General features: G+C 38.1%; 3 protein-coding genes across 3 annotated transcripts; 1 reads left to right on the top strand and 2 right to left on the bottom strand.

Moving 5' to 3' along the window:
- Positions 1 to 21315: 21315 nt before the first annotated feature.
- On the bottom strand, positions 21316 to 29578 carry MAIP1 (matrix AAA peptidase interacting protein 1). The gene is made up of 5 exons (XM_065881022.1): positions 29118 to 29578; positions 26189 to 26260; positions 24795 to 24921; positions 23414 to 23561; positions 21316 to 21621 (listed from the first exon to the last, which is right to left on the bottom strand). Exons 1-5 carry the CDS (start codon positions 29565 to 29567, stop codon positions 21543 to 21545), a joined length of 876 nt encoding a protein of 291 aa, XP_065737094.1. The 5' UTR covers positions 29568 to 29578; the 3' UTR covers positions 21316 to 21542.
- Positions 29579 to 29880: 302 nt separating this feature from the next.
- TYW5 (tRNA-yW synthesizing protein 5) lies at positions 29881 to 47707 on the top strand. Its single transcript, XM_065881018.1, has 8 exons — positions 29881 to 29958; positions 34473 to 34627; positions 38845 to 38914; positions 41331 to 41375; positions 42007 to 42144; positions 43891 to 43978; positions 44367 to 44483; positions 47451 to 47707. Exons 1-8 carry the CDS (start codon positions 29881 to 29883, stop codon positions 47705 to 47707), a joined length of 948 nt encoding a protein of 315 aa, XP_065737090.1.
- Positions 47708 to 54311: 6604 nt separating this feature from the next.
- Positions 54312 to 65538, bottom strand: C7H2orf69 (chromosome 7 C2orf69 homolog). Its single transcript, XM_065881168.1, has 2 exons — positions 65185 to 65538; positions 54312 to 55139 (listed from the first exon to the last, which is right to left on the bottom strand). Exons 1-2 carry the CDS (start codon positions 65536 to 65538, stop codon positions 54312 to 54314), a joined length of 1182 nt encoding a protein of 393 aa, XP_065737240.1.
- Positions 65539 to 72089: the final 6551 nt, after the last annotated feature.

Here is a 72089-nt window from a genome sequence, read left to right as displayed (position 1 = left end):
TCCAGCAGTAGCACCACTACCCTGCCATTGTTGATTTTTCACTGGTGCCATTTCTCAGCCCCTCTTCTCCTTTGCCTTTCCTTTTCACCTCATTTCTTTTGGAAAGTGGCTTAATGCTCTCTTCCTGTTCTTTCAAACCAGAGGAGTGGTGGGAGGGGGCAGGATGGGAGGAGAAAAGGGACACTTGTCTTCCAGATAAACAGAGGGCAATCTACTCCAGAAAAATAGTCCAGTCTCTTAGGAACAGTAGCTTCAGGTTATTGGGGTTTTAAAAAGCACTTTTTAAAAATTCCACTTTAGGGCTTCCCTGGTGGCACAGTGGTTAAGAATCCGCCTGCCAATGCAGGGGACACGGGTTTGAGCCCTGGTCTGGGAAGATCCCACAGGCCGCAGAGCAAATAAGCCCATGTTCCACAACTACTGAGCCCACGTGCCACAACTTCTGAAGCCCACGTGCCTAGAGCCTGTGCTCCGCAACGAGAGAAGCCACTGCAATGAGAAGCCCGCGCACCACAATGAAGACCCAACACAGCCAAAAATAAATAATTTTTTAAAAAATCTAAATAAATAAATAAAAACACTTTACCTACACATTCTGTGTGCCAATTAAGAGAAGTATATTTATTGCCATATGTGCCTACATTAATAGTGATATAGGGACCTCCCTGGTGGCGCAGTGGTTAAGAATCTGCCTGTCAATGCAGAGGACATGGGTTCAAGCCCTGGTCCGGGAAGATCCCACATGCTGCAGAGCAACTAAGCCCGTGCGCCACAACTACTGAGCCTGCGCTCTAGAGCTCACAAGCCATACTACTGAGCCCGCGTGCCACAACTACCGAAGCCTGCGCGCCTAGAGCCCGTGCTCTGCAAGAAGAGAAGCCACCGTGATGAGAAGCCCGCACACCACAACGAAGAGTAGTCCCTGCTCACCACAACTAGAGAAAGCTCGTGTGTAGCAACTAAGACCCAACGCAGCCAAAAATAAGTAAATAAATAAGTAAATTTATTTAAAAAATAGTAATATATATATATATATATAGAGAGAGAGAGAGAGAGAGAGAGAGAGACAGACAGACAGACAGACAGAGAGACAGAGCGAGAGAGAGACAGAGAGAGAGATTCGGGGCAACTGTTTTGTTGTTTTCCAAAGAGCTCCTGTAGATAGGCAAGAATTCAGTGAACTTGATTCTCTGTGAGTCAAGACTTTGGAGTCTGAGCAATGATTCCCCTTGACTGGGTCTGCATTCACCTCACCCAACCCGTTCATGCTGATACCTGTTACACCTGGGCTCAGGTTGGCCAAGTAACCAAGCTGGCAGAGTGATCTGGGGAAAGGGTTAAGACATTTACACAGGTTCCAGTTAAGATCAGAGCCAAGCCCTGAAGGATCTTTTAAAATGCTAATCAGATGATATCACTGCCCTTCTAGAGTCTCCAATGTGAAGGCAGCTTCAGAATTTCTATACAGGTTGTATAGAAATTGTGGAACAGCAATTAAAGAGTGAGGGGAGGGGCCTTCCCTGGTGGCGCAGTGGTTGAGAGTCCGCCTGCCGATGCAGGGGACACGGGTTTGTGCCCCGGTCCGGGAAGATCCCACGTGCCGCGGAGCGGCTGGGCCCGTGAGCCATGGCCACCGAGCCTGCGCGTCCGGAGCCTGTGCTCCGCAACGGGAGAGGCCACAACAGTGAGAGGCCCGTGTACCGCAAAAAAAAAAAAAAGAATGAGGGGCGGAAGGACTGGTGGGGACTATGAGGCAGGGTGGGTGTGGAGGGGACGGGGCAGCAGGGAGGTCCCCAACCACTTTGAATAAAATCCACTGTATTCCATGGCTTTAAAGTGCCTGCATGGAGTAGCCCTTCTCTTTCTTTCTGCCCTGAGGTAGTCCCATTTTCCCTTTGTTTACCAGTCCTTCCCACAAACCAAGCTTGCTCTGACCCTGTTCTGTCCTTCCCACAGGTCCTCCCCTCCACCTCTGCTGCTGCAGGACTGGATGCTCCTTGGCCAGCATGTCACCTCTTCAGAGAGGTCTTCTCTGACCTCCCTGTCTAAACTGAGAACAAGGTCCCATTCTTCCTTCTTCCTCCCTCTCATTATTCTGTGTCACCACACTGTTTTTTTCATAATACATTTCCCAATTTTGTCAGTCTTCCTGACCAGACTGTAAGTTCCAGCATTGCAAAAAGCATATTAATTTTGTTCATTGCTATTCCCCAGCTCCTAGCACAGTGCCTGTCATCGTAGGCACTCAAAAAATATTTGTGAATGAATGAAATTTACACTGGCTGGCTGTATTATTTCTCTTCTGGTCAAAAGAGTCACGTGTAGCTAAATTAAGAAAGTAGCAAGGATTAATAGCAAATTTGGGCTCTGCACACAGAGCTTCAGAAATTCAGGTGCATAATCCTAAAAACTGGAGTTGAAAATATAGATGTGTTATCAAAGGACAAAATGATGGTGCCTGAACCCAGAGAACAGGTATCAGGGATTTGGGAAGGGACATTGAGAGATATATCACCACCACATTTTAAGTATTGAATACGTCTAGAATCATATGGTCTAGTGCAGGGTTTCTCAGCCTCCATACTATTGAAATTTGGGGCTGAATAAGTCTTTGTTGTGAGGAGCTGTCATGTGCATTGTTGGACATTTAGTAGCATCTGTGTCTTCTACACACTAGATGTCAGTATCACCCCATCATCTGTGGTAAACAACCAAATATGTCTCCAGAAATTGCTAAATGTCCCTGGGGAACAAAATCATTCCAGTTGAGAACCACTGGTCTAGAGGAACACTTAACCATCTTCAGGTGAACTGCAGTGAAACCTTGGGTACCACAAAAGAAGGAGACTAGAAAACTAGATTGGTAGTACCTTGCTTTTTATTCCCGGCATGAGGACTAGCACAAAGTATTCAAAGGCCGAAATGTGTAATCAGTCAAGCTTTAGCTTCAGAAATAGACAAAAGATCTAGAGGATGAAGCTTGAAGCTCACTAGAGATTTCCAAAAGAAGAAGGAGGTGAATTAAATATGACTAGATAAAATAATTCATGCAACAGAGGAGGATTTAATTACGGGTGACTGCAGTCTGTGAATGTGAATCCAAAATGTGCCAAAGGCACATCATGCAATGATGACTGAAATAATGCTCATCATAAATGACTGGCTAGAAACCAGGGCTTCCTGGATGGCACATGTGGGATGAGCTGCACATGGCAGTGGCCTTAGTCAATAGGCAAATCCAGGTAAGCAGTCCAGAAGCTGACAAACTGACGGTATCATTGGCCCATTGTACTGGGATGAGAGTGCTTTATAAATTTTCTTGACATCAGTCCAAGCACTTAGAAAACCAGAACTAAGGCTTCAGGTCTTAAGTCTGGAAGGATGTGGCATGTGCGGAGATAAATGGAGTAGACAGAAATGATAGGAATGAGACAGAAGTGAAACACGCTCTACCCACTTGAAATAAACAACCAAACTGTACTGCAGAAATGCAAATTTCGACACAGAGAAGGCTGCAAAACAGTTAAGTAAATCAGTGTCGAAGGAACTTGGAATGGAATAGTGATTACAGTACAGAGCCCTCCCAAGGAAAACAGGAAACACGCTGCACTGGGAGGAAAGCACAAAACCTTTCTCAAACAGACAATTCTACATGCAAATGGAAACTTGAAAGGAGATGCGGAGCCACCAACTCGCACACAAACACTCAGTAACCACATAACAGCTGCCTGATGCAGAGCCGAGTCTGTGAATGTCTTTGAAATTATCAGTGGCAACAGCTGAATAGGACAGAAGCTGTGAAGGCTTCTCTGTTAAGACAGGCTTTTAGAAAAGATGTGGGAGACCACAGACTTCATGATTTCAGCAGCAAGAGAAAAGTGTTTTGAAGCTCTAAGCCATAGCTTGAATGTAAGAACCGCTAAGAAAGTTATGTTTAATTACAAAGAAATCAGCAGAAATTTTCAGTGGGGAAACCGTCCTGCAAATCTGTGAGGTTAAACTGCAAAGGAAAATGTTAATGGCTGAAGCAGGCTATCCAAATAATTTAAACATCTTTCTGGAAAGCATCTGACACCGTTCTTTGTAAAAAAAAGAAAGAAAGAAAGAAAAGAAAACCCTAATCTGCAAAAATATATTCTGGCATTTACGAGGCAAGCTATTTTGACCACAAGGAGAAAAAGAAGCCCCCAAACCAATTTTGAGATAGGCTATTGGATTACAGTCAATATTCTGGCATGGCAGGAAGAACACTGAGGCACATCTGAAATACCGTGTGCGGCTGTGATAAGGACATAAATATGGAGAAGGTGGAGCAGGGAGCAACCAAATGATAAAGAGACTCAAAGGTGACATACTTTACATTAGCACGTATCTTGCAAAATCAGCAACTGCACAGCACTTGGTCAGCAAAGAAGGGAATTTATGAGAGAATTTCATTGAGATGTTAGGGAAAAATCTAAAGGGATTACCGATAATGCAGCAGGGCTGCTTAACTTTGAATGTAAGACCAGGGTCTGCAAATTCAGGTGAATAAGAGAGAGAAATTAAAAATATTTTTCCTGTTTGTTTGTTGTGGGAGGGTTTGGGGGTTTTGAGGTGGGGAGAGGAGTCTTGAGGGGTGTTGAATGGGAAAGAGGAATTGTCAGAGCTGTGGGAAGGATAAAGAAGAGCATGGGACTGCCCTGGCGCTCCAGTGGTTAAGACCCTGCACTTCCAGTGCAGGGGGCATGGGTTTGACCCCTGGTCGGAGAAGATCCTGCATGCCACGTGATGGGCCAAAAAAATAAGAAAGAGAAAGAAAAAAAGAAAGAAAGAAAGGAAGAAAGAAAGAAAGGAAGAAGAGCATGAATTTTACAGCATCTTGGACATGACAGTATAAACTAGAGAAACACATTTTTCTCCTTGGGTCCACTCTTGGTTTTATACATAAATACTTCCCTTCGTGGGTCTACCTCATAAGTGGATTTTGTAAAATCCTGCTCTACAATGTAGAAAGCAACTTGTTTCACTGTAATGGAGAATCTGGGTCACATAGATCAGAGCTCTTAATGTCCTCTCTGGCTTCTTTCTTCTGTCATTTCAAGGCCAAGTGCTTAGCCAAGATTCAGCCCAAATTCCATCTCCTCTGGAAAGTCTTTGCTGGCTTCTCCATTGAAAGCGATCTCTTCCTGTTCTGAACTCTTCCACCATGTACTACCTTTCACGTTCATTTGAAACTGTTTAACTGCCAGCAAGGGGAAGCCAACTCGATTATAAGAAATTTATAGGCAGGAACAATATCATATATGTTTTGTGTTTTCCTTAATACCTTTCATTGCACATTTTGGTAGAGGTGTTACTCCTTTGGTAAAAGAGTTAACTTAAAAATGAGTTATGTTTGGTTGATGAAGTACACACAGAATCTCATAATGAGCTCATTGAATCTCATTATCTTAGGAGAGCCATGCAGTGGGGTTCTGTTGTGGTAATAATAACAGCTACCGTTTATTGTCCCATTACTATATACTTAGCATAAGTTATGACAAGAGCAAAGAAAAAAAAAGAATCGAAAGAAGAGTATGTCATTTTGAGTGGTGAAAAGAAGCAGGAACAGATTAAAACTGGGAGAGAACTGGGATCTAATTCTAATTAAGATTTTTAAATGGAAGAGATCAATTTTCTTAGAAAAGAGAAAAAGGACTTTTAAATGCTAATGTATGGCTATATTTACACTACATTATTTCATTATGTCTTCATTTGGTGATCATACTCTACAATATATGAGTGTGTACCTATACATATGTAAATGTATTTTTTAAAGTTCTAGAGGGACAGACACCTGCTAATAACTGTGATTTCCTCTAGGGAATGAAGTAACTAAGTGATTGAGTAAACCCAAATGAGACCTAATTTATGTGACGTGACCACATCCAGTACGGGGTGTGAAAAGAGAAAGAGAGAGAGGAGATGATTGAGGACTTTTGATTTACCTCTATTTGTGGATTATTTTTATTTTTATAAATGCGTATTCACGTGTGTATCATCCAGAGTCTATCAGAAGAAATAAACCACCCCAATTATTTTAACAGTGAGAATTTAATATAAAGAATTTTAAACTAGATATTACAGAACTGAAGAGGCAAAAAGGGGACCCTGAAATATCACAGGGGTAGTAGCTGCACAAAGCAGCCATCACCTAGGGCTGGGGAACAAAGAGAGGAGATTGGGATTTTACAGTTTAGGAGTTTGGAGTTTGGCTAGTGCTACTGCCTCAGGCCCTGCCAGGACAGATTCAGACCTCTGACAAAGCGGTGTCTGCAGGTTGGGAAAACTGCAAACTGGAATCACCTGCCTCTGGGGAGGGCTTAGGGTGAAGGGCCATAGCTGGGCAACACCACAGGAACAGGAAGCAAGCAGGAAGCAGCTAGTTCTTCCTCTTCCTGCCACCTTTCTGTCTCCCTTTGGCGCCCCCACATGGAGACAAGTGGCTGAGCGTTTTTCTCAGTCGCAGGGCATGTGCATAGCTTATTAATTAACCTATTTACAGCTTATCGATTAAGCTGTGCTGCAAACTATGATCCTGGGGGATGAAGTAAACAATTCAGCTCTATCATAATCACAGGAGTCAGAAATGGCCTCAGAGAAGTTATAAATGGACCCTATGCTTATGTGGAACCAGTTTCCTTGGAGAGGAACATTACTTTGGTAGAGAGTACACACAGCTAGGAGCCAACATTTTTTATTCTCTTTCTGGCTCTGCTACTAAGTGGGCAGTCTTATATAAGCCACATAATCTCTTGTAAAATAACAGTAATAAAAATTAATTCTTGTATGGTGCTTATCATGCATCAGGCACTAAGTGTTTTACGTATATTAACTAATTTAATCCTTGCAACAGTTCTATGAGGAAAGGGACTTCAGTTACTTCAGCTAAGGTCACAAAATAGTGAGGAAAAGACCAGAATATGAACTCAGCAGTCTGATACACAAATTTTCTCTTCATTACCAAGCGCTGCTGCCTCGCGAACATCTATATGAGGCTTATTACATGCCAGGTACCTTTCTATACCCTTAAAACAGAGAAAACCCCTCTGAGGTAAGGACTGTCTCCCCCATTTTACAGATGAGGAAAATGAATCCAGGAGGCTCTCTGGCCTCCATTTCTCTGTCTGTCAAATGAGGAGACTGGATCAGCTGACACTGAAGGATGTTTCTGCAAGATGCTAAGATTCTATTATAAAAGAACTCAAGGGTCCTGGCTAAAACTGGACTAGAAAGACTCGTCTTACACATTTGCAGACCCTCTGATCTCACAAACTTGATAATAGCCCAGTCATGTACAAAAGTATAAAAATTGCCAACTTGACACTTGTTATTATTCCTCATCATCTATTCTCTTGCTAGGAATTAGATGGGAAATAAAAGGAAGGGTGTCAACAGCTTTAAAAAAAAATTCATTTAGGATAGTATGTTTCTTGCTTTTGGCAAGTAGCTCCGAGACCATATCCACATCTGACTATAACCCTTCGTGTTAAATTGGGAAGGGGATAACACAAACTTTTTATCACCTTGCTCTTCCCCATTTTTATACTGTTTGACTTTTAGATTTTCAGTCTATCACAAGCCTTTGACATAGGTTAGTATTTCCACAGCAGAAAGGTTCAGAGACTAGGGAAGCTCAAGATCTTGCCTGAGGACACCCACCTGGTAAGAAGTGAACTGGGATTTGAACTTGTGATGAGTTTTACCTAAAGTGACAGTATCAGGACTGCGAAGACTAAAATTGATCTTGTCTTAGAAATCCTTTTTTTTAAAAAATAAAAACTCTCCTGTCAGTGTATATAACCTTGTAACTCTTGACAAGTCAGGGATAGGGACATTGATAAACCTCCAGCCCTTCAGCCAAGTGACCTGACACCAATGAGTCGCTGGCAGCAACACTGTAGCAAGTCACAGGCCAGCCAGGTCCCACGCTGACAGGGTCTGGGGGTCCACAGGTCTCTAATGTCCCTAGGAACTTCACACCACACTACGGGGCCTGGTATGTGAAATATGGCAAAACCTTTAAGGACCTCAGGAATTCAGTGATTTTTTTGTAGGACAGACACCCATCTTCTTAGAAATGTTCCTTTGAAAAAAATTGTGCAGGTAGGCAAAATCAAGCCCTCTCTGTTCACCAACAGATGACTTTAGCCAGCATGTTCACAGTGCCACTTTTATTAAAAAGTTCCTGATAGTCCTGTGGACCCTCATCTGCTGGGAAATGAGGGTTTCCCGCAATAAGAGGCCTGTCTCAGAGAGAGATATTGATTCCTCATTTGAACATCTGTAGAACCCCTTAAATTATTTAGACAGGAATGAAAATGAAGCGAGGAGAGCAAACCTCCCCAGGGAATGGTCCTGGAATGCAGGTTCCATGTGATTTACTCTAAGAAGAGTTCAGTGGAAAGAGGGTGGAGAGCTGCTCCAGTTTCACCCCCTCCCTCCCCGGAAAGGCCAGAAGTCCTTTGGGAATCCTATACTCCCCTATACAATACACCTCCCACAGCTTGTGCCCCATGTCTGCCTCCAACTTGGAAATGAATTACTGTAATCAGCTATCAAGGTCAACAGCTAATTGAATCCAACACTACTGAAGGGAAGTTGGAAGGCTTTGGGGGTTTGTTACTTTGGGTTCAAATCCCAGGTCCTCCATCGACTGTGCAAATCTATGCAGGTACTTTGAGCCTGGGTTTCTTCATTTGACAAATGAGGTAATAATACCCTTCTCATTGGCTGGTGTATTTGTTTCCTATGGTTGTCGTAACAAAGTACCACAAACTAGGGGCTTAAAATAACAGAAACTTTTTCTCTCATAGTTCTGGAGGCTGGAAGACTGAAATCAAGGTATCAACGAGACTATGTTCTCTCTGAAGGCTCTAGAGAAGAATCCTTCCTTGCCTTATCCAGCTTCTGGTGGCCCTTGACGTTCCTTGGCTGATGACAGCATAATTCCAACTCCTGCCATCTTTGCATGGCCTTCCCCTCTGTGTCTCTGTTCTCCCTTCTTATAAGGATATCACTCATTAGATTTAGGGCCAACCCGAATCCAGGACGATCTCATCTCGATCCTTAACTAATTACATTTGCAAAGACCCTATTTCCAAATAAGATCAAATTCTGAGGTTTGAGGTGGACATGAATTCTTGGGGTGGGGGGGCACTACCAACACAGGATAACTGGTTAGGGGGTTGAATGAGAAGGTTGCAGTTAAAGCACCTCATGTAATACCTGCACATTATAGGTCTTTAATAAATACAGGGGTGGATATTATTTTCTGTTATTATTGCTGCAGCTGGGGTCACCTTTGCTTTTCTAGGGAATAAAGAAAAAGGTCTGATTTGGGAATGAAAGGACAGGGCTGAGGAGTAGCAGGGGAAGGGGCAGCGGAGAAAAAGTAGGAAGTTTGGAAAACGGGAGGAGAAAGTGCTGAAGGGACACACATTGCCTGGGCTTGCTTGGTTCCTGTGCCCTCAGAGGCCAAGGCCTGGGATGCACTCGGCATTAGGCAGGAAAACTGGACACCTCAGCCTGGCCCAGGCCAGCCACCTCCCATTGTGGCCTCCCTTCCCTGAGGGATAAGAAACTGAGGAATGTGGGGAAAGAAACTCTCTATGTGCCCACTTCTTCCTCTCCTTCTGGTACAGGTATTTCAGAATTTTTCTTATGGGAGTGGGAGAAGAATTGACTCTGGAAGCAAGAGTCGCAGAGTGTAGAGGCCTCCTCCCTTAAAAGTAAGTGAATCTCAGCGCTGAGTGTGGAGAGAAACTCCTGTTATTTCAGAAGATTCCTGAGTCCTGGAAATGAACCAAGCATAACAAAAATATGAAGTCAAAGGCAGCTGGAAAAGCTAGGCCCCTTCCTCCCCAAGGCCAGAACGATGGGCATCCTGGATGCTCTAAAATTAAGTCAATGCAATTCTGAAGACACCAAAATTTCATCCTGATGTAAATTTTACACTGCCAAGCACTGTAGCTAATGGTTTGATAGAACTGTGGTACATGTTTAGGTCACTGGAAGAGACTGAACGGCAAGAAGTGAGTCATGACTAAAAATTATTAAGTATGAAGATTCTCTTTTTTTTTTGAAGATTCTCTTGAAGTCTAACTTCATTCCTCTGGAGACCAGGCCTAGTAGCCTGTCGGCCAGGTGTTTGTTTTTTTGTAATTGTTCATGAACACTCAGTCTAAGTTCATGGGCTACTTCTCAGAATAATGTTTTAAACAAAACAAAATAAAATAAAATAAATAAAATAGTACAAAGCAAACTAATAATATCAAAAGACAGTTATTAAAATACCAACAACAGATTTGTGATATGGTCCATATGTGTTTCCTTTCTTAATGTACTAATCACAAGATCTAGCAGCAGGTCCTACAGCTACTGTAATTTTGGAGTAAGGTGGGATATAAACGATATTTCAAGATCTCTGCAGAAACCTTTGTGAGCTCGACAAATATCCGTGATTTGCTGTCTACATTCATAACTGAAGAAATGCTAAATTTCAGTTGGAGGGTAGTGGAAATAAACACAGTTCTTTTCTCATCCAAGTTCACAGAATTCTATTCTTAGGGATCGGTGGGCCCCATATTTAGAACCCCTATTCTGAGCACACTTTTCAAAAGTACCCAATTTTTGATGGGGCTCTGCCAGCAAGCCCAAGTACCAATTCCGTTATGTTAGCAAAGGAGGCCCCCTGCTGGCCAAAATGCGCATGCCATCCATCCCAAAACATTTAATTGGCCGTGTTAGAAAACAATGGGTCAGGCAATTAATTCACTGACTCACATCAAGAAATGAAGCGCGGAAGACCGCTTGTCAGCCAGGCCCCGGGGTATCTAATCAGTACAGATTTAAAAGCCCCATTTGGCTTAATGGACAAGTGCTGATGGCTTGTGCTGTTGTTCATTAGAAGAAGAGGTGGTGCCAGCCTGGACTGCTGTTTCTAAGGGGGCCGCTTTCTACTCTCCCGGTCAACAACAAATGCGGCAGATTGCTTAAAGGTTACATTTCCCCAGGGGCTTGTCTGACCAGGGTCTTTAAACTCTGCTTTCAGTGCTTTTGGAGCTTGAAGCCAAGGGTAAAAGAAGAGGAGATACGAATTCAGGACTTAGTATGTGCTAGAAACCAGGCTAAGTTATTTTCACTTAAGCTATTGCAGTTAACTCCTCAAGCAATCCTGCGTGAAGTTACTATTATTATTATTTACAGAGGTAACCGAGGCTTGGAGAGGAAGGTTGTCACTTGCTCATGGTCACTGTGAATGAAGGGCTGTGTGGGCTAGGGGTATGCGTAGCACATCTGATGCCCAGTTTCTGCCGCCAGAGGCAATGAGACTCCCACACCAGTGCCGACCACTGTTAGCACAGAGTTCTGGGGCCTGTTGTCTGGTTTGAGCCCGAGGCTTCACTCTTACTGATGACGTGAACTTAGACATGTTTATCAGTCATTCTGTGCCTCAGTTTCCCTATCTGGAAAAGTACCGGTTGTAAGCGTTGTTGTAAAGATTAAACGTAAAACCCACAGAACGGTGCCCAATATCTGTAGATATTCAAGGACTGATAGCTATTATTACTCTGAGAAGATACTGCCTCCTGAACAGAAAAGCAGCAACACAGCAGCCAACAGCCTAAACCAGCATTCCTCAACTACAGGCAGTTTTGTTCCCTGGGGGGCATTTGGCCATGTCTGGAGACAGTTTTGGTTGTCACAACTAGGGCCCATCTAATGGGTAGAAGCCAGCGATATTGCTAAACATCCTACAGCGCACAGGACAGCCTCACCACAAAGAATGATATGGCCTCACATGTTAATAGTGCTGAGGCCGAGAAACTCTGCCCTAACCCTGAACACCAGTGAGGTGGAGAATATTTTGTCAGTTATGATGAGGGGCTAGGTTGAAACTGGAAGCCCCCATCCTAATGGAGGGAGGCTAGGTAATAACCAGGTAAATAAACAGGAAACTATTAGATGACAAGAAATTCTGTGATAAAAATAAAGCAGAGTGGCAGACAGGGAGTGATGGAGTTGGGCTCTTTTGAGTGGATGAGCAGAACGTACTTTTAGAGGAGGTGGCGTTTAAGCGGGACTTGAATGACAGGAAGTGACCAGACACTGAAGATCTGAGCAAAGAGCCTGGCTGGCAAAGGAACAATTCCTGCGAAGGTGTCAAAGCAGAGACAACCTTGATGTGACTGAGGACAGAAAGAATAGGAAGTTAGCAAGTAGTGGTAGGGAGGGAAATAGGGAGTCAAATAAAATTCCAATAAGGTGTCACAGACGGCTTCCTTTAGATAGTCCTACTTCTTGATGTACTTACTCCCTAGGAAAAAATCTTGCCTCAAAGTATTTGACAATAACTAAAATATGTGATTTGTTATGTGATATAAATTTTAAGTTGGTTTAAAAATTGTTGTTGTTGTTTCCTTTAGGAAGCAATAACAGGGAGTCTCTTCCCTGGCAATGAATTAGTTAACAAGGTCAATTATTGGATTTGGTTACTTCCGGTTTGAGATAAACCATATTGTGTCTTCCTGTTCTCTGTAGCATGGGGCTTATTCAAATGCAGTACCATAAGAGGAAGTTTAAAAGGAGGGAGACCAGAACACAGTTCCATTTTGCTCTGTTCGAGCCTTTCCGCTGCCCTGAGTAGAATGCAATATTTTGAGAATCAATAAAGCCGGGATAGGAGGCGGGGAGGAGGGCAGGCAGAGTGCCAGCCTTGCCCATAGCTACTCTGCACTCACAACATCAGAGGCTAAGGAAAGGTCCATAAAAGGAATCGATTATCTAATTCTTCCTCTGTTTCTGGTGAATTTCTCACATACTGCTGAGCCAGAGTTGTAATTTATTAAGCAAGTAAATGAAGTAAATTTTGATAGAATGTCTAATGGACTGGTTTATAAAATGGAGTGGGAGGGGCAGGCGGAAGGAGGTTTCTATTTTTGAAGTGGGATAAACTATATTCAGCGTCCTCCAGGCAGAAATGTGTGTGTGGTGTAAATAACAGGGACTGAGCCCCCAGAGGTCTGGACAGATTGTTTGGAGCATCCTTAAACAGCTCTAGAATTGGAAGTCTTCTCCGGTGCTCTGTTACATTTAGTTTAAAAATTTTGCTGGGCATTGTTTAGGACTATTACCAGACCCCAGTTAGAAAGCACGTGGGCTCCTAAAGCTAGCTCTCAGTTAGTGAAGCTGGCAAAGCAAGTCAGCCAGCTACCAGAGTCAGCACTGGTTCATGACTCAAGTAACCCAATTAGGGCAAATTGCTGTCTCCTCCTCTTCCTTAATCTTAGGACCCCTAGTTTTATTCAGGACAATAAATTGTACTCAGCTAAAAGACTATGTTTATATTTCCCACCACAACCAAAGTTGTATGTGGCCATATGACTAACTCCTAGCCAATGAAATTAAGTGGAAGTGTTTTGTGTAAACTCTTGGAAAGCATCTTAAAAGACAGCTGATGTATACACTTAGCTCATTCTTTCCTTCCTCCCATTCTGTTGCCTGGAATATGGATATGATGGTTGGAGCTCTACCAGCCATTTTGTGCTATGAGGACAGGGTCATACTCTAAGGAATGCAGTGGTGACTAGAAAGAGCCTGGATCCCAAAGGCCTTCGTGGAGTTGGCATACCAGCCCAAAGAATCCTACCTCTGGACTTCTGTTGTATGTAAGAGAAATCAACTGCTTCTATATTACTTAAATCATGATTTTAAAGTTTTTGTTTAATGCAGTCAGAACTAACCCTAAATGGTACACCAATATTTGTATAATGTACCCATATTGTGAGATTGAATGACCAAGATTAAGTACTCTCACAAAGTCTTATTTTATCTAAGTTTCTTAAAATTATCATTTTGAAACAATAAACAAGTTATAGTAAGATTGACACTATATAGTCTTAGATGACCAATTTTGATTTAATCTAAGGGGTATTTTAATACACCTTGGCAGATCTCATCAAATGAAGAGAATGGAATTCAGGTGTTCTGTGGCCTTTTTTCATTTAAAACTGGTTTAAGACATCTGCAATCATTGGTGTATACAGGACTAGAGAGAGACTAGAGAGATCTTCAGGCTCCTATAGCAGCGTATCAATAATTCTCAGTTTATGTCACCAAAAGATCCCAGAAGTCCCTCTATCTCTTGAGCCTCCTGATCTCCCAGATGCAATTGTGTGCACTGACTGGCTCTACAGTAGCCATCCCTGGGGTTAAAACAAGAGAGTGAGTTCTCTGCAGCTTGTGGTAATCATTATTGCTGCTCACCAAATGCTTCTCAGACTCTGCCTTCCAGCCACATGATAGAATTGTACTTCCTGGATCTCTGTGGTTGAGTAGGGCCATGTTCTGGCCAGTGAATTGTATTACCTCCAAGTCTGGCATGTATTGCTCACGTGAGACCCTTCAGAGTTGTATTTTTCATTTGCCATAGTATCAGGCAGTGGCTGCCCATCACCTGTGTCCAGGAGGGAAGGTGATGCCACCACTGAGTGGTGTCTCCAAGTGTCTCTTATTGGACATGTAGTTTGAACAAGAAATATACTGTTTTTTGCTTCAATCCATTGAGATTTGGAGATTGTTACTGCAGCATAATCTATATTATCCTGACTGATGCATTACACCATCCAGAAAAAACCTTCCGAGGATGGCAGTAATCACAGAGGAACTGAATGTTATAATCTATGGTTCCAGCAATCAGAGAAGACATGAGGGTAAAAGTTCCCTCTGATTTGACTCATACATTTAACCCTTTTAACACCTGCAAATTCTGTTAAAAAAACTTTTTTGTTGAGAAGCTGCCTATAACATATCTATGTACAAAAATCTGTCAGTAAGCAAAGCAATCCTCCAGTTTCTCAGTGACTTCAGACCCTAACAAACTTACTGCCGATCCCGCATTTACATTCCATACACAACTGGCTCCACCGTGTGGTGTTCAGAATAAATAACATTTATTATAGGACTATAAAAGCTAGGTCACGTAGTGAGTAATACCATATATGCCTTGAGGGGGGACTGTACATGATAAAATAAATTACACCCAGCTTGCTAGGGCATTAAATCAAAAGCAAGAGGGAAAATATTTCTGTCACGTGAGCCAGGAAACGCAACAGTAGTGAGGCTCGCTCATTTATTTGTTTATTCAACTAATATTTACTGAGCTCTACTATGCACCATATATTATTCTGGGCCCTGGGGATATAGCAGTGGACAGGATAGACAAAGTTCCTGCCTTAGTTGGAAAGACAGACAATGGAACAAATCAACAAAGCAATATTTACTACAATGTTGGATGTGACAAGTGCTATAAACCAAATTAAATCCGGGTTAGGGCACAGAGAGAGATGGGTAGGAGTTCTTTTAAATAAGGTTGACAGAAATAAAGGCAAACAATCCATATTTAGCTCTCCCAAAGTTCATTTAGATAAATGACCCAAAATATCAAATACATATAAATATGAACATTCTCTTGCAGACATAAAAGGTTAAAATGCTTCAAGATGCCCAAATCTTGGTTTCTAAACATGATCCTGCCTCAGGCTCTTCAGGCTGGTATAACAAAAATACCATAGCCTGGGTGGCTTATACAACAAACATTTATTTCTCACAGCTCTGGAGACTGCAAAGTCTAAGATCAAGGTGCCAGCAGATTCAGTGGCTGCCGAGAGCCGCTTTCTGGTTCCTAGGGGGCCACCTTCTCACTATATCCTCACGTGCAGAAGGAGGGAGCTCTCTGGGCTCTCTTTTATGAGGGCACTAATCCCACTCATGAGAGCTCCACCTTCATGACTTAATTCCTGCCAAAGGCCTCACCTGCTAATAACATCCAACTGAGGATTTCAATATATGAGTTTGGGAGGGACACAAATATTCAGTCTATAGAAATTTCCCTGAAAAGAAATGATGACTCCTTGGGGAAAGCACTGATTTTTCAAATCTGAGGCAGGAAGTGGACAAGAAGATCCTGGGACTTGTTGTTGTGCCAGAAAACACAGAAGCATTCAGACAGGGTCGTGACAGTCTTTAACTTGAAATAGCAGATTATAGGGGATCCCACTGGCAAACTGGGAGCTATTTAAACACCAAGAAGAATAACTACTGTAATTAATATTACATTGAATGATTAAAATTCATGAGTTTGTGGTGAGTTTTTTAAAGGGAAGGGGGCTCTGTTTTATAGAATGCCAGCAAAAGGTATTATAGAATTAGAGAATCATTTTGCTAATTATAATGGAATACTGATTCATGTAAGGATTATCTTGTATATTAATTTCCTGTTGCTGACGTAACAAATTACTACAAACTCAGTGGCTTAAAACAATACAGATTTATCATTTTATAGTTCTGGAAGTCAGAAGTCTAAAATGAGTCAGCATAGCTGTGTCCCTTTTGCAGACTCTAGGGGAAAATCTGTTTCCACCTTTTCTAGTTTCTAGATGCTGTGTACACTCCTTGACTCTCACATCACTGCAACCTCTGCTCCATTATAACATCTCCTTCTCTCTGACTCTGACCCTTCTGCTTACCTTTTATAAGGATCACTGGGATAACACTGGGTTCACCCAGATAATCCAGGATACTCTCCCCATCATGAGATCTTTAATCATATCTACAAAGTGCCATTTCACCATGTAAGATAAAACATTGAGTCCAGAGCTAAGATTGTAGACATCTCTGGGAGCCATTATTCAGCCTACCACAAATTGTATGTATGTGTGCGTATATATGTACATATATGTATATACATGTATATGTATATATAACGTGTGTTATATATTATGAAGTACACAAATCACTTACAAGATATTCTTGAATCTAATTAAGCCTTTAGCCCTAACTTCCAGGTTATAGAAATGACATCATAATAAAATAATCAAACACATTCAGGATATGGGACATGCTGTATGTCTACTATCTCCTCAAAATTGAAATGTCGTACAAAGGATGGAGGATATCCTAAAAATTTTAAAAAGACTTAAGAGATAATAACAAAACACAATGTGTGTACCTTGCTTGAATCTCAGTTCAAAAAGATATTTTTAAGACAATTGGTAGAATTTTAAATTTGGTTTTAAATATTAGATGATATGGAATTATTGCTAATGTTCTTATGTTTACATAAGATAATGTCTTTATTTTGGGGGAATGCATGTTGAAATATTTAGGAGTAAAGTATATGACACCTGAAACTTACTTTCAAATGGTTTAGATAAAAACCGTGTGTGTGTGTGTGTGTGTGTAAAGAGAGAAAAGGAAAAAGAAAGAGATAGCAAAATGTTAATGTTTGATGAATCTAAGGGAAGAGTATATAGTTGTTTATCATAAACTCCTAGAGAAAGCATAGGAGGTAATCTCCTTGACACTGGTCTTAGCAAAGATTTTTTTGGATTTGACACCAAAGCAAAGGCAACAAAAGCAAAAATTAAGTAAGTGGGACTACACAAACTAAAAAGCTTCTGCACAGTAAAGGAAACTATCAACAAAATGAAAATGCAACCTGTGGAATGGGAGAAAATATTTGCAAACCACATATCTGATAGGAGTTAATATTCAAAACATACAAGGAGCTCATACAACGCAACAGCAAAACCAAACCAAAACAAACAAACCCAAATAACCCAATAAAAAATGGGCAAAGGATCTGAATAGACATTTTTCCAGAAAAGATACACAAATGGCCGACAGGTACTAGAAAAAGTGTTCAACATCACTAATCATCAGGTAAACGCAAGTAAAAATAAAAACCTAATACCTGTAAGGATGTTTATTATCAAAAACTCAAAAGATTAACAAACATTGGTAAGGATGTGGAGAAAAGAGAACGCTTGTGCACTGTTGGTGGGACTATAAATTGGTACAGCCACCATGGAATACAGTATAGAGGTTCTCCAAGAAATTAAAAATAGAACTAACATATGATGGAACAATCCACTCTGCATATATATAACAAAAGAAAATGAAATCATTATCTCGAAATGATATCTGAACTCCCATGTTCATTGTAGCATTATTCACAATAGTCAAGGTATGGAAACAAACTAAATATTGACAGATGAATGAATAAAGATATGGAATATTTGTGTGTGTTTGTGCGTGTGTGTGTGTGTGTGTGGTAAATTATATAATGGAATATTATTCAGCCTTAAAAAAGAAGGAAATCCTGTCATGTGCTACAACCTGAATGAACCTGGGGGACGTTATGCTAAGTGAAATAAGCCAAAAAAGACAAATATTGCATGGTATCACTGATATGTGGAACCTTAACCCCTCGCTGCAAAAATAAAAAAGACAAAAAAAAACACATTGAACTCACTGGGAGCAATTGGATTGTAAGATCTGTAAAGATAAAAGCTAGTGAGGTCAAGACAAATACCTTAGGACCCCTACCATACAACCTTAAATGGTCAAAATCTTTGGTGAAACGACCCATCACAGTAGGGATAAAACAGCTATATTCAATAACACGGATAGGAAAATTTTTCTGGGGTAGAAGATATGCCAATTTACTTCATCTGTATCTAACGTAATTTGGGGGGAAAATTTAAAGATCGGTTAGAGACCAAGAGTGACCCAGTGCATCCAGCCTTTCAACCATCTCTAAGAAGGAGCCAGACGCACCAGTAAAGCCATGTTGGATCAGCTTGGCCTTCACATAAATATCCCCAAGTGACCTCAGTCAACACCACATAGGGCAAACTTTCAAGTCAAACGCTGCCCAAATTTATGAGTAAAATAAGTGATTGTTATTTTTAAGCTACTAAGTTTTGGGTTTGTTAAATGGTAATAAATAACTTTCAACATTACCGCAGTCAGCTTTGATAGTGTCCTTGCTTCCCAGCCCAAGAATATGTCTCAGGCTACTCTTGCTTGTTTTCTGCATAGACCTGGAATTGCTCCCAATGCCCGTCTCCTTTTATTGAGAAACCATATACAAAGAGCATTATTTGGGTATCAGGTACTTTTTTTTCAGAAACAAAACATTACAGTTACATTCCACTCCCGTCCTCCCGAGGTAGTTGCCACTATAATGAGTTTAGTGCCATATTAATCTCTTGCATTTTAAAAAAGTTTTACAATTTAGGTATATTTTCACAAACAATAAATCACAGTGTATTTCACTGATTCTAAATCACACATTCACCATCCATTTTAAAATCACTGGAGATGCATCTTACAACAGATGGCAAGTGACAGTTTAACTGGTTGCATTTTTTTTCATTTTAGCAATATGTGCCTTACTGATCTATTATCTGTTTCATCTAAGATTAGATGAAACATAGCTCTTTTATACTTTATAAAAAATTTAATCATTTGAGCTTATTTTCCTACAAATTACTTTCTTTGCTAAATATTTTAGCAAACTTTGTTTAGGTATAATTTGCGTTAAAAATACATAATAATGTAGGGGCAGGACAGGAATAAAGACGCAGACGTAGAGAATGGACTTGAGGACACGAGGACGGGGAAGGGTAAGCTGGGACGAAGTGAGAGAGTGGAATGGACATATATACACTACCAAATGTAAAATAGCTAGCTAGTGGGAAGCAGCTGCATAGCACAGGGAGATCAACTCGGTACTTTGTGACCACCTAGAGGGGTGGGATAGGGAGGGTAGGAGGGAGGGAGACACAAGAGGGAGGAGATACGGGGACATGTGTATATGTATAGCTGATTCACTTTGTTAAAAAAAACAGTATATATATATGATAATTTACATATAACAAAATGTACCCATTTTAAGTCCACAGTTTGATGAGTCATGACAGCTGTACAAAGCTGTTTAACTTTTCATTATTAAGCTATGAGCATTATTTATATATTCTGGATACAGGTCCTTTGTCAGATATATGGATTACAAATAGTTTCTCCCAATCTGTGACTTGGCTTTTCATTTTCTCGCTGCTGTCTTTCAAAGAGCAGAAGTATTAATTTTAATAAATTCCAATTTAGAAATTTTTCTTTCACGATTCACACTTTTTGTCTCCTAAGAAATCTTTCTCTATCCCAAGACAGCAATTTCTATGTTTCCTTCTAGAATTTCTAGAGTATTAGATTTTGTTAAGTCTATGATCCATTTTGCAATCTAAATTTTGCACTAAAATTGTGTATGGTGTGAGGCGAGAGATGAGGTTATTTCCTATTTGAATATATAGTTACCCATTTGTTAAAAAGACTTATTTTTTCTCATTGAATAACTATGGCACCTTTGTCAAAAATCAGTTGTCCAATATGCATGGGTCCTTTTACTCTATTCTGTCCACTAGCCCCTAACATTTCCTATAAAACAGGTCTTCTGTCAACAAATTCTCTCATCTTTTCCTTGTCTGAAAAAGCCTTTTCTCACCTTTTCTGAAGGATATTTTTGCTGAATATAGAATTCTAGGTCAACGCGTTTATTTCCTACGGTACTTTAAAGATGTCATGCCAAGGCCTCTAACCTGCATAGTTTGAGAAAAGAAATAAAGTCATTCTCTGTATGGAATGTGTCTTTTTTTTTTTCTCTAGCTGCTTTTCTAATGTTCTCAAGTTTTCAACAATTTGATTATGATGTACCTTAGTGAGGTTTTCTTTTTTTTTTTTTGCGGTACGCGGGCCCCTCACTGTCGTGGCCTCTCCCGTTGCAGAGCGCAGGCTCCGGATGCGCAGGCTCAGCGGCCATGGCTAACGGGCCCAGCCGCTCCGCGTCATGTGGGATCTTCCCGGACTGGGGCACGAACCCGTATCCCCTGCATCGGTAGGCAGATTCTCAACCACTGTGCCACCAGGGAAGCCCGTGAGGTTCTTTATGTGCTTCCCTGCTTGCTGAATTTCTCGGATCTGTGGGTTTATAGTTTTCATCAATTAGGAAATCGTTCAGACATTATTTCTTACATTGTTTTTGTCTCCCCTATCCCAACTTCTAGGAGTCCAAATACAAGTATGTTAGAAGACTTCATATTACTTCATAGGGGAGTAAGTTACTGTTCTATTTCTTTTTTCTCTTTGTGCTTTAGTAAGCCTCACTGATTTTTAGTACTGTAGTGACCCATCTGCTATAATTCCATCTGTTCTTTCTCATCCAGCTAGTGACCAAAGAGGTAATCAAATAGCAGCAGTGATTTTGAAAAAGAAATCTTATACATACTTGAATTATTGGTATAAGTGTATTAACCACAAATAAAATATTTAAGGCTATTAATTTAAAAATGTATAATTTTTTCAATATCTTCTTTATTGTCTATAAAATGAGTTTGTGTATATATACATATACATGTAACATTAGAAATGATACTGAATATGATGCCAATGATGGGCTGCTGTAATTTTTTTACTTTGACTTCCTTCTACAGAAAGTGATGACAATCTGTGGAAAATGCTTTATTGTATCATGCCGATTTACTACAGGGAGTATTTCAAAATAATACAAAAGTAATCCACAGACTTGATTAAGTGAAGATCAACTGATCTGAAAATTTTTTCTTCCTTAGTTCTTCTCAGTAATTGCTAAAAGTCCAATAAGCTGATTTTTCCAAGATTGATTATTCTAATAACTTTGGGTGTTCAATCCGTGCAATGGTCCAGTCAGGCTTTACTCCTTGTGTAAACTCCCTCTGAAATCTAGGGAAAAAATTATAAATAATGTGAATCTTATATCAGTCCAAATACTTCCTGGGTAACTACATAATTTGCAAGTATATATTAGAGGCAGTTGTTAGCAAAAAGCTAACAGTTAATGGTAAATAAAAATAAAAAGTTTAATCTACCAACTTGATCACAAAATATATCCCCACAAAACCAGAAGTGCATTCTCAACTAACATGAGTATTTTTAATGGACTGATCTACATGCACTCCAACATCTGCCAGTCCTTGAGAGGAACTTCAATGTTACTCTATTGTTAAGTACTAGCCATAATATACGCCTAATACGAGGAGAAATAAATTGGAATATGGTGATAAAAACAGCACTTTCATGGAAGCTGGTTTATGTGATTAGACTTACTCATAGCTTGCACTAAGACCAATATTGAAAATAGCAGTGTTTATGAGCAGCCCGTGATCTCAGTAGGGAATATCAGAAGAACCAAAGGTTAGTGTTGATTATAGTGTTCTAAATGACACCTTAAAAAAGAGACAATTCAGGAGATTTAAATTAAGTATTTAAATATACAGAATATTTTGGGTAATTACAAATAAAGCAAAATTCAAAACAGAAAAAGAAAAGAAAAAAAGTACATCTCCTTCAAGAAAAGTGAAGAAAAAGAAGATATAATTCCCTTTACCTTAGCAAACCAGCATATTTTCTTTCCTAGGTCGTTTTTGGGATTTGTTCATTATTTTAAAGCAAATTTGTATAACTCTGGTGACATAACAGTATTCTCTTTTAAATAGATATTAAACTATGACATAACAGTATTCTCTTTTAAATAGATATTAAACTATGTCTCCACTGACTCGCTTGACTTTTTCACTGTTCCAAATTTTATTAGTACAATAATACACTAGAGTGTCTCTTTTAAATAGTTTGTTAACCTCCTGTTAGACAATACCTCCTTAAGGGCAGGAACCCTCCAATTCTGTATCTGAATCCCTACCAGAGTACTTGGTAAATAGGAGATGGTCAATAAATGTCTAGTGAGTGGATGGTCCATGTGCCAATTATGGCAGATCTTATTTTCCCAAGATGGTCATAACTACATCTTGCAGCCCACATGCTCTTCTGCAACGTGACCTTGCTGCTGCCCCATGAAGAGGTGGAGTCTCTCCATGCCCTTTCACCGTGCAGATCCTGTGATTGCTTGGACCAGCAAACCATGGTGGAAATGATGTTGTTCCAATACTGGGCATAGCCCTTTACTGGTCTAGCATCTTCTGGCTTCTGCCTCTTGGAAGCCAACCATCATGTAAACATGTGACTAGCTTAACACTACCACAAGCCCAGGCTGCAAAGAGAGGCCTTGGAGAATGAGACGTCATGTGGAGAAGCCAAGGAGCACCATGGTGCTGCCCACGAGTGAAGAAGCCATTGTGGAAATGAACCCCTAGCTCTGGCCACCCCACTTGATGCCAGAGGGAGCAGAGAAAACTCCACAGCAGAGCCTTTCCAAAATTCCTGAGCAGTAGAATAGCAGGCAAAATGAATGGCTGTTTGATGCCACCGAGTCCTGGAGTGGTTTGTAACGTAGCAATAGACAGCTGAAATACAGTTTAATTAAATCCAGCAATATTACCTCTTCCTAATTTCTGAACACTCCTGTTTCATGGCCAGTGTGTCTTTCTGACTTTCTCTTTTCATAAATAACTTGTCAAATTTCAATCTTTTTCTCCCTAAAGCTCCCTTTAGTTTTCATACTTTCATACTACCTTCTATTTTCTAGAGAAAGGAAACAACGAAATGTGATTAGACTTACTCATAGCTCGCACTAAGAAGTTGTTTAGTTTCCACGTTCTGATCCCCCAACTTAACCTGGAACACACTGGCTCCACTTATAGTTTCACTGGGGATGTTGGCACTGGTTAGATACCAAAAGCACATCAGGATGTTAACAAACTTCCTTCCTTAGAGAAAAAACATACACACATACAAATACAAATCACAATAATCTATCATCCTTATATCCTTAATGAAATCAGCAACTGGCAGTAATTATACAGCTGTTACAGACCAAATTTGGGGCTCATTCTAGTCTAACTTAAGATACCTGTATTGACACGTTTTTATTTTTAGAAAATTCTCCTGGGGTTTATGACACCTTCCTCTCTGGATCACAGTAGTAAGAGCTACTATTTACTGAGCAGGTACTTTTTACCAAGTGCACTACATGGATTACTTTCAATTTGTGGCATTTTCTAAAATTATGATAACAGATATCTAGTCAAACCAAAAATGAGGGGGGGGGGAAACACTTTTTTGCTGCTATGTCATTAACTTAACCTCAATTGCCAGAAAGAAGCCTTCTATTCTACCCCTAATTCACTTTACTATGCCCAGTGATTATGACAACGTCCTGTGCAAAAATCAGGTAGTAACCATGGTGCTAAGATGCAATTTGAAATATTAGGAAGAAGAAAATATTTATCATTAAAAGTACCTTTACAAATGTTTCAAATTAATATGTGTGTGAAAATGTTTTCACTATTAACAGTCCTCAGTCAGAACTGCCTTAGCAAGTGTGTAAACAAAGACTAGATTTCCTGTGTGCCTAGCACATAATACACTGCAAATATGTGTAGAAGGAGTAAGTCAGTAAGTTTTCAGGGAAAATAGGACAAGGAGAACAACAAGATAAATGCTAAAGTTCCTTTCAACTATTTTCATCGTCTCCAAATAAATCCAATTTGGGAGTTCTGAGTTAATGTTACTTTCAAAACAGTCTTTAGCTAATATTATTTACTTTTTCTTTTACTCTTTACTCCTACTTAACATACAGCTAGACACTTAAAATATTCAATTGTTTTCCTTTCAGTTAGGAAATCTGAAACACAAATATTTTCATTTTAAGATATGGGAGCAGCTTGTCTTAGACAATTTTCATTAACTTAAGTTACAATGCTCTCTTCTGTGAATTAAATAACATTAGGGAAAAGTTCTAGAGAGAAAGGCATAAGAAACTATTACCATGTCCCAAGTCTTCCAGAGCTAGGGCTTTAAAGAACGAATATATCATTTTCTCTGCAGTTCTATAAATATCCACTTGTACCAACAAAATGTCACTATTCCATGATTATTCACTAGTTTAGCTTATCTGGACAATTGTGGGTCATTTAGAGTTGACTATGCTCCAGCATTACCTTTCTCATCGTAGTAAATGGAGATGTCTCCTGTTGATGTATATACAATTTCATCTATGTCAGCAGCAAGGGCATTTTTATGGTTGTCAGGTAGTGAAGTAACCTTTTCTTTCAATACACGTAGCGTCTAAGTATGGAAAAAGCAAACCATAGTTCACTTGTTGAATTTTCAAAAACTTTTCAAAAAGTGGAGTGAATTCTTCATGGAATGAATTTTGTAAAAATATTTTTAAATTTACTGCCATATTTATTCATTTTCAAAAGCAAGGCTGAGGGGCTTCCCTGGTGGCGCAGTGCCTAAGAATCTGCCTGCCAGTGCAGGGGACACGGGTTCGAGCCCTGGTCTGGGAAGATCCCACATGCCACGGAGCAACTAAGCCCATGTGCCACAACTATTGAGCCTGTGCTCTAGAGCCAGAGAGCCACAATTACTGAGCCCGCGTGCCACAACTACCGAAGCCCGTGTGCCTAGAGCCCATGCTCCACAACAAGAGAAGCCACTGCAATGAGAAGCCCACACACCACAACGAAGAGACGCCTCTGCTTGCCGCAACTAGAGCCCGTACGCAGCAACAAAGACCCAATGCAGCCATAAATAAATAAATTAAATAAATTAATTAAAAAGAAAAAGCAAGGCTGAAAGGGATCTGATTACTCAATTAGATAATTCCTAATAGAACTGTTCTTATATAGAATTCAGTTCTTATACAGAATTCTATATAAGAACTGAAAGACATCATATCAACTTACTTATGCCTTAAGTAGCAAATCATTCTATACTTTTATATGACCCCAAGTACCCAAAAGGCAAGATACAGGGACTCTATTTTGGCTGATGGCATGCATACTATTTTATTTTATTTTTGTATTTAAGGGTGATTTATTTTACTTAAGGGTGGCAGTGGGAATAGTCATAGATTTCTAATACAAACCAAATACAAAAATCAAACAACCATAAGAATAATGAAAATCTAAATATTAAAAGCTAATCTTTTAGGAGAAAAATAAGGAGACTTTTTTTTTGTCAATGGTAATGGATATGTAAGGATATTGACAACAACATTGGAATAGCAGAGGAATTGAAAATGCTATACATTGATCAATGGGAAACTAGCTAAATTAATTATATTGCATATACACGATAAAATACCATGAAGAAAGCAAACACATATATAGCCTTTGGTTGAACCATATACCATTCTAAGTGCTCTACATTACATATACTATCTCACATGATTTCCCAACAATACTACTACTATCCCACTTTACGTATGAGACAAGAAGTTAAGTAAGCATGCATACTATTTTAAAGCATAAATAAGGACAACGTATATCATTTTACTGCAAGAGAATAATACACTTATTTTTAAAGGAAAAATAAAAGTATACTTTACCTCTTTGGCCACAAGTTCTTCCAATAGATCAAACTTACTCTGTGACAGCAACTTGGACACATGAGCAAAAGCCTTAAAAAAACAGTGGGGGGAAGGTGGTGATTATTATTTCAAGATATCATGTGAAATACCATACAATGTACAATGCTCATACTTGAATGTCTAAGTGTAACAAAGACTATTTTATGATAAAGGCAATAGACAATGTCAAACACTAGATATCGGTGTTAGGCATAACTCCTCCAAAGTTGGTTGACTTTTCTTTTCTCATATAGCCTTCCCACATGGGCTGAATTGTGTTCCCCCAAATTCATATGTTGAAGCCCTAACTCCCAGTACCTCAGAAGGTAACTATATTTGGAGACAGGACCTTTAAAGAGGTGATGAAGTCAAATGAGGGTGGGCCCTAATCCAATCTGACTGGTGTCCTTACAAGAGGAAATCTGGATACACACAGAGATACTAGGGCACACATGCACATAGGGGGAAAAAAAAAACATGTGAGGACACAGCAAGAAGGCAATCATCTACAAGGAAAGGAAAGAGGCCTCAGAAGAAACCAACCAACAAGGTGCCAACGCCCTGTACTTGGACTTCTAACCTCCAGAATGTGAGAAAATAAAGTTCTGTGGTTTAAGCAACCCAGATTGAGGTATTTTGTTGTGGCAGCCCTAGCAATAATGGAGTTGAATTTTGAGGAAAAGCACACTTCCAAATGGATTCAAGGATCCCTTGCAAACACTTCAGAGGATCTCAGGGTTCAGAAACACTGTATGTTTTAGTAAGCCTTTGTGTGCAGAAGATGGGTGAAATTTGGTAAGAAGAAACAAAGACCATAACCATCATGTTGAAACCCAAACGTGAGACTCTAGTTTGTGTGGCCAAAGAAGATCACACCTGAGCAAATTATCCTATAAGGTAATAATGAACCATTAGGAGGGCTGCCCTGATAAGGCTTTGGTGATATAAGATTGCCTAACCTAAACAGCTTCTAGGAAATAGCCCTCTTTTTCATAGAAAAGGCCAAAATATGCTAACAAGATAAAGAAAACAGACAGTACATGGTTAGTGGTTTGAGGGCAGTAATAGGGAAGGTATCATGTCATATGTGCATATCAATGGAAAGTAGGGTTTGTGGAGGTAATAAAGCTGTTTAAGGACCACTATTCCTCTGGCTCACATGATGAATAAAGGCTTGCCTAGACTGGTATAAAATAAGCTACAGGATGTATCGTATAACGCAGGGAATATAGTCAATATTTTATAATAACTATAAATGGAGTGTAACCTTTAAAAATTGTGAATCACTACATTGTATACCTGTATTTTATATATATATACAATATATATAATATTATACATCAACATACTTCAAAAAAAATTTTTTTAAATAATTTTTTTTAAAAAAAAGCTTGCCTAGATTGTACTTAACCATCTCAACTTCTAGTGACTCTGGAGGACCAAGACTGCTTATAGAGTGGGTTACAAGACAATGCACCTCAGCACTTGCTAGCTATGCATCCTTGAGCCAATCGTTTCACCTTTTTAGAACTTGATTTTTATCATCTGAAAGAATTAGACTAGAATAATGAGCATGAAGGTCCCTTTCTGTTTTATGTTCTATGATTAAAAACAAAAAATCTTAAAGAACATGATCTAATTGATAACTTGATATTCACATCCCAAGATAACATCTTATTGATAGGAGGTTAGTCTAAGGAGAAAGGGCAAATTGAGTCCATGAGAGTAGATAATCTACCCAGTGTTTTTGCATCAGATTATTTCCAAGCCCTAGAGTTACATCTATGCAAAGGAAGGTATAGTTGCCTTATGAGATCTAGTAGGAGGAAGGTTTTTCAGCTATGTCCTTTGAAGTCGTACGTGTTGAAAAACTGGTTTGCTTGATCTGAAAAGTATGTTAAAGTAACCGCTGGTTTAATGTAATCACTAAATATTTGCCATGGATGACCCAACATTCTTTTTGGAAATCAGAATGGTTAAAGGCACAAAAATTGACTAAGATGAGGCAAGACTGTATACAAACTGGCTGATGAAGGGGTGCAGATACTACTTAATAGCAAGGATAAGGGCTAAAATAGCTCACAGCTGGAGAACCTTTAGGATCAAAGAGTGACTAAAAAGTGTCCCAAGCTCCTCTGTGTTCAGAGAAAATAGGGACTTAGGCTTGAATCCTGCCCATAGTGGGGAGATGACTTCCATTCCTTATTGACACATAAATAAGCATGAAGTAGACAAGCTCAAGTCATCAGCAGAGTGGTGGAGAACAGTAGCATCATGCCCATTTACCTCTGCATGGACAAAAGATTTTGAGAACTGACATGAGCAGAGGTTTATCCCTTACAATGCTGTTAATCAAGCTTGCTCTTTACTTTTTAATTTTTTTATAAAAACATAAATCAGTCAGGAGTTGACTTGGGGAAGCAAAAGCAGGAGTTAATATTGACATTGATTATAAAGTTGAAAACATTTAATTTATAACTGACAGGTCACATAAATAAATATCAATGGCTGTGTTTATAGAAATAATCTTTAGAAAAGCTAGGATTAAATATATCAATACCAGCATACGATCAATTTTGTCTTTTTCAGAAAAAATAAAGCCATGTAGCTTTTATGTGGCAGAAACAGGCTTTGAATCCATTTCTGACTCAAAACCTGTAGAGAGTAGAAAAAGTAATTAAGGGACTTCACCTTGGTGTCTCCATCGAAACCCTATTTCTCGGCGACCTTGGAACAGAAGCAGAAGCTTAATTTAAATCAAGAAGTGGCCAGAGGGCTCTGTGTCTGGGTCACTACCCACATGTTATCATTTGAGACCCAGTGGAAACCTCACCGCTAACCACTTCTGCGTGTCTAATAGTTGAATGCATGAGAGGTGGAGAGATTATTTGTAGAGAAATAAACAAACCTGCTTCGCTCCCTCTGAGAATTCTGCAATGCTGAACTCTTGGTCGAAATAGGCCCAGATAAGGAAGGAGTAAATTCGAGTCCGAATCCAGTTGATGGGGTTGGAGAACCCCAGGATGATCATCTTGGTTTTCTGGCGCTGCTGGGGATGCTCCTCGGTGCTGTAGGTTCGCCGAGGGCAGGAAGGGAAAGCGGGAAGGGTTGGGGGGAGTCCCAGAGGGCTGAGCAGGGGACGCTGAGGAGCTCGAGCTGGCAGCGCCAAGGCCGCGGAGGCCCAAGAGACTCGAGGAAATGGGGCCGCTCCCGAGCCGAGGCGGCGGCGGCAGAAGCAGCAAAGTCCAGCCAACGGCGGCCACACGTCGGCCGAACCGGGAGTCCAGAGTCGGGCAGCCGAGCCCGACAGAGGCCGAGAAAGCAGCAAGCGGGGTAAGAGACTGACGGCCAGCGCCATTTTTGTGACCTTTCACCCCTTGCCTGTGCAGTACGGAAACAAAGTCGGCGGGAAACCACCTCGGCGGGACTCGGAGAAAGAGGCTGGAGAGTCAGGGTGGCCAGTTACTGCACCTCCGGTGAGTTCGCCACTTCCCTGCTCTCCACCACATGCCCGTCGGCCCCCAGCCCCGCGCTCGGAACCCGCCGCTCTCGCGACTCAGCCGGCCTCGTGGACCTTTTCTCTCCCGGACCTGTTTCCGGGCGGTCCGCGCGGTTGGACCGTGTTAGGGCCGAGGTTCCCAAGACTTGGAAGAGGACGGGCGTGAGCAACCATGGCCGGGCAGTGCTTCCTGGTACCCCGGCTCGAGGGCGTTTCGCAGGAGCAGTTCATGGAGCACCTGTATCCGCAGGTGAGGCCCTCTTGTGGGGCAGAACCGCGGGAAGCCGGTGGATACCCGTCCCTAGCGCTCCAGCGGCTCCGAATTGGTTTCTTGCGATCCAGGGTGTGGGAGGAGGTGGCTGTCGGCCTAAGGTGGCAGGTTGGCCCGGCGGCCAAGGGAGAGGGCACATGGGGGATGTTGACTGGCTCATCTGTTAAGTTTTCCGTTCCACGTTTCTGGGGAGCAGGTTGACGGCAGAGCGCTGGCTACGAGAAATATTTTGCCCAAGAAGCCTTACTAGTGCTTAGCGGCCTTGCTTGCGGTCTTCTACCGTTACCATGGCAACCCAGGGAGTTCCCCACCACCACCAGTCTTCCATCGGGTTTCCTAAAATCTAGAGGCGGTTTCGCCCCCAACCCCAGCCAGTGGCTTGAACGGCGCCTGTCAGTCTACGCGAGTTACTGGATCTGAAGAAGTTTTTCACTGCACTGAGCCAAAAGGGGAAGCAATGGGAATCCCCCGACAAACTTCCAGTGGTCTTGGATTCTAACTAACGTGGGTTCTAGTTCAGACGTTCGATTCTCTTATACGTATAATTCGAACCTTAGTTCTCAGAGAAAAATACTAATGGGGGAAAAAAAGTGTTTTTACTTGCCGTGCTTTGCAAGGGAATCCAGGGTTCAGAAAAACTAAGAATAAAGAGGCCAGCAGATATTTACAGAAAAAAAAAATCCACAGGTTTACAGTTAGCCTGCTCATGATAAAGAAACCCGCCCCCCCCCCCCAGCAATTTCAGTTGATATTTACACCTATAAGGGTGGTCATTGAGCTACAGTCCTTACAAAAGTCAGGGATGAACTTTTTTTCATTTAGGAGTTAGCAACCTATAGGGAGGATTCAAGCCTTAATTTATTTGGGAGACTAGTGCTAGATAGGTTGCTGTCCTCCCTACCTCACTGCAGGACACGTTAGTATAAGATGCCTTCAGGACAGTATTATGAAGACCAAATGATGTATGTATGTGGAAATGCTTTGGAAGATGAATAGCAAAAAGTGTTTTGTAATTTAGGCTTCCCAGACAAGACATAAAATATGTCACAAAGCATCACTAAGCTTCATAAAGTGGAAAATTACAAACAACACTCTGGTCACAATGTAATAAAACTAGAAATTAATAACTAAATTGCAAAACAAGACATTTTTACCTGAAAACACTGAAGAAAAGCTGTGAGGGGTTATAGTCCTATCGGATTTTTTAACATGTTTTAATATTTAATAGTGTGGTATGGGTGCATGAATAGACAGACTAGAGGAATAAAATAGAAAGTCTGGATGAAGATAGATGTGTGTACACACACACAAGTATTTATCCAGGCTCTGGAGATATTTATATATATATGGAAATTTAGCATGTGATGACGCGACATTTTAAAAATCACTGGGGCAAAGATGAACTTTTCAATAAACGGTGCTTGGACAAGTGGATGGTCACAGTCATTTAGAAAATGATAAAATTAGATTTATATCTGACACCGTACAGAAGAGTGATCTCCAAATGGATCAGAGATCTAAATAAAAAAAAGAAACTACGTTAAGTACTAGAGGAAAACATGGGTAAATTTCTCTGCAATCTAGGTCTATGGAAGGGCTTTCTAACTGACTCAGGTGTGATAAATGATTAAAATTGTACATAAAATACAAACTGGGAGAAAAATATTTGCAACATATTTCATTAAAGGGCAGTAAAAGCCCATGTATGTACAGAACTTTTAAAAATTAATGGGGGGGAGGGCAAAAATCTGATTAAAAAATGAACAGTTGACAAAAAGATAAAAACGGCATCTAAACACATGAAAAGATGTTCAGTTTTATTCATAAGAGAAATTAAACTGAGATACCATTTATCTATAATATTGGCAAAAATCAAAAGGCTTTAATAATAATATTCTTTGTGGGTGTGTGAATGGTACTCTCACGTTTTATGCCAAGTAGTACAACCCTCATGGAGGGGAATTTGGCATATCTAACAAAACTATTGATGTGTTTACTTTATGATATAGCAATTCCTCTTTTGGAATTTACTCTGGGGATATATTTCCAACAGTATGAAAATTTCTAGTGTTTATTATGCTTGCGAATTATTACAAATAACCTAAAAACCTATGCATAGGAGACTGATTAAATTGTCCATTTACACTAAGGTGTACTAAGCTGTAAAAAAGAATGAGGGAAATAATCTGAACTGATAGTAGTGATTTCCAGGATATATTTTTAAATTTTTAAAAAATCGCAAATTACAAAAACAATACATAATAAGATACTTTTTGTATAAAAAAGAAGGGGAAATAAGAAAGTATATATATTTTTGGTCACTATGCAAAAAAGAAATACAGGGACGATAAACCAGACATTAATGAGACTGGTTATATATAGGGGATGAGTGATTATGAGGTGGGTGATTATAGATGCGGTGACCTTTTTTGTACAATTTTGACTTTGGAGATCACGTTACTGTTTTATATTCTACAGTAATAATAATAATAAAATTAACAAGGATAAGGAATGGTTCAAAAAAACCAACCAAACTCTAATATAGAATATAAAAGTAACAAGTGAACCTAAGTAAGGGAGAGGAGGAGAAGTAACCTAAGTCACTTTTGAACACAGTTCTTTGATTATATATCAGTCTAAAAACAAAAAGAACCGTAAACAATACTGAATTCTAGTTTGTAGACTTTTTTTACAGTGGTATAACTTAGCAATTGCAAAGCACTTATTGTGAATTCTGGGATTGTACAATTGATTAAACATTGAGGATGATAGGAACCCGGTTTCCCACTAAGAGAAGGGAGTTTACAAATATATAAACAATGAAATTAGAATAAATCTTGTGGTATAAGATCAGAATTAGGTATCCATATTGGGAGTATCATGGTTCATCATACATCCATTAATTGTGTGTGTGTGTATAGTACATATTGAGAGAGAAAGAGAAATAGATAAATAGATATAACTATATGCATATGCAGAATATGTGTGTGTATATATATATATTTGGGGAGGAGTGAGTATATACACACCTTCATGTGTTTCCTAGCTCTGTCCACTGAGAAGGCCTAGAAGTAATGACACACCAATAGTCATAAACACATTCAGCACCCAGATCATGGTTTCTAAACAGCATTCCCCACTAGAAGAAACCAGAGCTGCTTGAAGAAATGACTAGACGGCTGGGACAGAGATGTAAAAGGATACTGGATTGTGTTATTTTTCCATAAAGTAAGAAGTGCTCAGGTAAAACGTCACAAGAGGCAGCTCGAAGGGACTCCTGCTGGCCAAATCTGGGATAACTTGAGCATCAAAATTATATCAGTAGAATATAACTCAGTGAATAAAATAAGTGAATGGAGAAGTTAGAGCTGATTTTTACATTAGAATACCAACTAGTACATGTAGAAGGTGATGGAGTTTTTTTTTTTTATTCACGATTTTTACACTCATCGTAGCAATACTTGATTGAGGCAGGAATTACCAGTTGATCAAAATTAACATCATAAATAATAGGGAAAATATCATGTGCTACCTGATGTGTTGCACTGAGAAAGACACAACATTGCTTTTGTGGTACATTCTTTCCAAAAATGAGTAACCTGAATCTAATCATGAAGAAACATCGGATAAACCCAAGTTGAAGGGCATTCCACAAAATAGCCTGTACTCTTCAAAAATGTCAATGTCATAAAAGGGAGTCTGAGGAACTGTTCCAGAGTAAAAGAGATATAGTAATTAAATACAATGTGGCATCTCAGATATAGGGAAAAAATATAGAGGATATTATAAGGACAGTTAGCAAAATTTGGATACAGTTTGGATTAAAGTATTATATCAGTGTTAAATATAATTTTGATAATTATTCTGTTGTTATATAAAAGAATGTCTTTGTTCTCAGAAAATATACTCAAGTTTTAGAGATAAAGGAGCATGATGTCAGCAACTTACACTGAACTAGTTTAGAAAAAATTAAATTATCTTTAATATGTTTCTCTCTGTACACATATAACAAGAGTGAGAGCAGATGGTAAAGTAAGTGGAGCAAAATGTTAAATTAACAACTAGTGACTCAGAGTAAATGATATATGGGAGTTCTTTGTAATGTTCTTACAACTTTTCATTAAGTTTGGAATGGTGTCAAAATAAAAAGTTGCAAACAGTATTTGAGTATAAAGCACAAATTTTAATCAGTTGTATGTTTTGTCATAAATAACACTCTAGAGAATGCTTTAAATAATACTCAGATTTCTCTTGTTTCTAAGCTTATGGTGGCACTTCTGTTTTGTTTGGTTTTGATTTCCTAATGTTAAAATTTTGTTCTAACTATATTACATGGGTCCTCTTCCTGTTTTAGTTACAGCATGAATTGTCAGAAGGTTTGATTTTTAGCATCTTGGGATAAAGAATCATTTCTTATTATCCCTTTATTACCAAATACAGCTCCTGATACATTGTTGGTTTTCCCTAATTTTCGGTTGATTTTTTCCACACAGAGAAAACCTCTAGTGTTGGAAGGAATTGATTTGGGGACGTGTACAAGCAAATGGACAGTGGATTACCTAAGCCAAATTGGAGGGAGGAAAGAGGTGAAGATTCATGTTGCTGCAGTTGCCCAGATGGACTTCATTAGTAAGAATTTTGTGTATAGGTATTTTTTTCTGAGGTTTACTCTGGGGATACACATAACTTTTTTTAAACCTTTAAAATATTTTTGCATTATTATACAAAGATTATATGGCATTTTCTCTTCTGGCTAGTTTGATATAATTATGGAATAGCTTACTAATTTTTAAAGAATGGCTTTTAAAGACAAGAATTCTGAGCTTACATAATTATACAAAGACATTTCCAAAGACCATTTTAAAAATATAGTGTGTACCCAATACCTTCTGGAGTCATGGAAAGAGCAGAATTTCTGTAACTAAAGTTAGATTCATCTAAAGCTTGGTGTACTGTATTCATTCAATGCTTCATTAATTACTTGATCCTCCCACATTGGTAATTGTTATCTAGAGTAATAAATTCTAAAGTTTTCCTTTATAACCTATTTTGATTTTTAAGTGCCCTATTTTGGGAAGATTTTTAAATTCCAGATTGTTTTTAGATAAGTATAAGCTCATGTTTTCTTTTTCTGCCCTCTCCAGAAATATAAGACGAGTGGTTACTATGTTTGGTATAATCTTTTATCAACTTGGATAAATCAGGCTTAATTTCCTTTTTTGTCCAAATAATCTTAAATACTTTAAATGTCCCTCATGGTTGTCGTTTTATGCTTTGGAATGTCTTAAAAGTAAAAGATAGTTAAATGCTGCGGAATATCTAAACTTGAAAGCTTTAAATGCTACAACCTTATAGATTTAATATGCTATTTATTCCCATGAGTTTATTCCCTTGAGTTTCACTAAAAATGTTAAATTTAAAAACAAACAACTTTCAAATTCTGAGCACATGCAGTTCCCAGCAAATTCAGTCTATTGAAAAACCATGTTGTTCACAAAAGACTGATTTTTAAAGAAAGGTGGCTTTCACTGTTCCTTCCAGAGTTTAAAGATGAGTTAAACAGAGCTTCTAATGTCCAGGGCCGTTCTTTTCTCAGTAGAGTTTCCCAAGTCCATATAGCAGCTTGCCAAAGCATTTCTCGGTTTTTGATCCTTTGAGTATTTGCCATTACAGTTTTGGTTTTTAATAGGCCATGGATTGAATTTAATTACCATAAATTTTTCCAAGTGTAAGAACTTTTCATTTTTTATTAAATCAAGAAAGTGGAAGAAAGTGCTGGAATGATGAGCATTTTTCAGCCTGCAGTTAATGATGTTTATTTTCTAGGGAGCCCAATGCTGTAACAAATGGGTATTGAAACTTCAACTTGAGTTGCCTTGATGTTATGTCATGTCCTATAAACTTCTCAAAACATGTTTTTGAAGCACATATATTATGTAATAGTTCCTAGTCCAGCTTCCTCTAAGCCTTTCACTACAGCTACTAAGGAGTTGCAAGATTAGTTTCTTAGAGTAAGAAGGAAAATAGATTTAGTCATTTTTGGCCGTTATCAGGGAGTAGGAAAGAAGGGAGGCATCTAGACCAAAGACAGAGACTAGAAAGTAAGAAAACCTACGCACATATATAATTATTATCAGTTCAGATTAAGGTTGCATTTCTGCTTTTTAAACATTTGAAGATAAATATGTTTCCAAGTCTTAGCTTGTACTTCTCTCCTCTTGGTAGCTCTCACTGTTCTTCCAGAGTCAGTATACTATAAAAAAGAAGAGCCTTGTGTAGTGAAAGGATACAGTTGTTAATCTTCTGGCCATAGATTTTTTTTTAAGTCTGAATCTTATATAAGCTTTGCTTCACTGCTTCTGCCTATCACATCATCTGACTCCTATCATCATCCTGCTCTCATTGTTTGTTATACTTTCATCATTCCTGATCTTGATTTTGCGAAGCAGCCTTTCCAAAATGGGGAGCAGAACAGTGAAGATTTTTTTTCTTCTTTTTCTAAATGTTGGTAACTACTGCATGCTGCTGCATTATCATTGTTGTTAACCCCACCATCTGTCCTTTATTGAACACTTACTATATATGAGGTACTGTGCATCCTAGATTATATTACTCATTTAGACTTCTGTGAGGTAGATTTTTTAAATAATAATTATACAGATGAGGAAATGGAAGTTTAAAAACGTTAAGTAACTTACTCAAGATTGTATAGCTCTAAATGTTGGAACTAAGACTTATACCCAAATTTGCCTGACTCTACCAAGTCCTAATAATCCTAAGCCCTCCTTGATACTACCTCCCTTACTGGTCTGTATGTCAGTCCAGACAAGTGGAACTTCTATAGCAGTTGCCCTTCTTATTGAAACATGCATAGGATAGATAAGACCTTAAGGCCAAGGAACTTAACAATTCATATAACTCATTTCCTCTTCTCTCAATTTAGTTTCTGTAGAAGCTCTGACAGGTACTACGACCTAAAGGAGAAGGTTGCTGGGGGCACCCGAGTTCTGCTTCTCTGGACTGAGCTACTCTATCTGGCCTCTTCTTGTAAAGGTCTTGGGTTCTCTCCAGTAAAAAAGCTAAGCCTTAGCAACTGCTCCAATTTCAGAGGTAGTTTTGGCCCAGAGAGGCTTCCACTTTGTTCCCAAACTCTTCAAAGATGCTTTGGTAGGAATGAAGAGTATATAGTGAGGTCAGAGATGGAAAACATTGAACAAATAAATTTGTTGATATTATAAGCCAAAACTGTAGTAGTAGATTGGTCTGAGTAGATGACAGACTCCTTTCTTCTCTCTTGGAGTGCTCACTCTACATAATTATCAGCAGTGTGTCCTCAAATTCTGATTGACACCTGCTAGTCCATAATCTGACATCAGACTCACTTACCTTTGCAAAGGGATACAAGGCAGGAAACAGTATTCCAGCAGGTTGGAATCAGTGGGAGTCCTTATACCAATCCAGAAGCCATTTTTTGGCTCACCAAGTGACAGCTTACTTGTAAGGGAACAAGACTGACTATAGAGGTGGATGCAGAAACACCCTAGCTTAGCTAAGCCACTTAGTGTGCAGAAACCAGCAGCATGAAATGGCTCATGACCTTGACTTCCCAGTTCCTCCAAGGAACATGCTCAGTTACTGAGTTATGCTACACACGGAGAAGCCAAGTCCTCTGCTTCCTAACAGGTGGCTATAGTCCACTCACTATCCTTCTAGTCTAGACGCAATAAATAAGGGGTCTTTTATTTATTTATTTATTTTTGGCTGCACTGCACAGCATGCCAGATCTTAGTTCCCCGATCAGGGATTGAACCTGTGTCCCCTGCAGGGGAAGCATGGAGTCCTAACCACTGGGGCGCCGGGGGATTCCCAAAGGGTCATTTTTTACAATAAACAATGTTACCTGTTCTCACAGCTGACATTCCACGTTTATCTTAACCCAGTATGTTTCTAGGAAAATATTGCAAGGTCATCTTCTTACAAGGAAATCTTACCTCCCCAGTACAGATATCAAGTGGAAAGATATTTGGTAATAAGAGTGAAAGATTACAGATATCATCTGCAGATAGGGGGCAGTACATTTGATTCTAGAAGGTTGAATGGATAGGATGTGAGGCAGAGAAAAGACAGCCCTTCAGGCTCAAGAGCGTGAGGTAAAGGAAACAAACTTTGCTTCTGCAGTGTTCAGCCCTGTTCACCAGGATGGAAGGAGACAGGCATTTGGGCAGAAATATTTAAGAAGAATAAAATTTGGTCACTTCACTGGAATTCCTGAGCTATTCCTCAGAAGCCTGAAATGATAGAGGGTGGTACAGGAGGATGAGAGCAGTTTTGTGTGCTGCTGCCAGAAGGCAGGCAGGTTGGTGAGAAGCAGAGGGGCTTTGTCTTCATTGGACTGTTTGCTTGTCTCTTCCGAAGTAGCATTGGTGTTGATAGCTTGCCCCATTCATCACAAGACTTGTTTTGCGAGGACACTTGAAAATTAGTAGCAATAAAAGCTTGAAAGTTGGTTTATTTCCAAAGATACCATAAATACCTTAGAACCAGAAACATTTTTCTTAACAGCAACTTAGGAGTATATTGATATGAGAAGGATCCATCTGTACTGTAGATCTATTTGAAATCAAAATTTCAGCCAACCTAGGTCAAATAAGCTCAATGCTAAATGAATTTTGAAAATTTAGAATCCCACATAATAGGTTATAATAAAAATTATGGGTATTGTAAAACAGAAGATATATCAAACTCCAACAAGCAGTGTGTATATATATATATGTATATATATATATACATATATATATAGTATATAGAGTATTACTAGATGATTTATTGTTACTAAGTCCAAGGATTCTTTTGTGTTTATTTCAGAACTTTACCTTTTGGCAAGTTGGTTCAGAGGGCAGCTGAAGAAAAGCATAAGGAATTCTTTATTTCAGAGGTAACTGCTTTTAACACATTTTCTTAAGAAAGCATTAATATGTAAATACTAAATTATTTTCTTATAAAAGAATAATAGATATGTAAGAACTATAGCCTTCCATATATCCTAGCTGTGTTATTTATTAGGTCTCAAACCTTGTCCAAATTATCTTTCTATGCCTCAGTGTTCTCGTCTATGAAATAGGAATAATAACGGTATCTATTTCATAAGGTTTTTGTGACAGTTAACTAAATAAAATCTATAGAGTACTTAGCACAGTGCCTGACACATAGGAACCACTCACTAAATGTTAGCTATTAATATTACTTCCTCTGAAAATGCTTTGGTCTGATGTGCCAAGTTCAAATGCTAACAGAGAACTTTATTTTCATATCTTACTATTAGACTATTTCTATATTTTATTATTGTTATTATCAATGTGACTTCTATTGTGTGTATTTACTATAATATTTGTTCAGGATTAAATGCAGAAGAATTCTACTTATTTACATTAAATCCAGCTTTAAATAATTTAAATGTCTTGAGATAAGGCATTGAGGCTTTTATAAATACAATTAAAAAAAAAAATTTACTCTGTTATCTCAAAAGCACATTTGAAAAATAAACTACTTTTTAAGTTTTGAAGAAAGCTATTGTCTGCATCTGAGCCAGCTGGGCTGCTGGTCAGTTTGGTGGTAAAAATGTTTTGTTTTCACAGTTCTCTCATCGGGTGATGTTTACACTAGATCCACCAGTATCCCTGCAAACTCCAGAGATCTGTATTCTATAGTATGACTAGAATATCTACTAAAACTGAATCCATTAGCTGTACCTGAAAAATGTTTTTTAACTTTACAGCCATGCTTTAACATACATGTTCCGTTGCCCTTTGGTATCAGTCCTTTCCTGTCCAAGGGTAATGAGTGGCACAGATGTAAATAGCCATGAAATGTCAAGTGAAGTAAAAGAAACAGAGACAAGATAAAGGGCAAGACAAGATAAATTAAAGTCTAAAAATTAGGGTGAGTGTGTAAGTAAGATGAATATGGACTATTAGTTCAGTTCTCTAGGAAGCATACGCTGAGATGGAATTAGGACTACAGAGGGTTTATTGGGAAGTAATACCTGTGAAAGGAAAGGAGAGGATTGGGTAGAGGGTGCCATCAGATGGTGATACAGAGCTGACAGTCTCTCTGCCAGATCAGTGTGGAACTCCTGAGCGAAGACGACCTCTTAGAGGAGTCCTGTCTTGGGTAGCAATGTCTAGGCCTTTTACCATCTTGCTTAGTCATTGGCTGGGGCTACCCCACGAAGAGCATGACCTTTAGTTCAAAGGGTGAGGTGGACCTGCAGGAGTTAACAGCTGGCAGCTGTAACTTAATCACACTCCTTGCAATAAGTTATGAATCCTTTCTTGAAGGGCAGTCTGCGGTGCATCTCTGTACCGGCCACATGAATTTACCTTTTAAATCCTGAAACATTAGAACTGGAAGAGACTCTTAGAATTTTAAAGAACATACTTTGAAATCTATTTAGCCAGTAATAAATTTATGGAACTTATCTGATATGGTACTAGTTAAAATTTTAAAAACAGTAAATCTAGGAGTTCAGTAAAATTTATGAACAGAGATGTATAATATATTGTTAGGGTAAATAAAATATATTTTGAAGTTTGTGTTATAATGGTCAATGAAAGTATAAAAGAGGCAGAATTCCTGAGTTGGGTTGCCCCGTGTTTGACCTGATATATCTCAGTTCTCTAATTATTACAGGAAATGCAGGCAATACAGTGCATCATAATTCAAATAGTTCCCTATTAGAGCTACTCAGTGAAGTTATAATTGACAATTTTTTAAAGCATCAACTTAAACTTATTACTATGAAATGACATATTTCTAATTCGTACATGAGCTGACTCTTAAGGATTTGGCTTGAGAATTATGTGATTAGGGATAAATTTAGCTTCATAAAATGCAATGTTTCAGATTTTAAAAAACTTATTTTTAAAAGTATAAAGTATTTTATTTATCTTCTATTCTACATTTATATTAGTTTGTCGTTGGCCCTTAGCAATGCTCTGAGATCATATGTGCTATACAAATGGGAGTTCTTTTAAGTCTTAAGACACTGTTAAGATTGTAAATAATTTGGAGTATAAAGTCTAAATTAAGCATTGTGGCTTTAGATGTGGTAAGTATGTGTCGCCTTTAGGATTTATTTTACTTAATGTTTTGGGATCCTGTCATTATTACTAGCGGCATATAGAGACATTTCTTCATACAGCCACCAGAGAGCATTAGTACAAAGGGTAAGAAAATGGAACTTTTTCAAAAATGACTTAAGAGGGTTAGCTTTTCAGATTCATTTCCTTCCATCTTTACTTTCTAATATTTTTAAGTGAATACTGATGTTGTTTTTCTTTGGAATGTTTAAGGATGAGAAGTACTACCTACGATCACTTGGAGAAGACCCTAGAAAGGTAAGCATTCTGAATGTAACAAGTTGTCTAATCTCTCCACAATTAAGAAATCTGTTCTACTGTATATTTTACAGATGGCCATTCAGCTAATAAAATATAATCTAAAATAATTATAAAAATCCTGGATAATTCATATATATGTATTCAGAATCAAATTGATATGGACACAGTGTTAAGGAGTGGTCCCTAAAATGATCAAGTCAGATTCTATCTTTTCTCTTTATGGCACTATTATTTCTTTACCTTCTTTTATTCTTCTCCCTTAGTAGTACCCACAGGTTTTATGTAATTGGTAACTTATATTCAAGTTGATGACTCCTAAACTTAAATATTAGAGTAGATGGCAATTGTATGATTCTTGCTTAAAGTAGGAAGAACTTTTCTATTAGTGAAGCATATTAAGCTTAACAATAGTGATATTGTTGAATGTCTTGGTACATAGTCTGTCATTCCTTCAGTTAAAAGATCATGCGTTGGCTGTGGTCACATCCTAGTATTTTAAAGCAGTGAGCAGAGTTTTGCCCCATTCCTCCTTATTATCATGGGCTCTGATGGAAGCCTTAGATAAAATAGGCATTATGCCAATATTGTGTTTATTATTAAAATTCTCATTATGTTTCTCTCAATGCAGGATGTTGCAGATATCAGAAAGCAGTTTCCTTTATTGGAAGGAGATATTAAGTTTCCAAAATTCTTCAAAGAAGAGCAGTTCTTTTCCAGTGTTTTTCGAATTAGCTCACCAGGGTTACAACTTTGGACCCACTATGATGTATGCTACATAAATGAGAAATCTAAAACTATAGTAGCTCTTTAGAATTTATGGACTTAACATTCACAGTTTCAACTTTCTGGAGGTTACCCCAAAGATCTTTGACATGTAATTTGCTGAAACATGAAGTTTGAAAATAGGTGCTCTGCAAGGCAGTGGTATGGGAGTGAATTATTTTAGTTAATGCCAAAGCCTAGTTAGTTTCTTATATTTGCATTTCTCTGTGGTCTTATTCTTGGTTCCTCATTATATATATACTAAGTTTTTTGAAGTGTTTTTTTTAACATGTGAAAAGTGGACACCAGATGAGGGGGAAAGCTGCGAAAGTGGGAGAAATGTTAAGGTTGTAGTATGAGGATGTTGAAGTGATACATGACTAGATGGAACCATTGTTGAGGAGAAAGGCAGAAGTTTGTGGAGAGCCATTTCCAATTGTAAGAATTTGGGGACATCTGAAGGTCTTAGGCTGTATATCCCTTGAGAATGTCAAGTGTCTGCTGTATTTATTGAGCAGCAAGATGTGTAGAGTATTGATCTTGATCATTTATTCTATGGTGTTACAATTTTATTTGCTTAAACAGATGCATATAAGTATCTAAAAATATTAAAAATCTAGTATTGTGTTTGGTTTGGTGTTGGGTGGAGAAATTTAGAAAGCTTAAAGCAATACCTAATAGGTTTCTAAAGATAAAAGAATATTTTGAAAAGTTCTGAGTTAAATTTAATAAAGTTTTAGAAGTGTGTTTTACAATTTAGCTGAGGCCCTCGGGAGGATTTTAACGTAGTAACTCTATAATTAAATGAGATAGATATAAAGTCTTGGCATATTTTTTAAGGTTTTATTTACATGAATGATAAGGTGAGAAAATGATGTAACTCAAAGTTTTTAACTGTATTCAATGACTATTTTATGTAGTATCCATTTTATCTTAAATATTATAAAGTTTTTCTTAAACATAAAAATAAGTCAAAGGAATGCTAGTTATATAGTTAAGTTTACATAAGTCAAGTGTTAGTGGTAAAAGGAGAAATGCTTAGGTAGAAGTGATATGTACTCAATAAATATTCATGAATATATCTTGCTTAGTATATATTTTAATTCCTTAGCTGAGAATTATGTAGCTCTGCCTTTTAACATTTTTCAAAATTTGTACTAATGTAGTGTACCCTTACAAACACAGGAAAAGTCAGGATTGCGCCATTATTAATAGGTTCATCAAGAAAATTTGCCAAGTTATAGTCCTATAGAAATAATTTAGAAATCAAGATACATACCTATAACCAAATTATGGTTGGCCATATAGTAAAAGAGTTTAGCAGTAGTTGCAGCAATACTCTGTATTTTCCCAACACCTGGTTTTCCTAAGTGCTTTCAACCTGTTGTCTAATTTTGGCCTTATAGCATTCCTTGACAGATAAGTAAAATAGATACTTACCAAGGCGAGCCTCAAATAGGTATAACTATACTTGCTGTCAGAATGGGGCAAAGGCAAATAGTTTTCTGACTTCAGATTTCCTAATAGCTTGCCAATCCTTCCCATTTTAAGACAGTGTTGGAGAAATAATGACACAGTTGTGTAACACAACTGTTTTCCTTGTTAGATTAAAATATTACTATAAGTTTTAGGTAATGTGAGTCAAGCTTTATTAAAGGATAGGATTTACAGTTAACTGTTTGGAATACCATTGGTTCTGTGTATTTGAATTTTAGATACTGCTTATTCATAAGTTCTTATTTGTCTTCAGGTAATGGATAACTTATTAATACAAGTGACAGGAAAAAAGCGTGTTGTACTATTCAGTCCTCGAGATGCCCAATATTTATATTTATCAGGTACTGTTTTTTTTTTTAAGTTTAAATTTCTGAAATTTTATTTATTCAGTTAGTTTTTTTTTTAATCTCTTCATTCTCGTAGAAAAACTTTATAGTGCTTCTTCCTAATTATGATGTATTCTCCATTGTGTATGTGATGATAAGCAATATGAAGAATGAGATTTTCAGATTATCTTAATTATATTACATGGAAGTCAATGGTTATAAATAAAGGATGTGTTATTGAAAATTGTCTTAGGTTTCAGGAGAATAGTAATCATTCTCACATTGTGAGTACACAAAAGTAGTTGTACAGGAAAAAAATTTTTTTTCAAATTTATATTTGTGGTTACTTTTTAAAAAAATGCTAACTGCTCAATCTATATTATCCTTTTTTGGAACTTTTCAGGTACTAAATCAGAAGTACTGAATGTAGATAACCCAGACTTAGCTAAATATCCACTGTTTTCCAAGGCTAGACGGTATGAATGTTCCCTTAAAGCTGGAGATGTATTATTCATTCCTGGTAAGATTTCTAGACTTCAGTAATTTGCTGTTTATAATATTTGTACTCTGTCTTCCATCCATTATATGATTATTTTAGTAAAAAAATTTGTTAGATGTATCCTGTCATATACAAGATGATTTTTATACACAGATGTGTGTGTGTTTAAAGTATGCTTAGACAAATTCTTACAATATTAACAATCTTATTTTCAAAGGCAACCTATACATATAACATTATATATATATAATATTATTATACTCTAATTTCTTTATTCTTTTATTAAAGGATCTCAAACAAGATACTTTATATCTAGGAGAAGATTATACCTCATTGTACTTTTAAAATCATTTTGTTTTTAAAATATTAACATGTTGTAGAACTGTCACTTAAGTATTTACCAAGAAATAGTAAATATATTCCAAAGCCAAGAGAGATTAGAGATTTTATTAAATATAAAAATGTTAGTCTTAATACCTATGATATCTTTTGTGTGCATTATTTTTCTACAGTCTGAATTAGTGTCACTTAATGTTTTTGAACAGTAAATAGGCATTAGTTATTGTTAGTAACCAGTGATATAATTAACATCTGTAATTATGCAAAACGGAATACCTGAAGATTATAAAGATTATAAAATCATAATTAAGATTAAAGGGATCCATTAACAAATTCTATTTATATAGTTTTATTTTCCATATCTAAGTTAATAAGTTTAATATGTTTAATAACTTTTCAGTGATAATAAAATTAAGTTAAAAAGTATTAATATGATATTCTCATTTGGGACTAGATTATAAATTCTTTGAGGACAAGAAACCATGTTTTGTTAATCTTTGTATTGTCCTGATAAAATGTCCTTCACATAATTGTGTATAAAAATTTGATACCTTGGGGCTTCCCTGGTGGCGCAGTGGTTGAGAGTCCGCCTGCCGATGCAGGGGACACGGGTTCGTGCCCTGGTCCGGGAGGATCCCACATGCCACGGAGCGGCTGGGCCCGTGAGCCATGGCCGCTGAGCCTGCTCGTCCGGAGCCTGTGCTCCGCGACAGGAGAGGCCACAACAGTGAGAGGCCCGCGTACCGCAAAAAAAAAAAAAAAAAATTTTGATACCTGACTTCGAAAACAACCAGCACATTTTTTTTTTAAACATCTTTATTGGAGTATAATTGCTTTACAGTGGTGCGTTAGTTTCTACTGTATAACAAAGTGAATCAACTATACATATACATATATCCCCATTTCTCCTCCCCCTTGCATCTCCCTCCCATCCTCCCTATCCCACCCCTCTAGGTGTACACAAAGCACCGAGCTGATCTCCCTGTGCTATGTGGCTGCTTCCCACTAGCTATCTATTTTACACTTGGTAGTGTATATATGTCCATGCCACTCTCACTTCGTCCCAGCTTACCCTTCCCCCTCCCCCTCCCTGTGTCCTCAAGTCCATTCTCTACATCTGTGTCTTTATTCATGTCCTGTTCATCAGAACTTTTTTTTTTTTTAGATTCCATATATATGTGTTAGCATAATTTGTTTTTCTCTTTCTGACTTACTTCACTCTGTATGACAGACTCTAGGTCCATCCACCTCACTACAAATAACTCAAATTTCTTTTTACGGCTGAGTAATATTCCATTGTATATATGTGCCATATCTTCTTTATCCATTCATCTGTCAATGGACACTTAGGTTGCTTCCATGTCCTGGCTATTGTAAATAGTGCTGCAGTGAACATTGTGGTACATGACTCTTTGAATTATGGTTTTCTCAGGGTATATGCCCAGTAGTGGGATTGCTACAACCAGCACATATTTTTTAAATCCACTGCCATTACTTAAATTTTGGGGTTTTGTGTCTTGAGAGCATGGTTAAGGGTGATGCAGTTCTCCCTTATTCTGTATAAAACTTTAAAGGAAGAAAAAAACCAAAACAAAACAGAAATACTGAACATTTGCATATATTTTGAAGTAAGAGCAAAAGTCCCATCTTCGGATGTAAATTTAACAGAATGGTTACTTTTCTTTCCTGTTACATTGAATATGGAAAAAAAGGTTCTGAAAGAAAGAGTAGTTAAGATTAAAACCATGTTTGGAACCTAGTTTTGTAAATCAAAATATTTTAAGCTTTTGTTTCTCCTAGAGCACTCAGAATGAGTTTGTTTCTAAAATGTAGCTTTTTATAAATCTTCCTTTCTCCTTTCCACAGGATTAAACTTTCTTTGGATGTGACTAGTATTTCATCTTTATTATATTGTAGTGTTGCTTTAGTATTTCTGTAGCACCTGTGTTTTGAAAATATTTAGACTCAATTGAAAACAAAGAAGCTTTCTAGTAGAAGTAAAATATTAATTAGCTATATGATAAAAGTTTACTCATCCTCTCCACAACCAAAATATTTGCTTTAGTTTTATATACTTATTATAAAGGAGTTGAAAGAAATATAAGACGATTATAATTGCATTAGAAATGTAAAACTGAGGAGGCTACAGTGAATGCAGGTTCAAGCAAGTTAGAAAACCAAATGCAGCTTGTACAGGAAGTCTTTGAGAACAAAAGTACTGTACTGAGTCAGAAAAGGTCAAAGATACTCCTCAAATAATTGAAATGTTCTGGGTATAAAAAATGAACACTTTTGATGTGGTTGTGTGACTCAGGAAGTGTAAACAAGTAACACAAAACACAGCCCCAAATTACAGAACTACAAAACAAATATAACTTTATTATGTCTTTCAAGTTAAAAGGAAAAATTGCTACTTCCAAAGGTTTTAAACGTTGGGTTGTGCTATTGACACTTTAAATTGGTTGGCAATTCATAAAAGTTAAAATGATTCTGTTAAAAGCTGGGAGTGTGCTAACGAAGGGATCTAGTTACAAGAATTATTTCTTGCATTGGCTATAATGCAATTCGTGATATTTCACTGACATTTTGGGTTTTTTTTTTAACTGTAGCTTTTATTTTTAACTTTTTTTTTTTTTAAAACTTCTCCAGCTTTATGGTTCCATAATGTAATATCTGAAGAGTTTGGAGTGGGAGTGAATGTCTTTTGGAAGCATCTTCCATCTGAATGCTATGATAAAACGGATACCTATGGAAACAAAGATCCTACAGCAGCATCAAGAGCTGCACAAATTTTGGACAGAGCCTTAAAAACCCTGGCTGAATTACCAGAGGAATACAGGGACTTCTATGCACGGCGAATGGTCTTGCACATTCAAGACAAAGCCTATAGCAAAAACTTTGAGTAAATATTGAAGTGAATGCAGTGAGCATAAACTTTTAAATACAGTTCAACTCAAATATTGGAGAAGTATAACAAGATGTAAATTATTTTTTTAAAGATTTATCCTTTGTTAAAATAGGAAAGATAAATCAATCTCAGATTTACAGATTAAATAAGTATGAAGGCATGTTTGTGTGGTTTCTACTTAATACAGATTGTTATGGTTGAAAAAGTGCTGCAGTGGGACAGCTCTTTAGCTTTCAGGTGCAAATAACTAAAAATCCAACTTAAAATGACCTAAACAATAAGAAAATGTATTGAATCATTATACATGAAGTCTACTGATAGAAAGGGCTTCAGTATTTCTATTCCAGTGATTCAGAAGGGTCACCAGGAACCTTTGGGGTTTTTTTCCTCCCGTTTTCAACTGCAGCATTGGCATCATACTAGTGCTGGCTTCCCTCGTGGTCATGGGATGGTTGCCAATAGCAGTTGGGCCTGGGTGCATGTTCATTTACATGAAGTGGAGGAATCAGGGAGGATTCCAGGGGCCCTCTTAACATGCAAAAGCTTTCCCAGAATTTGCCGCCAGATGCTTGGGTCTCATTGATCTAAAGTGGCTTAGACCTGTCCATCCCTGAGCCAGTCAATGGTAAAGGATATGGAATAACTCTTAGGTCAGTTGGAGCTACTGGAGCTGGAAGTAGAATCCGCTGCCCCTGAGACACATGAGGTAGAATGGATAATTTTTAGAATCAGAATCCAGATAAGGAAAAAACATGGGCAACGAACAATATGTACTACATTAATCTTTTGAGCTTTTTATAACCTACAGATGCCTAGGCCCCATCTTTGTAGACTCTGATTCAGTATTTTTAGGGTTTAGCATAGGTATCTATTTAATAGAACTCATAGATTGTTTTGATGCATAATTAGGATTGAGAACAACTGGATTAGATGATAGTGATTTGGACTATTAGTTTTGTGATTTGTCCAAAGCAAATGTTTAATCTGATCCTGGTTTTCTTGGTACCCAGTAAAAGTTAGGCCTGCCCTTTTCAGTTTTTTAATGTCAGAAAATATTCAAATCAGTTTTAATTTATACCTATGGCTAAACTTTAACCTAATTCAAGTTTTCCCCAGTAGTTGTTTTCTGCCTATCCCTTTTTTAAAAAAAATTCTTTTAAGAATACATGAGAGATCCCAATAACATCATTATTGAAGACAATCAGCGATTGTATGTGGATCTATGCCATTCTTTGTTTTGCACCTAGTAATTTTATTGCAGTGTCATTGAAGAAAGCCCATATATATTTACTGAATACAAATGTGCCCATCTAAAGCAATCTGAGTACATCGATTTAGTGCATATTAATTATGGAGAAAACTTTCTTTTAAAAATAATTTATCCACTCATACTGTGTTTGGAGTTGGATTAATTTCAGGTATGAAAGGCAAATTACGACAAATAAGAAAGGAAAAGTATATAAAAAATTGTTCTCAACTTCACAGGCATCTTTGGGAAGAGAGAATGAAGTTACTCAGGTCAACAAAAGAAGTCTGTCAAAAAATTGTTTTATATCTAATTATTAGATTTTGATTTTTATTATTTCTTAGGTTAAGCAAAGAACTTCTTTAATGATTTTCTTTGGGAAGGAAAAAAAAAAAGCAAAACCTTTTAGTTGGAATAGTATTTAGAGTCAGCTCTTTAATAAACCCTTTTTTTTTAACCAGTAAGAGAATCAGTGCAAAATATGTATGTCCAGGGTCATGTGGAAAACTAGGAAGTAAAGCTGAGATTACAATTTGCCTAACGAATATTCATTTTAATTCAGTTTATTTGGAAAGTAAACTGGACGACTTTAGGCAAGTTAATCTTCTAAGAAGCTTACTTTCCTCATCTTTAAAATAAAACTTGAACTTTATAGGATTGCTACAGAAATAAAGGAGATAGCTGAAGGGCAGGAACATGGTTGATGGCTGGTGCTAGCTTCCATTTAATATTCCTTTGCTGAGAGATTTGAGGTAGTTCCTGTTGCAACATTATAATATCTGCAATACTGATGAATCCTTTGGGAGGTTTTATTTATTTTTGGGGGGGGAGTTAAAATTCCTGGTCATAATTTTTAATGTTAGGGTCTTTTATTTTTTTGGCCACGCTGCGCGGCATGTGGGATCCTAGTTCCTTGACGAGCCCCCCCACCCCCCCGCATTGGAATCGCAGTCTTAACCACTGGACTGCCAGGGAAGTCCCCTAGGGTCTTTTATTTTAAATGCAAAATATTTTATTCTTTTTGCCTACCTGGCTAAGACCAAATGAGATGTTTTTCATATATAAAATAGTACACAGCCTGTTAGCTGCAACTTGTCAGGAATTCCAAATCTCAGAATTTTGTTGCTGAAACGGATCTTAGAAATCATCTAGTCAATCCAGATTGCTTAAATGACTGTCTAGGCTGACACAGCTGGGTGATAGAAACTTGAAATTATAGTTGTGGTAACCAGATTAGTAACTCTCCATTCTTACCCTTAGGTGCAGCTCATCTCAGATACTTAGGGATACATCATATAGTTATTCTCTGGTTACAGTTCAGGGGCACAAAGGAATTTTTTTCCTCTGCCAGCAAAACAACTCAATGTGCTGCTTGCTACACAGACAAGAGATACAAAGTAAGACTAATGAACAGGTAGACAGCAGAGTGTAATATAAAAATGGAATAGTATGCAGTCAAAGAATGAGACAGGTATATGTATGTACTGGCAAGGTACATACATACCTTGTATTTTTCCCAAGGTAATTTTCCCAAGGTAATTAAATGAGAAAAAGGCTTGAAACTATGAGTACAGTACGATGCCATTTGTGTAAAAGGTATGCTGTAAATAAACATTTATTTGTATATGCATAGAATTATCTCTGCAAGGATACATGAGAAACCAGTGATAGTGACTGCCTCTGAGGTTAGACAAGTAGATGGGAAGGCTGGAATTTGCAGTTATTATCTGATTTTTTTTTTTGCCCTGGTATATATTATTCTTTCAAAATAAATTTTAAAAATACATGCGAAGATTGTAATTATTTTCTTCTCACAAACATTAACAGTATTTGTCTTGGTACATAATTACATCTGAATTCTATTTATTCAGTAATTTCAAACTTGTCACTTCGATGAAATATCAAAACAAGGGAAACAAGGTCAACATGGCTTATTTTCTGTCCTTTTGAACAGCAGCTATGTGAACATTTCGAAAGAACCTTAGTAATGAGGCTTTTTTTTTTTTCTTTTTGCGGTACGCGGGCCTCTCACTGTTGTGGCCTCTCCCATTGTGGAGCACAGGCTCCAGACGCGCAGGCCCAGCAGCCATGGCTCACAGGCCCAGCCGCTCCGCGGCATGTGGGATCTTCCTGGACCAGGGCATGAACCCGTGTCCCCTGCATCGGCAGGCAGACTCTCAACCAATACGCCACCAGGGAAGCCCAATGAGGCTTTTCTTACCCATCTAATGTTGCCAACAGACATCAAAGCTTAATCTAAGAAGTTGACCCCCACCAAAAAATGCAGGAAGCAGGAATGCACGTCTGGATGGAGTTGGAACTGTGCTGCTGTGACTCCTTCCCCCAGTGCTAAAAAACAGATATAGTCAGGAGGAACTAACATAGATTGGTAGTCACCCACATATCTCTGGTGTTACCTTACAGTCTTTTTTCAAGCATACAGGCCATGGGTGTTTGGATGTCTTAAATACACCTAAGCTATAATGTATTTTTTCAAGTTCCATTAAATAGGATACTAAAATGACCATCCTAAGTGACTGCCTGTCTCTACCACTAAGAGCTGCTTGGCCTCTCTGCCTTTGTAAAGAGCAACCTGAATTCACAGATGTCTATCTACATGAATATCTTATCCTCTAAAGCATGTTTGTCTTAAAAGCCCTTAAATGAAGTGTAACAGAATAGCTCTTTTAAGAATAATACCTTTTTGTTTCATATTTTTCCTCTTAAGCCTTAGTCTGTTACACATTTCCATCCTCACATGCTGGAACTGTTTTGTCTGTACTGTATCCTCAGTGCCTAGACCTTCTTTGCCCTTGGTGCGGCTTAGATATTGCATGAATGAAATGAAAAACCGATCACACCATATTCTAACCAAGTCTCTTGATGACAGCTAAAGGAATACAGATGATTAGTGTAGAAAAGGAAGAACTTACTTATTTTTGAGAGATTTTGTTGTCTGGGAAATCTAACAGAAGGAAATGATGCTATTTTCTGTGGAGCAATTTAAAGGAAAAGAAGAGATGTATTTTTATAGGAAAGGTTCAAAGTTGCCTGTATGAAAAAACATGGAGGTTAATGAAAACACACACAAACCCAAAGTGGCAAAGTGGAGAGAAATCGCTTCCTTCCAAATAACGATCTAAAGTTTTAACAAATCTAGTAACAAACAGCACATCCAAACAGACTTCTGTGGATTAAATTTAATACAACTGTACATTCATGCTGTGGCGGTAACAACTTTCACATTATTTGTTTGACTACTTTTCTCAGTTGACTTTTTCATGACACAAACAAAGGCACAATCCAAAGGATACACTAACATTTATAATAGTTTTAAACAAATGTGGAGAAAGAACAAATTTTAAGTATTAAACAGATATTTGAATATGGATCAACTTGAATATATTTTCATTAAAGAAAATATTTTCAGTTCTCAACACTGTCTCATTTTGATGCAATGGCAATTCCAGGTGTCCCAGACAGTTATTCTTAATATCCATTCAACATATAACAATTACAATTAAGCATTTACATGACTGGATAGCTACAAGGACCATATTTTAAATATCTCAGATTTTTAAATGAATCTTTCTGCTAAAAGTCATACGTTTTCCATTTTAGTTAATCCTGTAGAAATAAATGCCTTTCCTTCCCCCCCTCATTAAAGTACTCAGTAACTTAGCTATGTTACATTAGATACACATAAATTTAACCAAGGATTATTAAACGTATTGAAAGAAGCCATCCAATCAATAGTGGTGCTTTAAGACAAGGTAATAAGTCAAATGTTAGAATTAGGCTGACTTGTTTCCTTGTTGGGAATTTTGGGTCTCAAAAGAAACAGCAGGTATTTAAAAGAAACCAAAGCAATATAAAACTACTGTACTTCATCCTTAAGAAAAAAAACATTGAAAGATACTATTCTGAAGTTCATACAATTTAAGCATCTGGTAAGTAAAAATCCTTTCTTAGAAGTTTCTGAATATTTGGAATATATTTATAGAGTCATTAAAATATAATTCTGAGACGAAACCAAGAAATTAACATTTTAAACTATTGTTTTATATATTTAGACCCTCTAGGTTATTGATATTAAGCTTCAGTCTTTTTTTCTTTTTCAGTCTGAAAGCAGCATGTTACTTCCCTGCTTAATTATTTCATGACCTGTAAAAGCTAATTATTAATAAACAATTTTTAAAAAGACCACTAGCCTTTTATTGTAATCTTTCAATGTCAGTTGACATTCATTAGATCTTGGTTTCTCAAAATGTATTTATCTAGGTCAAGAAAAATGGGCAGAAGGAAACCTCACCCAAATTATGTAGCAGTGTTAAGCAAACTCAGTCTGAGCCAAAATTAAATCATTTGTGTCTTCAAACTTTCTCTTTCAACTTTTCACATAGCAATATAGTTTTACATTTTGGCCAAGGAGAGATGCTTTCTTTGGGCAGACAAAATCATGCTTCAGGAGAAATAGTGACTTAGTTCTATAGAATCTGTCTCCTTTTCAATAGGGCACTACCAAATACAGTATTATATTTTACCTAAGTTGCTCTCTTTCAAAAGATGATAGGATGAAACAATTTAAAATCTGTACTGTATTTTTACCCAGTATACATAATTATGTTCAATTTCAAACAATTTTCCAAAAGAACTGGTTTTTTGCCAAAATGCAAGAAACTCCAAAATGTCTTATCCAAAAGTTGCCAATTAAAAATTAAGCCACAGTGCTTAAGTGTAGTATTTTTAAAAACTAACTTTACACTACTGCACATTCTTAGATATGTGGAAACAAATACATTTTGACTCTTAAGAAAAAACACTTGATGGCACACTGAAGAATGACACCGTAAGTTTATAAACATAAGAGGCAGGGTATAGTTATTGCAAATTGATGGAAAACATCAGTGTGCTTTCACTTTGTTTGCAGAGAAAGTGTTTGCACTCAAAAGTTTTCAGTGCGAAAATACCTAATTACCCTTAAAGTATCACCAAAATTGGTTTTAAACATTACTCAGAAAATAAACTATTTCCAATAATAACAACCTTAATTGCTTTTTATAAGGACTATATTATAACTTTCATTCTTAAGGGTCTTGTATCTCCCTGTAGGATTATCACAAACCACCTTCTGGATTTCAAATAAACTAATTCTAACCCAGTCCCAATTAAAAACTATCCACATTCACAAGCAAGGAACACTACTGCACATTACACTCATAGTTCAGGAATGTGTGCTTCCTTCCCCCCACCCCCCACCAAAAAAAACCTGACAATGCATCTATGAATTACATCTCATTATCTGAATTTATAGCACAAAGTGCTTCTGCTCTTCTGTATTAATAATACTGCTGTCTCAAAATACTTCATGAACCCTGAAGTGATTCTCTATGGAAGGAGCTTCGTTTGCAAAATGAATTTGGCTAGTCACCTGCATACCAAAATCTCCAAGTATCTGAACAAATTTCTTGTGCTCCTTTCCAATCCAAGATCTCATTGGATCATGTACTTGGTAAGGTGTTACATGGGTGTGAACAATAATCCCTGTTTGTGCAAATTCTTTCAAGACTTCTGGATAAGTAATCCAAGTATTGCTTCCCCCAGAATGACCGCCATCCAGCCAGTACATTGTTTTTATGCTTTTGATAAAAGCATCAATGTTCTTGTCTTTCTTGGCTTCTTTCAATTCAAAAAGCAACTGATTCAAAACAACACAACCTTTACTGAATCCAATCAAAGTAAAAGAAGCACCATTTAGTGATGGTGGATAAAAACTCATGGCAGACTCAACAAATTTTTCACAGGTCCTCTCTTTTTCTCCCCGGCAACCATTAGTAGTATGAGAAGAACTGGATCTACAATTAGATGCTTTGGCGTCCTTATTCAAATCTTTCACATTCTTCTTTGGTAGCAAACTCTTCTGACTTAAGTTAAAAGCATTAACTAATAACGTATAAAGGTGCTTAAAAGCTCCAAAGTCAGTATTGTGTTCTGGAGCACCAAACATATTGCTTTTCACAAAATTGTCATAGCAGCTGAATTTGTGCAAATGCATTCGGGAACACTTTATCACCCAAATATAACTATTGGGGAACCGGTGGGCTAAAATGGTGGCAACATTTTCTAGACTCCAGTTTTCCCACTGATAATTCTCAGGATGACGAGTCATAATTTCATGGTAATTCTGAAAGGTAAGAAAGATAAAACAAACATTAAATACACAGTTATGTAAAATTATTTCCACAAAATTAGTTTCCCATTTTTACTGGGGAGGAAGTAGGGATGTTATAATGACCTATGGTTAATGTACTAGAAATGAAAACTATAAATCTATTACCTTCTGGCTTTAAGATTTTAAACAAATCACTTCTTCAGTTTAAGCCTCAAATCCATCAAACACAGGGTTATAAGATAAAGCTAAATAGCACAGTAGAAATTTTAAAAATAAAACACTTTAGAATGATTATAGATTTTAAAATGGATTTTATTTAGTATACATATGATCTATTATTCCTAAGACATTAACTGAAAATAAAAATTTGGTTTCTTAGACAGATTTTTTGACCAACACAGAATTCTAAAATATTTTCCTATTAAAGCTGCTATCCTGAACTCCTCCCTCTTTGGATTATTCTAGCAACCTGAATGCTATGTTTAATTTCAATTTTAGTATTACAAAGCTGCAATGAACATTATAGAAAAATCTTCATGTATATCTGTGATTACATCCTTAAAAATAAATTCCCAGATGTGGAAAAACTAGGTCAAAGAATATTCATAAGTTAAGGTTGACTATATAGACTACAATACTGTCTTCCAGAGAAGTATGTATAATTTTTCTTTTATCTTTGTTAAATTTCATTGGTACAGGATAACTTATTCTAATTTGAATTTATTAAAAATTTAAATGAAGTTGAAATTTTGTTCATATATTTATTAGCCATCTGGATTTCTACTTGTGCCTGTTCGTATCTTTTGCCTTTTTTTATTTGGTTTATTTATAAGTATTCTATATATATTAATAACTTTTTGTTTATGTTCTAGGACGTACATGTAAGTTTTGTTTTCCTTTCAATTTTTATTCATAATATCCTTAAAAAAGGGAAATTCATTCAAATTTATTTCATTTATTCTATAAAATTTATTGGATACGTACTGAACAGTCATGGATCAGAAGAGATGAAACCCCTGCCCACACAGAGTGCACATTCTAGTACAGAGATACATAATAACTCCATGAGTTAATAGAGCAGCACCCTCCAACAGAAATATAACATGAGCCACATGTACAATTTTCTAGCAGCTACGTTAAAAAAAAAGTAGAAAGTTAACAGGTGAAAAAAAATTTTTTTTATTTTTGGCCACGCCCTACAGCATGCAGGATCTTATTAGTTCTCCGACCAGGGATTGAACCCATGCCCCCTGTTGTGGAAGCATGGAGTCTTAACCACTGGACCGCCAGGCAAGTCCCAAAATTATTTTTAATAATACATTTTATTAAGCCCAATACATCCAATATATTATCATTTCAACATGTAACCAACGTAAAAAATACTGAGATTATTACATTTCTTTTTCTTTCTAAGTTTTTGAAATCTAGTGTATATTTTACACTTACAACACATCTCAATTTGGGTGCTAAATTTTCATCGGAAATACTTGATCTGAATTTAGATTTCATAAGATTTACAGTTGCAAAAGTAGATTCACATACCCAAGTTGCTCAAACACACTTAAAAGTTTTCCAGGAACTGAACTATCAGTTTTTAGATTTAAAGTTAAATACAATTTAAAATTTAGTTCTTTGATCACACTAAATTTCAAGCGGTCAATAGCTACAAGTAGCTAGTGGCTGGACAGCACAAGACCTTATAGACGTTATACGGTGATAAGTGCGATGGATAACAAAGCAAGGGAAAAGGAGCATAAAGTTTTGGAGTGGGTGGAAGATTATTATTTAAACACAGGGTAGTCTCCAATAAGACAATAGCTGAGAAGGGCCTGAAGGAGCTGAGGGACTGAGTCATGATTATTTCAGTCATAAGGAACTGCAAAATGACCTGAAGTGGAGCCATCGTTGTGTAACCAAGATACACCAGTGAGACCAGTGTACCTCCAGTGAAGTGAAGAAGGAGCAAAAGTGACCACTAAGAGGGTCACAGAGATTGCTGGTGAAGAGGGGAGGTGCTGATCATGCCTCGTAAGATACCCTGAGGACTTTGGCCTTTGCTCTGATAGGGTGTGGAGTAGATGGCTGATATAATCTGTTTGGAAGGATTACTCTGACTCCTGTGTGCAAAGGGGCAACAGTTTGAAGCAGGGAGACCAGTATGAGGCTACTTAAGTATAACCCCAATGAGAGAAGGTGGCTCGAACCACAGTGGTAGTAGAAGCAAAGGTGGTAAGAACTGGTCAGATTCTGTATATATTTTGAAGGTAGAGTCAACAGCATTTGCTAATGGACTGGGTATAGGGTGTGAGAGAAGGGAAATAGAACTGTACTTCTTCCTTATTTCTAACAATCACATACCAAACATTTTTAAATGCACCTCTCTTTTGACCTAGTAATTCTACTTCTAGGAATTTATCTCAGGGATATACTTGCACACATGCATAAATAAATCTGTCTAAGGACATTTATTCCTGCTTCAGAAGAATGAGGCAGTTCTATGAGCACTCATACGGGTTGTAAAATAAGGGCTAAAAAAACGCCTGAATGCCAAGCTATCATTTGTGTTTAAAAAAAAAAAAGTTTGCATCAGCACAGAATGTCTCTGGAAGGACATATAAATCAGTAACAATGGTTAGCCTTAGGGAAGGGAAATCGGAGACTGCCTCCAGTCATCCAAAGGGATGAAAAGGAGACTTATTTTTCAATGTACAACCTTAAATAAAATGAATTTTTAGCAATATACACATTTTTCTATTAAAAAAATGAAGACTAATAAAAGTAATACTACAAAAATTTAGTCTACATGCAAAGGTATAAGGAAGATATAAAAACCACCAATCCATAAAACCACCATTAGAAATAATCACTATTAAAATTTTGGTGTCTAGTATTCCAGTGTTCTGTAGTATACATACACATATACAAGTATGTATGTAAGAGAGCGTTCTGTATTTCTTCCCTCAGCAAGATTATACACACAGTTTTCACTTAAAAATGTTACAGGCATGATTCCTTATCAATAAGTATAGATATGTATAATTTTTAGACTTCCCATTAAAAAGATTAATACCAATTGATACTTCCACTGGAAGTATACATGAGTGCTTATTTTCTCACATCCTTACCCACACTGGCTATTAGCATTAATTTTTAAAATATCTTTGCTACTAAGATAAAATGATATCTTACTTTTAATTTGCATATTTTTATTCCTAATCAGGTTGAACATTTTTCTATGTTTATTGGCAATTTTCATTTGTTAATTCTCTATTCATATCCTTTGATAACTTTCCCAAAAGGATGCTCAAGTCCTTCTTAACAGTTTTTACCTCATTAATATTAAGTTTGTCATATATGTTAAAAAAAACCTATTCCCAGAAGGCCATCATTTAATTTTTTTATGGATTCTGCTACTGCCTTCTGCACATCCAGATTTATGAGATATAAAATTATCATAGGAGCTTAGATCTGAAAGGGCTCATCTAAATCCTTTTTTTTTGTTTTTTGATAAATATCTCTCTTTTTATTTCAGTGAGACAACAAATTTGGGCCCTTTCCCTTGTCCCTACCTATAAGAAATTTACACTCTTTTTCTGCACAGAACCCTTTTGTCCAAAAAATGAAAGAATTTGCAATTCAGGCACCAATGTAAAGAATAGAGGGATGAACATGAAAGGAACTACCCCCACATGCAGAGGTGGGCATGCGTGCACACACATGAGCATCATCAGAAAGGGAAGGAACAAATTTCCAACACAAATTGAAAGGTGGAAATATTCTTGCCTATTGAACTTTGACTTCCATTTCTTCATATATTCATCAGTGGGCATTTGTGGGTCACTAAGCACAGTTTACAGTCCCTCAAGAACACAGTCCAGTGGGAGAGACAGAGATAAATAATTACAAGGCAATACGATTACTGCTGTAAAGCAGGGATATGTGAAGAACTGTGAGGGGACATAGAGAAAGGGAGATTCAAGCTATGTTTTGGGACATCAGGGAAGGCTCCACAAATACATGAGCTCAGTTTTGTAGTATTAGTAGAAATTCCAGAATTATGCAGTAGAATTCCTATTATGTCTGAAGTAGGAATATTAGTCAGGTCTTCATAAAGACACCCAAATATTAGTTGGGAAGAACAGAGCCAACACTGAATTATTCTATGGATTCCTAAATAGCTAGTTATAAGTGCCAAATACAAAAGAAAGCACAAACATCTAAATCATTTTTATAGCTAAGGAAACTGAGCTCCTACAAACTATACAGTTATTTATATTATATAGTTATTTAATGAGCTAAAATGAATAAGATTTTATGACTCTGTTTAGTCTCTACCACATAGGAGGTGGCAAACCTAAAAACTTGGTGTTTTCTTTGATTAACCAGAGGTTACATGATCAGAGTAGGAAAATGCTCATACTAAGTAACTGTGTGTATGTACTAAAATGTAAAAATAAGATTGTTACTCTTGTGTCTAATAAGTCCAAATCTAAGAACAATGGATAAGTACTCCCATATTCTAGAAAGAGACACCAGACATCCCCATAGGACTTGCTAACAGGTAGTCAAAACCAGTTCTGCAACCCAGGATACTATACAAGGCCAATCTACAGAAGAGGTGGAAGAACGTGGGAAGAAAGGGTTTTCTTTTGAGAGAGTTTTCATCCGAGTTGGGAATGCAATGCACTTACTCTCCCTGTAGGGGTTAAAGGGTAGGAGGCATGCTTCCTCATCCCCAGTGAGGCAGGCGGCAAGAGAATCTCCTGGAGAGATTAAGGGGTAGTTACTCCACAGGTAGATGCTTGCTGACCTGCAAAAACATAAAGGCCCATCCCACACTGCTACTGAAGTACTGGTACAAAGGATTTTTAGGAAAACTTGACATGTGTCTCCATGATAAAGACTTAAGTTAGGTGGACTATTGTTATAGCAGAGTGAGGAGAGCTATATAGGGTACGAGCTGTACTTCCATAAAAAATGGGTCAAGGGGGCATCTTCGCTGAGCATAAAGTGGACATCTCACATAAGCAAGCTAAAAGGACCGTAACAGGAACAGCCTAAGAAGGCTGCTTGACATAGCACACGAAGCCCCAGGGTATATGGTCAGATGTGAAATAGTAGAGTGTGTGTGTGTATATGTGTGTGTGTGTGTGTGTGTGTGTGTGTGTGTGTGTGTGTGTGCGCGCGCGCCCATGGTTCTTGGCACAGAGCTCCTAAAACCCTTGGAATTTCACGGGTGACAGGGGTTGGTCACCAGAAAGACCAAGACATGATGAGAAGTTTGGAACTTTCAACCCCACTCCCCATTCTCCAGAGAGGGACTGGAAATAAAGTTAAAGATTGATCATACCTATGCAATGAAGCCTCCATAAAAATCCCCAAAGTACAAGTTTGGATAGCTTCCAGGTTGGTGAACACAGGAGGTGCTAGGAAAGAGGTGCACTCAGAGAGAGCATGGAAGCTCTGCACCTCTTCCCACATACCTTGCCCTGTGCATCTCTTCCATCTGGATGTTCACCTGTATCCTTTATCATATCCTTTCATAACAAATGGGTAAACAGTATGTAAACTGTTTTCCAAAGTTCTGTGAGCCATTCTAGCATACTAACTGAACCCAAGGAGGGGGATCGTGCAAACCCCAATCTATAGCTGTTCAGTCAGCAGTACAGGTGATAAACTGGGACTTGGCGACTGGCGTCTGAAGTGGGGAGGGGAAAAGACTTGTGGGACTGAGCCCTTAACGTGTGGAATCTGACACTAACTCCAGGTAGATAGTATCAGAATTGAATTGAATTATAGGACACCCAGCTGGTGTTGCAGAGAATTGCTTGGTGTGGGGGGAAATACCCACACATCTGTTGTCAGAAATATTCTGAGTGTGGTAATAGTGTGAATAGCAAAGGAGAGTCACATAGGAGAAATGAGTCTTTTCCTACTCACCAGGACATACACTTAGGGCATGGTCATCTATATATCCTAGTGTTTAGGAAAGCAAAAGTTTTTAAAAGCTAAACTTGGAAATGACCCAAATGTTCATGAACTGCTGAATGGGTAAGCAAATTGTATGTCCATACACAGAAAACTACTTGGCATTAAAAAGAAATAAACTTCATGACAGAAACAACAGAAAGAATGAATTTCAAAAGCATTAGGCTAAGTGAAAGAAGCCAGACACAAGACTACATACTACGTGACTCCTAACTAATGAAAATCTAGAAAAGGCAAAACTATACTGAAAAGAAAGCAGATTAGTGGTTGCCTGTGGCTGAGAAAAGAGATTGACTAAAAGTAGGGCACCAGGGGTACTTTTTAGGGTGATCAAGATGTTGTATTACATGATTATTGTGATGGTTACATAATTGTATTCGTTGAAATTCATCAAATTGTAAACTTACACTTAAAAATAGAAATAGGGGGGCTTCCCTGGTGGCGCAGTGGTTGAGAGTCTGCCTGCTGATGCAGGGGACATGGGTTCGTGCCCCGGTCCGGGAAGATCCCACAAGCCATGAAGCAGCTAGGCCTGTGAGCCATGGCCGCTGAGCCTGCGCGTCCGGAGCCTGTGCTCCGCAATGGGAGAAGCCAGAACAGTGAGAGGCCCACGTACTGCAAAAAAAAAAAAAAAAAAAGAAAAAAAAGAAATACCTACAATCTTGTATCCTGAGGATTTAAAAAGCAAGAAACTCAAGAAAATTGGACAGTACTTACTTAAAAAAATTCTGATCCCCCTCCAAAATCACTACTGATAAGAAAAACATCAGGAGGTACCTAAAGAAAAGTGAATTACTACGGCCTCAGCTTTCCTGTAATTCAAAGGATAAAAGGGCAAGCATAGAATAAAAAAGGACATACAATAAAAGATGACTGCAAGAAGGAAATCAAAAAAGTAATGGTAATTAGCATTTAAAATTACACTGTCAACCAGATCCAATTAACATCAAATAATGAATCTGTGTTAACATGAGGCAAAACTTCTAATGGTATCCTACAAAGTTCTGTTTGGCCCTATTCTGTTCAATATTTATCCAAATTAAAAATAAAGATATAGAAAGAATGCTTATTTAATTTATATATGATATAAATGAAAATAAAGGTTCTAAAAGGATCAATATACTAAAAGATGAGCTGTATCTCACAGGGTAAACTTCTTAAGAATAGACATTAGGCTCAAAAGAATCAAGTGCAAAGAGAAGGAAATCTGAGCCTAAAAGCCCTTCATATAATAATAGCCAAGTAGCACTTAATACATTGTTCAAAAGAACTTACGTTTATTCATTCAATAAGCTATCTACTGAACACCTACTTCATGCCACTCACTAAGCATCGCAGATATAACAGTGAAGAAAACAGACGTGAAGTATGCATCATACTAGTGGAAGACAGACAAAATCCAAAATGAATAACTAATATAGTAAATGAAATGGATAAAAATGAATTATCCTAATTATTTATTAGGAGAAAAGTTGACAGGGATCCTGTGCACATGTATGATTATTAAATAGGATGGTCATCAAAGGCCTCACTGTGAAGGCAACTTTTGAGCAGAGACTTGAAATAGGTGAATTAATGAATCCTTACAGACATCTGCAGGAAGATTGTTCCAGGCAGTACGTGCAAACTTGAGGTCAAGTGTGTCTACCATAAGCAATATGAAGAAGACTGGTGTGGCTGGAACCTTCTGTGGCGAGTAAAACAGATAAAGGAAACAGTCAAAAAAGCAGCAGGGTGGGAATTCCCTGGCAGTCCAATGGTGAGGACTCTGAGCTTCCACTGCAGGGGGCACAGGCTCAATCCCTGGTCGGGGAACAAAGATCCTGCGTGCCAAGCAGGAAAAAAGAGAAAAAAAGAAAAGAAAAGCTACAGGGTGGGAAAGGTAAATAGAGTGAAGGGCCTTGCATGCCATCAAGAGGACTCTGGCTTTTACTATGAGTGGCACGGGAAGCTGCTGGTGTTTTGAGCAGAGGTGTGGTATGATTTGACTTAGGTTTTTAAATGATTATTCTGATCACTTCTAGATACATTTAGGAGGTAAAGCCACTTCATTTGCTGATGTATTAAGAGAGGACAAAAGGATAATTTCAAGATTTCTAACTTGAGCAACTAAATAGGAAGTGTTTCCATTAACTGAGAGACAAGATGATGACTACAGGAAGAGCAAGTTTAGGGACAAAGATCCAGAGACTTTAGGTTTGAGATATGTATTAAATGTCCGAAAGGAAATACGTGCATGTAACTGGCAAGTCTAAAGTTCCAGGAATAGGCTAGAACACAAATGTTGAAGGTCGTCAGAGTATAGGTAGCATGTAAAGCCACAAGACTGAAAGAGATCACAAAGGGAGTAAAGGTAGTCAGAGGAAAAGTCCAAGAACTGAGCGCTACAGAACTCCCCAATAATTAAAAAGGTCATCAGAAAGATAAGAAGGGAGGGTAACTCATTGGGTATTCACATATTTAATCCTCATTGATATCCTATACATCATTATTCCCATTTTGTAGCTGAGCTGGCTGCAACACAGAGAGATTTAACAATTGGCCAGATATTTCATAGCTAAAAAGTGCAGAATCAGGGTTTAAAACTAGGCGATCTGGCCTCAGAGCCTTTGATGCATTATTATTCTCTATTTCTTCTCTAAAAGCTCTGGGTTTTTAGAGGACTTCATACTCTGCATAAATCAACAGTATATCACTGTCCAAAAAGCTAAGGGAATCTCAGGCTACTTAAAGAAATGGATGATGTCAAAATGAAAGGAGGTATCAGTCTAACTATATTTAGCACTTTATAGATTTCACCTGAAGATCTGTGCTATATTCTGACTTGCACACTTTAAAAATATTTAGTAGGTGTTCAATGAAAGTTAGTTATCATTATCATCGTCATCATTATTATGGATGCACACAGTAGCTGGTCCACAAAACCCTGGAAGTCACTGTCAGCAATGCCATGCTGATTTCCCAAACCGAGCAAAAGGGCATCAACTGAGTACATTAAATTCCTCCTCTTAAATTGAAATACTAGTTTTGATTAGCAGTCAACTAGACCAGTCAATTATTTGGAGGGCAAGAGAAAAAACTACATATACCTTCATCATCATCTGACTCAGGGCACAACGTTTGTAAACACATTTTTTTAAAGCATTAATTTCAAAAACAATAATTGTTTAATAAACTAATTACTTCACGGTTTAAGAAACACATCCAGCCATATTTTAGCTTTACCTCTCTATACCAGCACTACCCAAGAGAACTCTGTGATGAAGGGAATGTTCCGTGGAAATCCTCTGTAACTGCACTGTCCAGTACAGCACACACAAACCTTAGGGGCCGCTGAGCATTTGAAATGCAGCTAGTGCGACGGAGAAACTGGATTTTTAATTCTATTTAGTTTTAATTAAATAGCCCCATATAACTAATGGCTACCCTATTAGACAAAGCAGTTCTAGATTAAGATCTAGATTAAGGCCCAGCTTTCCAGGACAACATAGCCATGTATATTTGCCTGCAGCCGCAAGATTAATAATAAAGATAAAATCACACACACAAAAGTACAGAATTTAGGTGAGCATCAAAATATTGACATGCTTAGCGATTCCTGTCCCTTTTCTTCCACCCATTCTCCCCTTCTTAGGGTTACTGAGTGTCACACCCTAGTACCAGTATTTTGTCTGTTTACTTTTTAATAACTGCCAGCACGCTAATTTAAAAGCCCTCTCTCCGTCTCCTGCCCCCCTCCCCCACCGATCCTCTGAGAAACCAAGTTATAGAATAAATACACATTTTCTCGTTTCTAGGTCTTCAATTCTACCCCCTCGAAACCTGGACTGACGGCTGGCTCTTTCGAGGTCGTAGCCCTCCAAGGACACCTCCTGTCTAGGGCTCTATGAGGAGGGGGTCAGGGCGTGGAAGGGGCGGTTCTGGATTTCGTGGAGCCACCCCGTTTAGCGCCATGTGTGAGTGTGTTCAGGCGAGGCAAGGAACCGGGCCCCAGCTACGAGGGAGGAATCTAGAGAATTCGCATATGTACAAGAAGAAGGAGCAGGTGCCCAGGCAGGCCGCAGGTTACCTGCACATCCCCGGGGAAATAGAGTACGTGATGCTGGGGCGGTGGTTGCGGCTCCTCCTTCGCCAGGTCCCCAGGGAGGTCCCGCCGTTCCGGTCCCTCCCCAGCGGCCGCCGCCGCCGCCGCCAGCAGGACCAACTCGTTGCCTCGCTGCGGGTCGGCTCCCGGCACCGCGGACAGCTGCACGCACTGCTGCCTGCACCGCTCGGCTGACGGGGAGCCGAGAGCGCCGCTGCGGCTGCTGCTGCCGCCCAGGTTCATGGTTCCGGCCTGAGAGCTGAACGCTGCGACTCCGATTCCGAGCTGCGGTAGCAGGAGAAGCAGCGGCGGCGACCGCAGGAGCCCGAACCCCCACATGGGTCGCCGCCGCCAGAGCGGGTCCTAGGGTGTGGGAGGGCCTGAGGGAGGACGCTGGGCCGAGTGCCCAACGGTGTGCGGGAGCGACCCGGGCGAGAGCCGACCCCGAGGGCAACGACGGCGTCAGAGGCCGACGTCCGCGCGCAGCGTGCGTAAGGGAAGGAGGGGTGTGCGCGAAATCCGACTCCGGTTCCCGGAGGGGGCGATGAGAAGGGGGCGTGGCCTGAGGAAGGACGTTTGTGATTGGTGGGTTCTGCCGCGGCCGGGAAGTTCGAACGGAAGTCTGGGAAAGAGCCTGAAGAGAGCAAAGGAAGCGGGAATGAACTGAGAACTCCGAGCAAGGAGGGTGGCAGTTGTGATACAGGCGCAGCAGCAGGTGCTGCCCGAAGGTCGCTTCCAGTACGGGGTAGAGAGTTTTGAGTATCCCATGCTCCCCTTTCGGTAAGCTCAACTTTCAGGTGAGGTTTTTCTAGTCCTTCGAGCCTTAAAAGAGATACAACCCCAAAGATTAGAGTAATTCTGTCCTGTTACAGAAATCTGTGGGAAGTTTTCTGCATGCCCTGGATGAAGGGAATCTCCCTCTTCTCATACTCTCGAGTTTCTTTGTAGGTACACAAAGATTTCTAAGTTCTTGGGAATTTATTTAGATAAGAAGTTTAATGTGTCTCTGATTGGTAACAGGGAGCAGGGCACATGGGGGAAAGGAGTTAGTTACACATTTGCTGTTGGTGTTTGCAGTCAACGGGATTTGCTATTTTAAGGTTTTCAAAAACCAGCTTGAACAGTGGGAAAGTCATAGGTGTCCAACAACAATCTGTGACCAGTTGTGTATGAATAAGATTTGGACAAATGTATGCTAAAGACAGGGAAGGGAGGGGAGAGTCCAGTATTCTAAATTTAAGTGCTTGTGAGGCAAGGCACTGTAAAGAACCTTGTGGGAGAGAATATTAGTGAGAATTTAAAATATTACAGCCAGCATTTATTGAGGCATACTATAGGCCAGGAATTGAACTAGGTACTTCATATATTAACTGATCTGAGTTTATATATGTGTGTGCTTGAGCACACATCCTGTTTTCTTACTCCACGTATCAAATATTAATAAATAGCCTTGAAGTAAGAGCACAAATTAGCAAATGATAAAATATATATATTTATATATATATATAAAGTATATATATATACTTAGTGACTTCATGGAGGTGTAATATGCTAGCCTACTCTAAATTATTGAGTTCCATCTCACATCATAATAGTGTAACCAATCAAAATTGTTTATTATTCTAAGTATATCTATCTACTGCTTTCTAAAAATAAATGGTTAAAAAGAAGCAGAGGCTAATTATATAATAATGAATATATATTAACCATATTTTGACAACCAGCCTTCATTCTATTTTGTGAATCACAAGCACGTTGTTACTGTCTCTTTAAATAGAGGATTACTGAAATGTAATCCAAAAGCCCAAACATGTTCATGTACTCCAAATGCAGCTTTTGATTTTTGTGGTCTTGTTTTTAGGTTGACATTTTAACTGAATCTGTCACTATTGATGGGGATGGGAAGTTCTCGTGTTTTGGAAAGAAAATTAATTGTAGTAACATTAAATATACAAAAAGTTATTTCAATAGCTCTAAGGTAATTGAAGTCTTTGAGAAATACAAATAAAGATTTAAAGGGCAGAGTAAAGAAACAGACTGAAGTGAGCACAAGGTTTTTTTTTCCCCACAGTCAAGGATTTACACAACCCTACAGGAGCCGCTTCCAGAAAAAGTAATAGCTCTCAATTCATCGGTTGAGGTATTATGTCATTTATGGTAAGTCATTAACATTGTAATTCCTTCTGATAGGTCCCAGTGATGTTATTGAAGTATCTGTTTTCTTTCTCCGTCCCCTCTTCCTTTTCCCAGGAAGACCAGTTTTGTAAATCACTACTTTTCTATCAGCCATGGGCACAGACAGCCCAGCACTTCCTCTCTTTATTCTCCTTAGGAGCTGGGCTTTCCTTCCTCTCTAGAGATCTTACACATACAAAGTTACTGTAACCAGTTGTTTGAGTTTACTCCTTTCTAACAGATAGAGATCTCCACTGAAAACTATTAGAAATAATAAAGTTCAGCAAGGTTGCAGGACACAAGATCAATATACAACACTTAATTGTGTTGCTATACACTAGCAATGAATAATCTAAAATGAAATTAATACAATTCCATTTACAATAGCATCAAAAGGAATAAAATACTTAGGAATAAATTTAATGAAGGAAGAGACTTGTATACTGAAAGCTACAAAACATTGTTGAAAGAATTTAAAGACCTAAATAGCACTGGGTGTTCACTCTGGCGCCTGTTGCTCCAGCACTGAACCCCTCTGAGGCGAAGGTGTCGTTTTTGGGAGGGGGGAGGGTCTCATGCTTAGAAGGAGCAGAATCAGCTCGGACCTGGCCCTCAGGGCTTCTGCTCCCACACTTTGGGACCTGATCCTGCCCCTGAGAGGGTGGTGACACCCACTGAGCACAGGAGAAGCCCAGCTTACATGTGGCTCTGGTTCTAGCCCCTCTATCTCCAGCCCCTCAAAAAAGGTGATAGCTACCAGCACACCCTAGCGGAAGACTTGACCAGTGCTCACTTCAGATCCAGCTCTCCCACCAAAGCCACTGGGCACACACAGACTGAATAGAGATGTTTCCAAACAAGGACACCCCTTCAAAACTGGGATAGGTAACTGTTTCACCTAATTTCACAGAGACAGAGAAAGTTAAGCAAAATGAGAAGACAGAGGAATTTGTTCCAAACAAAACAACAAGGAAACAAACTGGAAAAAACAACTAATGAAACAGAGATTAGGCTCCTTGAAGGGAAGACTGCCAAAACTCTTGTGGACATATTTTAAAGCAACCACACCCAGGCTCCACTCCAGATCATTAGAATTCAGAGATCAAGTACAAGGGGAATAAAATAAGATATCAAGGAGATTTGGCTAAGTTATTATTTATAAAACACATAAGATGACTCTGAATGGTGGAAAAAAGGAATCAGACAGGCTAGGGACCTTGGGACTCGAGGAATATCAAGGTGGTGAATACCCTAGGTTTTATTTTTGCCTTACATACTGCAGAAATGATGCTAAAGAATTCAGAAACACCAGTGGACACAGACAAATGTGTTTCTTGAAGTCTCAAGAAAAGCCTCTCCTAGACACAGCACCAGGAAAGGGGAAGCGTTGAAATATAGAAAACTGTCAGAAAACAAATTCTCTATCCCAGCCAAATATCACAGAAAAAGACTTTGGCTACACCCAACAAGCAAAGGCTGAGTGAGGAGCCTCAGCTTCTTATAATGAGGTACCCCAACACCCCTGCCAGGGTAGTGTCGGAGACGGCCAAGTAGAGAGCCTGGACTTTCATCTCCATTCCCCCCAACACACACCACCACAGTGCAGTGGATACTACACTGGACTGGAGAGTCAGGACTTTTACCATCGCCTAGCAATAATGAGATCTCCTCTACCACAGTGTCATTATAGACCATGTGGGGAGCCAGAACATCTACATCCAGTAGTAATGAGAAACTGTTCCCTCCCATCCAGTGTCAAAACAGGCCAAGTGGGGAATCTGGACTTCTACCTCCACCTGGTAGTAATAAGGTAGCAACTCTTCTCAGCTGGAGTGGTATCAGAGAAAGTGAGTTAGAACCAAAGTTTTAAATAAGATAGAATCATAAAACATAATATAAAAAATTCCAGTTTTCATTTGAAAACCACTTATTATAACAAGAATGAGGTAAGTCTCAAACTGATTGAAAAGTGACAACCAACATATACCAAAAGTTAGATGTCAGAGATGTTAGAATAATCTGACAAAGATTTTAAAGCAGCAATAAAAAACATGTTACAACAAGCAATTACAAACACACTTGAAACAAATAGCCTCAAGAAAGAAATTGAAAATTTCAACAATGAAATGGAAGATATAAAAAAAAAATAAAGACATAATGGATGGACTCAAAAGGAGAATGTAAGGAAGAGAGGAAAGAATAAGTGAATCTGAAGATAAAGTAATAGAAGTTACCCAGTCTGAACAACAGAGATAAAACAGACTGGAAAAAAAAAAAAACTCAGAATGCTAGGGGCTTGTGAGACCATCACAAAACACCTAACATTCATGTCATTAGACTTTTAAAGAAGAGGAGAAAAAGAGTAAGATTGAAAAAGTATTAAATAATGGCTGAAAAGTACCCAGGTTTAACAAGAGACATGACCTATGGATTTAAGATTCTGAGTGAATCCCAAACAGGATAAATCTAAAGTAATCTATGCCAATACCCATCATAGTTAAACTAAAGACAAAGAAGAAACCTTAGAAGCATCCAAAGAAAACTGACACCTTTCCTATAGGGGGAAAATAACCCAAATGACAGCAAATTTCTCATCAGGAACCATGGAGCGCAGGAGGAAGTAACACAATATTTTTCAAGTGCTGACAAAAAAGGAACTGTCAATCCAGAATCCTATACCTAGTGAAAATATCCTTCAGAAGTGAAGGGGAAATGAAGACATTTTCAGATGAAGGAAAACTAAGAGTATTTTTAACCAGCAGACTTATACTAAAAGAATAACTGAATGAAATTCTCTAAACAGGAAGGAAACAATAAAAGATAGAACCTTGGAATATCAGGAAGAAAGAAAGAGCATGGTGAGCAAAAATATGGGTAAATACAGCAGGCCTTCCTTTTCCTCTTGAGTTTTTTAAAATTATGATTGACAGTTGAAGCAAAAAATTACAACACTGTCTGATGCTTAAGTTTTCTTCTACATACATATATAAATGTATAGAGGAAATATTTAAGACAGTTATACTATAAATGGGGAAGGGCAAAGAGAGGTATGGTATCTGTACTCAAACTGGTAAAATGATGACACCAGTAAACTGATAAGTGATGGATATATAAAATAATACTTAGATCCAACTGATTAAGAATCTATACAAAAAGGTATACTTACAAAACACTATAGATAAATCAAAATGGAATTCTCAAAATGCTCAAATAACCTATAGGAAGTCAGGAAAAAGGAGACAGCTTGGGGGAGAGGTGGTGCTGGGGAACAGAACAAACAAACCAAAATTTAAAATGGCAGACTAAAACCTAAACATATAAATAATTATATTAAATGTAATTGGTCTGAGTACACTAATTAAAAGGCAGAGATTGGCAGAAGTGATTAAAAAGCACATCCCAACTCTATGCTATCTATAAGCAACTAACTTCAAATATAATGATACATCAAATAAAAACTAAAAGGGCAGAAAAAAATATAATATGCAAACATTAAACAAAATAAAACAGTAAAGGGTATCAGGTAAAATTGACTTCAGAGCAAAGTAAATTACTATAGATGTGCAAGACGTTACCTTTAGGCGAACCTGAGCAATTGGTACATGGGATCTCTCTGTATTATTTGTATAACTGCACATGAATCTATAGTCATTTGGATATAAATTCAATTTTTAAAAATTTCATTAGGCTCATTTTTCATCTTACTGCAGGCAACAGTTTTGCCAGTTGTTTGCTATCACATAACATAGGTCACCATTTTTCAAGGCTTCAATATAATTTCCTAATTGACTTAGTATCCCAGATCCCCCACACTGCCACCAGGCTCAGATATCAATCCAGACCTTTTTTTTGCAATGGAAAGGGAATGTCATTATTCCTGATATGTGAAGAAAGACTTCTTACTTACCAGAGAATGAAAACAAAAGAAAACAAAGAGAATCAAATCCTAGTTTTAGTCCCTGAGGCCCTGGGCTGCCTTTGTTTCTGGGAGTTACCTCACTAGCCATTTTTTTTTTTTTTTTAAGAACAACTTTTTCATATTTTATTAAAGTACATGAACTTTATATGTACTGCTTAGCAAATTTTTAAATTTATAACTTATTTTTAGAGAAGTTTTACATTTACAAAAAAACTGAGGGGAAGAGAGTGCAGAGTTCCCATATTCCCCCTCCCCCCAACCCTAGTTTCCCTATTATTAACATCTTCCATTACTGTGGTACATTTGTTACAATTGATGAGCCAATAATGTTGATTACTTACATCTATAGTTTATATTAGGGTTCAATTGTTGTCTTTTACATTTTATGGATTTTTGTCAAATATATAATGCCATGTATCTACCATTAAGGTACCAAACTGAATAGTTTCACTACTCTAAATATCTCCTGTGCTCCAGCTATTTTATCCCTCCTTTCCTCCCTCCCCTAGAATCCTTGGAAATCTCCAATCTTTTTATTGTCTCCACAGTTTTGCTCTTTCAAGAATGTCATGTAGTTGAAATCATATAGCATGTAGGCTTTTCAGATTGACTTCTTTCACTTAGCAATAAGCATTTAAGCTTCCTCCATGTCTTTTTGAGGCATAATAGCTCATTTTTATTGCTGAATAATCCATTGTGTTGTTATACCACAGTTTCTTTATCCATTCACCTACTGAAGGACATCTTGGTTGCTTCCAAGTTTTGGCAATTGTGAATAAAGCTACTATAAATACTT

Source organism: Phocoena phocoena, chromosome 7 (genome assembly GCF_963924675.1).
Source record: "Phocoena phocoena chromosome 7, mPhoPho1.1, whole genome shotgun sequence".
Lineage (NCBI taxonomy): Eukaryota > Metazoa > Chordata > Mammalia > Artiodactyla > Phocoenidae > Phocoena > Phocoena phocoena.
The sequence above is the reverse complement of the archived record's forward strand: the minus strand, read 5'-3'. Positions and strand labels throughout refer to the sequence as shown.

What these genes read in the sequence shown, in the direction of transcription:
- MAIP1 (XM_065881022.1), bottom strand. Translation starts at nt 29,567, where the DNA reads ATGGCGCTGGCCGTCAGTCTCTTACCCCGCTTGCTGCTTTCTCGGCCT. An exon ending in TCTCAGAGGGAGCGAAGCAG is followed by an intron (nt 26,261 to 29,117) that starts GTTTGTTTATTT and finishes TGTTTTTTTAAG; the next exon opens with GCTTTTGCTCATGTGTCCAA. An exon ending in CTTCTTAGTGCGAGCTATGA is followed by an intron (nt 21,622 to 23,413) that starts GTAAGTCTAATC and finishes TTTTTTCCCTAG; the next exon opens with ATTTCAGAGGGAGTTTACAC.
- TYW5 (XM_065881018.1), top strand. Translation starts at nt 29,881, where the DNA reads ATGGCCGGGCAGTGCTTCCTGGTACCCCGGCTCGAGGGCGTTTCGCAG. An exon ending in CCAATATTTATATTTATCAG is followed by an intron (nt 43,979 to 44,366) that starts GTACTGTTTTTT and finishes GGAACTTTTCAG; the next exon opens with GTACTAAATCAGAAGTACTG. An exon ending in AGATGTATTATTCATTCCTG is followed by an intron (nt 44,484 to 47,450) that starts GTAAGATTTCTA and finishes AAACTTCTCCAG; the next exon opens with CTTTATGGTTCCATAATGTA.
- C7H2orf69 (XM_065881168.1), bottom strand. Translation starts at nt 65,538, where the DNA reads ATGTGGGGGTTCGGGCTCCTGCGGTCGCCGCCGCTGCTTCTCCTGCTA. An exon ending in ATTTCCCCGGGGATGTGCAG is followed by an intron (nt 55,140 to 65,184) that starts GTAACCTGCGGC and finishes CTTACCTTTCAG; the next exon opens with AATTACCATGAAATTATGAC.